Genomic DNA, 72,089 nt, shown 5'->3' with positions numbered 1-72,089 from the left:
CAGACATCCACATTTTGGCACTGGATATACATGGACAGTGAACAGACATTTGATACAGCAGCCAAGGGTACCATCAATTGTAATCAATTACTGCACCTCATATTAACTGTACTGTTATTTTAGGATACATTTCTTTGGATTGTGGATGCAAACTAAGGAATCAAACTGAATGTAACTACACTGAACTGACCTATCCATACTCACGATCCATGCATTCTTTCATAGCAACTGTTGCTAGGTTGGACAAGCTGTTGGCAAAAATCCCTTTCCACCTGGCATGAAATGGAAGTATTTTTTTAATATATCAGTTTAAGTAGATTATTAGTTTTAAATGATATGTTTTTTCTATGTGTGTGGCACTTCACACTGTTTCGATTTTTTCCTTTTCTCATGCAATCTACACTCACAAGTTTGTTATGTCCAGTAGTTCCAGGCAACTGCCTTAAGTAGGTTTTAAAGTACTTAATGAAGTAATATGTACTGGATGAATTCTAGTAAGACACACAAGAGTGATGAGTAGCATTTTAGTAACAGAACTGACGGGCTTTATGTTTTACTCTATCATTCAATTTAAAATGGTATGTTCAACTAATGAAAGATAAAAGCAGAATCAACACAAGTTACGAATGAACAAAATTGTAAAATAAAAAAGATATTAATTTAGTTAGTTGTTACTGTGAGTAGTGCTGTTGCCTCACAGCAAGAAGGGCCTGGGTTCAATTCCCTGGCTAAGTGACCAGGGTCCTATCTGTGTAGAGCTTGCATGTTCTACCTGTGTCTGTTCCAGTTTCCTTCCACAGTCTAAAGACATACACTCAGGCCAATTGGACACGATAAATTGCCCATAAGTGTGAATGTGTGCATGATTGTATGTGTGTATGACAGTCTGTGTGTCTGTCCTGCAATGGACTGACGACCTGTCTGGGGTGTTTCCTGCCTTCCACCCAATGACCGCTGGGATAGGCTCCAGCACCAGATAATGTGTGTGTCCGTTACTGTAAAACCAGCTGTCACAGAATTCATGGCAACTTGTTCTTATAGCCAACGACAAAACTATGCAGTAATCCAGAGTTAAAGAGAAATGCACACGTATCTGTAACACGCTACTGTCAGGATGCACAGGCAGGAATTTAAACAAACTCCAACTAGTCCAAAACGCCGCAGCCAGCGTCCTCACTAAAACTAGAAAAATTGATTATATTAGTCCAGTGCTATCATCACTTCATTGGCTGCCTATTAAATTCCGTATTGATTATAAAATCCTTTTATTGACTTATAAAGCCCTACATGGTCTTGCTCCCGAGTACTTACAAGACCTTGTTTCTCATTATGAGCCATCACGACCACTCAGATCACAGACTGCTGGCTTATTAATAGTCCCCAGAATTCAGAAGGTTTCAGCTGGGGGAAGAGCTTTCTCTTATAAAGCCCCCAAACTCTGGAATGATCTCCCAGAAACTGTTCGGGCCTCAGACAGTCTCAATCTTTAAGACCAGGCTGAAAACTCACTTGTTCAGTTTAGCTTTTGGTAGGTAATGTTCCCCCCTAGATAAAGGCAGCAGATCCAGGGGTCCATGGACACAGGGAATTATTGTAAACTGAGACGCTGGTGCTGTCATCCCGCTGCTCACACGCGGTCACTCAGGTTTGTGGACGGTGGAGCGAAGGGATGCCGAACTGTTTCAGAGTGCTGCCGTGTCTGTGTCTCCTTCTGGTTCTCTCCTTTTAGCTAAGCTGTCATAGTCAGATCTGCCGGAGTCGTTAGCCACACTCTGTAAATGTTTACATCCCCTGTTTAAGTACAAACAGACAGAATAAAACTAATTCCATCTACCTGCTTTCTTTCCGAGTATACAATCACCCACATGTCCGGCTGGACACTGAAGGACGACCGACTGCCGAGCCCTCCTGCTACCCACTTCAGACCAGCTGCCCACGCCCCAGCTGCCACCACCTGCCTTGGACGAGCTGCCCACCCTACACTGATGTTCTCATGGACTCCTAGTTATTCCTAATACCAATATTACTGCTATTAATATTAGTAGTATAATCACTTGTAGGTAGTTTGACCAGAGGAGGATGGGTCCCCCCTGGTGAGCCTGGTTCCTCCCAAGGTTTCTTCCTCACTTCTGAGGGAGTTTTTCTTACACTCCTGTTAAAACTTTGTCTTTTCTTAAATTCTGTAAAGCTGCTTTGTGACAACATCCGTTGTAAAAAGCGCTATACAAATAAATTTGATTTGATTTGATTTGATTTGACGTATTTGACGGTATGTTGAGGAAAGGCAACAGGAAGAAGGAGTACAATATGCAAATAATTTGCGCCAGGAGTCATTTGGAAAAATACAGGAATGGTTGATCAGTGTTTGACCAACACTTAGCAATTAAATCTAACAATAGCCCGCATTGCATGCATCCTAATAATCCGTTAATAATCCAGCTAATAGCTCAATTGGAATAGACTACGTCCATGTATACACCTCAAACAGAATAGACTTGTTCTAGCCAGAATACAATTCCTATATAATAACCCGGTAAATGCCTGTAGCTGATTACATTCCCAGTCAGGAAGTTTAAGTCTGTTCTGCGCATGTGCATCACATTATAGCGAACGTTTATACCGTTCAACATGGCGGGAACAGAAACTGGTCTGCAGAGGGGATGAAGTTTATGCTCTGAGTTTTAAAAGACGGTGGTGGGACGGGCATCCAGCTTATGTGTCTCAGAACATGATGTCTTCCTCTCGCCGGTTCCTTAATACAAGTAAAGTACATTTAAAAAGCTAAAAAGAGGTCTCACTTTGACTGGACTTACTCATTGTCATGGTAATGTTTACTCTAAGTGGTTCTCTATGGATGTGCATCATTTTGGATCTGATTACTTATGCAGTGTGTCCCAATTCAGGGGCTGGATCCCTCAAAGGATGCTGTCTACGAAAGCGTGTCCTTCGAAGGCTGCTTAGTCCCGCGCCGGCTAAACCGAAATGATTTTCTGTTTGCATCCATGCACTGTTCCCGCCCTTACCATTGCACCATGAAACACTGCTCATGTCAAGTTCTTTCAAAGTTCTTTAAGGATGGAGCTGCAAACTTTGATTTTAGTTGTTTATTTTTTAATTTATTAGAGCTGGAGATGCCTGATGAGAGCTGATGAGATTGCCTCAGTTCAAACCCAATATTTATATTTATATATATTTATCTTATGTTTAAGAGTGAACTCTTCAGCCACCGTTTGCTTCTATGTTGATGCCACCATGTTTCCGAATCCTTGCCGGCACGCAATGAACCTCGGGAGATGTTGGCTGGCGAGGGATGCACCCATTGGATCCTTTGTTGCCACTGAAAAGGACACATTTCTCGACTGCACATGAAGGAGCCTTCGAAATGGGACAGTCTACTCATGCAATCAGCCTTCAAATGCAGCCTCTGAAGGACGCAGCCCCTAAGAGCCCACATGTAAATGGAGATTGTCATCAGGTTGTTGAGTGGAGTGAGCATAAATACCTCAATCTTAATCTATAATCGGAATGCATTCAATTGGATTGGCAAAAATCGTTGCACGTCAACACAGCGAGTGATTTGTGTTACTCAGTTACATCTATTTGTTACACAAATGAGAAAAAACTGATTAAAGCCAACAATAATGTATTAATTTTTGTGTAGATAACATTAAGATGTTGGCAAATGTGCTCTGTTGTTTTCATTTCCAAGTTGTCTGGATTAGCAACATAGTGCATCTCGGTAGTGAGGAATTTTAAATTAGAAACTCTAACATTGCCTAATTTGAATAATTTACGTCTTGCCAAAAACCAGTATGAGCACTACAAGTTCTCACCAGGTTTATTTACATTTTTGCCAACATTCTGATGCTAAGAACAATTGGATTTGAGGGTGGAATATGGATAGATGAGCAGAACAGAAAATGATTGAATTCAAAGAATGACAGGTAGGAACCCAGCAAAGCAGGCCCATTAAGCTTGGAAAGTAGACGAAGAGCACAGCTTTTGAGGACAGAAAAGCTGCGGTCTGCATGTGGGACACACCAGCTCCTGTAACCTCCACTATACATTACCTCTGAATAGCATTCAAATGAATGGCTGCTGAGTGCTGCTCATAGCTGGTGAAATCACGTAGTAGAAAAAGCGAGGAAGGGATATGCAAAGCACGGTGAGTGAAAGAGAGAGAATTGAGAGAGAAAGGAGGTCAATGCCACATAATGAGTTTGCTGGCCTGCTGGTCAAAACGCCGTAATAAGTAGGTTGTATAAACATTCATTGATAGAGCTGAGAGAAAAGATGGTGGGGAAATGAGGCCACGGTGACGGCGAAGAGGAATTTTTGTTTTATATCTGACTTTAATGTATTTAGATGAAGAAGTACAAACACATGTCATGCTGTATGACTCCACAGTAAAAGATCTGCAGATGGTTCAGAATAGCATTTTTAGACCAGGATGGTTTTTCTAGCTTTCAGAAACCTTGACACCCACTCTGTTCAACAACTGGCCAAAAGGCCAAGACAGCCAGATGTTCACAAATTCACACATTTCTCCCCAGAGTCAGGCAGTGTGCACAGGTGAGCCAGAGCTTAAATGCATCAGTCTGGAAGTGAAGCTTTTGTAAACTATTACTAGGTTTGAACACCGTTTATGTCTGGAGGTGGAAAGAGTGGAATCTTTATTTGCAGGCTACTACTTCTATCATCAGAGGCAAGACCAAGACCTGGACAAATCAAGCCTGAGAGAAAATCAGCCTGTCCCAGTTTACACTTGGGGTTTTGTGTATATGTTCATGTGCTTTCCAGTTAGTGTCCAAGCAAGTATCAGTTCTAAAACCTGAAAAAAGCAGAGAAGATCACTTCTAACCGGTATTGGGATAAGCATAGTAGTGTGCAAAAAGTCTTAGACACCTTATACTGTAAGCTGCCACTCTGCAATGGTACTGAACGCAGGACAGTAGCGATGTTTACCTCCCCAAAATTTCAGCGCCATTGACGTGCCTGGCTGGACCCAACGCGGCATCTAGGTACATATATCTGTGCTTTAGAGGCTTTAAACTCCTTTGATGCCTGGTTCCTATCACAGCCACTGTGAACAATTCTGACTCTGTACGTTTCTTTAGGATGGTTAATTTCACAGCAAACCACCTTGAATTAATTTGTTTATATCTTAACCGTTTAATTTAACAGGAAGTTTGGTGATAATGTTGGTGGAATTCCCCTTTAATGCATGCCTATTCATAATACAACAAGCTCATGGATGGTATATTGAGTGAGATTAGCAGGGTTCTGTGTTCTTCCCTGCTAGATTTTGTGTTAAACATGAAAAGAAAGGACAGATTGAGTCTATTTGAACGTTTTGTTGATATTTAATAGGTATAGTCAAATTTCACCACTGACTGACTGCAGAAGGTGGACTTCCACTTGGCTGGAGTCCTACTTACCCCAAGAGACAAGAGTAATGAGGCCGAGGCATTAATTTGTAGTCTCAATACCAAGACCAGTACCACACTGTCTACTGATGTTCTTTTACAGCTTCTGCTGAAACTGTACACACCTATTTGGGAATTTGGGAGCACTCAACCTACAAGTCATTCCAAGCCCGCAGCTGCCTTAATTCTTTTCAGACACACTCAAGATCCTGTTGTTGTCAGTGCACTTGAGTGGTGCACCTCAGGAAAAGTAGGCCATGTCTTACTTAGTCTAGACTTTCTTTCAAGCTTCTTTGTCTATTTTTATTTAAAATGCCATTACTCACTCTCTGGTCTGCGTGTCAGCTGTGTGTGGTGAAAGCATGAATAGTAAGATGAGATAAATAAAGGCATAACAGAGACACAAGCTTCAGCTTTTCAGGCTCCACACATGGCCTGTCACAACAGCAGTTGTCAAAAAGCAGAGTGTATCTTTTGTTCAGCTGTGAGGGAGGAGCTCAGTGCACTTCACTGAACTTCAAACACAAACATCTTGGTTTATATAATGCTAATCAGTGTTGACATCAACATCAGTCCACACCTCCCTACTGCCTTCATTTTTAGGTCACTAATGCAACAGTGCTTTCCTCCCTCTCTATCTTTCTCTCTCTCTCTCACGCACACACACTCACACATGCACACACATGTGCACACACATATGTGCACACACACACACACACACACACACACACACACACACACACACACACACACACACACTTCCATTCATTTTCAGGCAGTGAACCTTAACTCCTGTGCCCACACACACACACAGAGTGGTCTTTGTCCAACTGTTGCTATGGTAGCCATCTCATCGGTCTCTCAGGTGACTGAATCTTCATATGTAGCATTTCAGGTTCGCCCCAGGAGTCCCCCCCCCTTCTCTGTCTATCTCTCTCTCGCTCACTCTTTCTTTCGTTATTTCTTTCTCACGTCTTTCTCGCTCTGCCTCTCTCCTTCTTATTCTTTTTTTCTCACTGTCTTCTTTTGCTCTCTCACGCTTTCTTTCTTTCTTTCTCACTGTTGTTCTCTTTCACTTTGTCTTTCTCCTTCTCTCTCTCTCTCTCTCTCTCTCTCTCTTTCTCTCATTCCCTTTCTGTTTTTTACACTCTCACTCTCCTTTTGTCACTCTCTGCCTCTCTCTCTTTGTCGCTTTGTCTTTCTCCTTCTTATTCTCTCTCTTTTCTCACTGTCTTCTCTTGCTCTCTTACTCTTTCTTTCTGTCTCACTGTCTTATTTCACTCTGTCTCTCTCCCTCCCTCTCTCTCTTTGTCTTTCTTTCTTTTTCTCTCTCCCTTTCTGTGTTTTACACTCTCACTCTCCTTTTGTCACTCTCTGTCTCTCTCTTTCTCGCTCTGTCTCACTCCTTCTTATTCTCTCTCTTTTTCTCACTGTCTTTCTCTCTCTTCTCTTGCTCTCTCATTCTTTCTTTCTTTCTTTCTCACTGTCCTTCTCTTTCACTCTGTCTCTCTCCTTCTCTCTCTGTCTATTTCTTTCTTTCTACACTCTCCATTTGTCACTCTATCTCTCTGTCTCTTTTTCTCTTTGACTCTCTCACTTCTTTTCACTTACTTTCTCACTGTTATTATGTTTTCTCTCTCTCTCTCTTACTCTCACTTTGTCTTTCACTCTCTCACTATCATTCTTGCTGTATTTCTCTCTCACACACACTCTGACATTAATCCATTTAGATGAACAAGTACAAACACATGGTGTGCTGCATGACTCCTCAGGAAAAGATCTGGAGACAGTTATGAATTTGGAATCCCACTTTCTTCAACGACTGGCCAAAAGACCAAGACTGCAGATGATGTCAGATTCACACTTTTTCTCCCCAGAGTCAGGAGGTGTGTTCTCTCCATTTCTCTTTTTCTCACTCTCTCACTCTCTTCTCTGTCTTGTTCACTCTCACTCAGTCTCTCTCTCTCTGTCTCGCTTTCTCACTGTCTTTCTCACCCTCTTTCTCTCGCACTTGGAATTAATAATGAACTTTTATTTGTGTGTGCGCTAAAGAACAGCAGGGGGAGGGTAGAGATCCCACTAAAATGATCTAGTTACACCCCTGTAGTGTTTTCTTTTTTAAAACTAGCATGGAGTAAAATACTATGTGGTCATTTCAAAGCTGCATTGATTAACTACAGCAACATAGAACTTTTGGGTAGTGAGTCATTTAAACTGGAAAGTCAATGTCATGACTCAATTTGAATAATTTACATGTATAAAACTATGCGCGGGGCAGTTTAGATTGGATTTTTGCTATTGTTCTGTAAAGCTTGTCCAGCCTCACAAAAGTTGTTAAGAACAAACAAAAAGCTGTGTGTGGAATGTGGATGTTATAGAACTGAACAGAATAGTGAACAGAAATAAACTGAATCCTAAGAATGGCAGATAGGAATGAAAGGAATGAAAGAGACACCAGAGAAAGAGATTAAAGATTTTTTGTTGTCATATGCACCACAGAACAGGCAGTTACACTGTACAATGAAAGTCTTACTTTACTGTTCCTCCATTCACCAAATATAATCTTAATATAATCTTAGAAGAAAATAAAAAAATAGAAAACAGAAAAATAACACTAAAAACAGTAGTAAAAAAGTACAGTTTTATATGCAAAGTAAAATTAAAGATTAAATTAAATAAAAAAGAAAAATTAAAGTTACATGTGCATATGCGCAAGTATGTAGATCAGCCGTTCACAAAGTTTATGTTGCAAGTAACAGATGTAAACAGTAAACATTAGTGTTCTGTGTAGTAACAGATGTAAACAGTAGCGTTCTGTGCAGTAACAGATATAAACAGTAAACAGTGGCGTTCTATGCAGTAACAGATATAAACAGTAAACAGTGGCGTTCTGTGCAGTAACAGATGTAAACAGTAGCGTTCTGTGCAGTAACAGATATAAACAGTAAACAGTGGCGTTCTGTGCAGTAACAGATGTAAACAGTAGCGTTCTGTGCAGTAACAGATATAAACAGTAAACAGTGGCGTTCTGTGCAGTAACAGATATAAACAGTAAACAGTGGCGTTCTGTGCAGTAACAGAAATAAACAGTAAACAGTAGCATTCTGTGTAGTAACAGATGTAAACAGTAAACATTAGTGTTCTGTGTAGTAACAGATGTAAACATTAGTGTTCTGTGTAGCAACAGATGTAAACAGTGGCGTTCTGTGTAGTAACAGATATAAACAGTAAACAGTGGCGTTCTGTGCAGTAACAGATATAAACAGTAAACAGTGGCGTTCTGTGCAGTAACAGATGTAAACAGTAGCGTTCTGTGCAGTAACAGATATAAACAGTAAACAGTGGCGTTCTGTGCAGTAACAGATATAAACAGTAAACAGTGGCATTCTGTGCAGTAACAGATATAAACAGTAAACAGTAGCGCTCTGTGCAGTAACAGATATAAACAGTAAACAGTGGCGTTCTGTGCAGTAACAGATGTAAACAGTGGCGTTCTGTGCAGTAACAGATGTAAACAGTAAACAGTGGCGTTCTGTGTAGTAACAGATATAAACAGTAAACAGTGGCGTTCTGTGCAGTAACAGAAATAAACAGTAAACAGTAGCATTCTGTGTAGTAACAGATGTAAACAGTAAACATTAGTGTTCTGTGTAGTAACAGATGTAAACATTAGTGTTCTGTGTAGTAACAGATGTAAACAGTGGCGTTCTGTGCAGTAACAGATATAAACAGTAAACAGTAGCGTTCTGTGTAGTAACAGATATAAACAATAAACAGTAGCGTTCTCTGTAGTAACAGATGTAAACAGTAAACATTAGTGTTCTGTGTAGTAACAGATATAAACAGTAAACAGTGGCGTTCTGTGCAGTAACAGATATAAACAGTAAACAGTGGCGTTCTATGCAGTAACAGATATAAACAGTAAACAGTGGCGTTCTGTGCAGTAACAGATGTAAACAGTAGCGTTCTGTGCAGTAACAGATATAAACAGTAAACAGTGGCGTTCTGTGCAGTAACAGATGTAAACAGTAGCGTTCTGTGCAGTAACAGATATAAACAGTAAACAGTGGCGTTCTGTGCAGTAACAGATATAAACAGTAAACAGTGGCGTTCTGTGCAGTAACAGAAATAAACAGTAAACAGTAGCATTCTGTGTAGTAACAGATGTAAACAGTAATCATTAGTGTTCTGTGTAGTAACAGATGTAAACATTAGTGTTCTGTGTAGCAACAGATGTAAACAGTGGCGTTCTGTGTAGTAACAGATATAAACAGTAAACAGTGGCGTTCTGTGCAGTAACAGATATAAACAGTAAACAGTGGCGTTCTGTGCAGTAACAGATGTAAACAGTAGCGTTCTGTGCAGTAACAGATATAAACAGTAAACAGTGGCGTTCTGTGCAGTAACAGATATAAACAGTAAACAGTGGCGTTCTGTGCAGTAACAGATATAAACAGTAAACAGTAGCGCTCTGTGCAGTAACAGATATAAACAGTAAACAGTGGCGTTCTGTGCAGTAACAGATGTAAACAGTGGCGTTCTGTGCAGTAACAGATGTAAACAGTAAACAGTGGCGTTCTGTGTAGTAACAGATATAAACAGTAAACAGTGGCGTTCTGTGCAGTAACAGAAATAAACAGTAAACAGTAGCATTCTGTGTAGTAACAGATGTAAACAGTAAACATTAGTGTTCTGTGTAGTAACAGATGTAAACATTAGTGTTCTGTGTAGTAACAGATGTAAACAGTGGCGTTCTGTGCAGTAACAGATATAAACAGTAAACAGTAGCGTTCTGTGTAGTAACAGATATAAACAATAAACAGTAGCGTTCTCTGTAGTAACAGATGTAAACAGTAAACATTAGTGTTCTGTGTAGTAACAGATATAAACAGTAAACAGTGGCGTTCTGTGCAGTAACAGATATAAACAGTAAACAGTAGCGCTCTGTGCAGTAACAGATATAAACAGTAAACAGTGGCGTTCTGTGCAGTAACAGATATAAACAGTAAACAGTAGCGTTCTGTGTAGTAACAGATATAAACAATAAACAGTAGCGTTCTCTGTAGTAACAGATGTAAACAGTAAACATTAGTGTTCTGTGTAGTAACAGATGTAAACAGTAAACATTAGTGTTCTGTGTAGTAACAGATGTAAACAGTAGCGCTCAGTGTAGTAACAGATGTAAACAGTGAACCATAGCATTCTGTGTAGTAACAGATGTAAACAGTAAACAGTAGTGTTCTGTGTAGTAACAGATGTAAACAGTGAACAGTAGCGTTCTGTTTAGTAACAGATGTAAATAGTAGCATTCTGTGTAGTAACAGATGTAAACAGTAGCGTTCTGTGTAGGAACAGATGTAAACAGTAGCGTTCTGTGTAGGAACAGATGTAAACAGTAGCGTTCTGTACAGTAACAGATGTAACAGATGTAAACAGTAAACAGTAGCATTCTGTGCAGTAACAGATGTAAACAGTGGCGTTCTGTGTAGTAACAGATGTAAACAGTAAACAGTAGCGTTCTGTGTAGTAACAGATGTAAACAGTAGTGTTCTGTGTAGTAACAGATGTAAATAGTAGCGTTCTGTGTAGTAACAGATGTAAACAGTAAACAGTAGTGTTCTATGTAGTAACAGATGTAAACAGTAAACAGTAGCGCTCTGTGCAGTAACAGATATAAACAGTAAACAGTGGCGTTCTGTGCAGTAACAGATGTAAACAGTGGCGTTCTGTGCAGTAACAGATGTAAACAGTAAACAGTGGCGTTCTGTGTAGTAACAGATATAAACAGTAAACAGTGGCGTTCTGTGCAGTAACAGAAATAAACAGTAAACAGTAGCATTCTGTGTAGTAACAGATGTAAACAGTAAACATTAGTGTTCTGTGTAGTAACAGATGTAAACATTAGTGTTCTGTGTAGTAACAGATGTAAACAGTGGCGTTCTGTGCAGTAACAGATATAAACAGTAAACAGTAGCGTTCTGTGTAGTAACAGATATAAACAATAAACAGTAGCGTTCTCTGTAGTAACAGATGTAAACAGTAAACATTAGTGTTCTGTGTAGTAACAGATATAAACAGTAAACAGTGGCGTTCTGTGCAGTAACAGATATAAACAGTAAACAGTAGCGCTCTGTGCAGTAACAGATATAAACAGTAAACAGTGGCGTTCTGTGCAGTAACAGATATAAACAGTAAACAGTAGCGTTCTGTGTAGTAACAGATATAAACAATAAACAGTAGCGTTCTCTGTAGTAACAGATGTAAACAGTAAACATTAGCGTTCTGTGTAGTAACAGATATAAACAGTAAACAGTGGCGTTCTGTGCAGTAACAGAAATAAACAGTAAACAGTAGCATTCTGTGTAGTAACAGATGTAAACAGTAAACATTAGTGTTCTGTGTAGTAACAGATGTAAACATTAGTGTTCTGTGTAGTAACAGATGTAAACAGTGGCGTTCTGTGCAGTAACAGATATAAACAGTAAACAGTAGCGTTCTGTGTAGTAACAGATATAAACAATAAACAGTAGCGTTCTCTGTAGTAACAGATGTAAACAGTAAACATTAGTGTTCTGTGTAGTAACAGATATAAACAGTAAACAGTGGCGTTCTGTGCAGTAACAGATATAAACAGTAAACAGTAGCGCTCTGTGCAGTAACAGATATAAACAGTAAACAGTGGCGTTCTGTGCAGTAACAGATATAAACAGTAAACAGTAGCGTTCTGTGTAGTAACAGATATAAACAATAAACAGTAGCGTTCTCTGTAGTAACAGATGTAAACAGTAAACATTAGTGTTCTGTGTAGTAACAGATGTAAACAGTAAACATTAGTGTTCTGTGTAGTAACAGATGTAAACAGTAGCGCTCAGTGTAGTAACAGATGTAAACAGTGAACCATAGCATTCTGTGTAGTAACAGATGTAAACAGTAAACAGTAGTGTTCTGTGTAGTAACAGATGTAAACAGTGAACAGTAGCGTTCTGTTTAGTAACAGATGTAAATAGTAGCATTCTGTGTAGTAACAGATGTAAACAGTAGCGTTCTGTGTAGGAACAGATGTAAACAGTAGCGTTCTGTGTAGGAACAGATGTAAACAGTAGCGTTCTGTACAGTAACAGATGTAACAGATGTAAACAGTAAACAGTAGCATTCTGTGCAGTAACAGATGTAAACAGTGGCGTTCTGTGTAGTAACAGATGTAAACAGTAAACAGTAGCGTTCTGTGTAGTAACAGATGTAAACAGTAGTGTTCTGTGTAGTAACAGATGTAAATAGTAGCGTTCTGTGTAGTAACAGATGTAAACAGTAAACAGTAGTGTTCTATGTAGTAACAGATGTAAACAGTAAACAGTAGCGCTCTGTGCAGTAACAGATATAAACAGTAAACAGTGGCGTTCTGTGCAGTAACAGATGTAAACAGTGGCGTTCTGTGCAGTAACAGATGTAAACAGTAAACAGTGGCGTTCTGTGTAGTAACAGATATAAACAGTAAACAGTGGCGTTCTGTGCAGTAACAGAAATAAACAGTAAACAGTAGCATTCTGTGTAGTAACAGATGTAAACAGTAAACATTAGTGTTCTGTGTAGTAACAGATGTAAACATTAGTGTTCTGTGTAGTAACAGATGTAAACAGTGGCGTTCTGTGCAGTAACAGATATAAACAGTAAACAGTAGCGTTCTGTGTAGTAACAGATATAAACAATAAACAGTAGCGTTCTCTGTAGTAACAGATGTAAACAGTAAACATTAGTGTTCTGTGTAGTAACAGATATAAACAGTAAACAGTGGCGTTCTGTGCAGTAACAGATATAAACAGTAAACAGTAGCGCTCTGTGCAGTAACAGATATAAACAGTAAACAGTGGCGTTCTGTGCAGTAACAGATATAAACAGTAAACAGTAGCGTTCTGTGTAGTAACAGATATAAACAATAAACAGTAGCGTTCTCTGTAGTAACAGATGTAAACAGTAAACATTAGTGTTCTGTGTAGTAACAGATGTAAACAGTAAACATTAGTGTTCTGTGTAGTAACAGATGTAAACAGTAGCGCTCAGTGTAGTAACAGATGTAAACAGTGAACCATAGCATTCTGTGTAGTAACAGATGTAAACAGTAAACAGTAGTGTTCTGTGTAGTAACAGATGTAAACAGTGAACAGTAGCGTTCTGTTTAGTAACAGATGTAAATAGTAGCATTCTGTGTAGTAACAGATGTAAACAGTAGCGTTCTGTGTAGGAACAGATGTAAACAGTAGCGTTCTGTGTAGGAACAGATGTAAACAGTAGCGTTCTGTACAGTAACAGATGTAACAGATGTAAACAGTAAACAGTAGCATTCTGTGCAGTAACAGATGTAAACAGTGGCGTTCTGTGTAGTAACAGATGTAAACAGTAAACAGTAGCGTTCTGTGTAGTAACAGATGTAAACAGTAGTGTTCTGTGTAGTAACAGATGTAAATAGTAGCGTTCTGTGTAGTAACAGATGTAAACAGTAAACAGTAGTGTTCTATGTAGTAACAGATGTAAACAGTAAACAGTAGCGTTCTGTGTAGTAACAGATGTAAACAGTAGTGTTCTGTGTAGTAACAGATGTAAATAGTAGCGTTCTGTGTAGTAACAGATGTAAACAGTAAACAGTAGTGTTCTATGTAGTAACAGATGTAAACAGTAAACAGTAGTGTTCTATGTAGTAACAGATGTAAACAGTGAACAGTAGCGTTCAGTTTAGTAACAGATGTAAATAGTAGCGTTCTGTGTAGTAACAGATGTAAACAGTAGCGTTCTGTGCAGTAACAGATATAACAGATGTAAACAGTAGCGTTCTGTGCAGTAACAGATGTAACAGATGTAAACAGTAGCGTTCTGTGTAGTAACAGATGTAACAGATGTAAACAGTAGCTCTCTGTGCAGTAACAGATGTAACAGATGTAAACAGTAGCGTTCTGTGCAGTAAAAGATGTAAACAGTAGCGTTCTGTGCAGTAACAGAGGTAAACATTAGCGTTCTGACAGCAGCAGTACAGCATATGTAAGGTGCAGTTGTTGAGTGCAAGGTTGGCCAAAGTTAGACCAGGAGTGTGACGAGTCTGTGCTGGGGTGTGTACTGTCCCTGATTATGTTGTGGGCCCTCCTGATGACCCTAACATAAGTGTCCTGTAGTGAGGGGAAGGCTGCTCCTGAGATGGACTGTGCAGTTTTGATCACACACTGGAGAGCCTTTCTGTCCTGAGCAGTGTGGTTTCCATACCAGACCATGATGGAGCTGGTAAGAACACAATCGATCATACTCTTGTAGAAGGTGCTGAGAGTTTTGGCTTCTCAGAAACTACAGTCACTGCTGGGACTTCCTGATGATGAGAAGAGGGACACACCAGCTCCTGTAACCTCCACTATACATTATATACATTACCTCTGCATAGAGTTCAGATTAAGGGCAGCAGAATACGACCGCTGGCAAAATTACATAATAGAGAAGAGAAGAAAAATCATGTATAGCATGGTGAGCAAAAGAGGCAGAATTTTCTCCTCAGTATTTTCTCCTTCTCTCTTTAGCTGTGTTCCAATTCAGGGGCTGCATCCTTCAGAGGCAGCATTTGAAGGCTGATTATGTCCCATTTCGAAGGTTCCTTCATATGCAGTTGAGAAATGTGTCCTTCTTTTCCATGGCAACGAAGGATCCAATGGGTGGATCCTTTACCAGCCAACATCTCCCAAGTGTCATTGAGTACCGGCAAGAATTCAGTAACATGGCAGTGCCATTGGAGGAGCAAACGGCAGCTGAAGAAACACTTTTACATATAGGTATTGGGTTTAAAGTTAAATAGATAATGATACAAATGTTAAAAAACCCAATGTGGTCTGAAGCAAAACCTATGCTAAGGTTTTGTTGTGTTTTGTTTTGTTTTAGGGAGCAAGAAGCATCTCCAGCTCTAATAAATGAAAAAATTAAAAATTAAAATCAAAGTTTCTTGCTCCATCTTTAAAGAACTTTAAAAGAATGTGATATGAGTGGCATTTCGTGATGGGTGGGAACAGCGGTGCTGTGACACAAAATCCTCTGTAGAGTACAAAATGAGACCATCAGATAAAAAATTAATAAATACATAACATTGCTTCATTAACAGCTACTAGCGGTGCTGTGAAGGCCCGTCTTCAGTGATAGGAGAGAAGAGTATAAGACAATTATTTATTCTTGCTCACTAATTCATTGGTGATACGAAGCTGAAGTCAGCTATTCTTGTTTGAATTTTCCCGTTCCACCTTAAATGATGCAGCAGTTACATTCTGGCACTATTTGAGGTGGAATAGCAAAGTTAGGTAGCTAGCTACCAAAACGTTAGCATGGTATTAGCGATTTTTTTATGCTTGTTAGAAGAAAATGACCATAATATATTGAAACGACATAAAACGAAGCTAATTCAATGGTTACCGTCATTTTTTAACAGAGAAAATATTTATATTGGTGTGTTTCTTTGGTTGCTCACGCAGCCATCTTGGCGTTTTCTTTTTTTTTTTCTCAGAACACTCCATTTGAAGTATGATTTAAAAAAAAACCTCTGGGAGGGCCATATAACCCTAACACTTCGCCCTACCACTCTGTCTCAACATAAATAGGGACACACTAATGTGAATGCACAAAACAGAGGGCTAAGGGCTTAGTGATAGGGACAAGGGGTGACAAGGGATTGGCCCTTGGTGTCCAGCAGAACACACTTGTTTCTAGGATCACAATATACCGTGCATTTTTTCTTATTGACTGGTACTGTGAGTCCTTTTAGAGCAAGGAAAAACTGCATGTGTCAGAAAAAAGATCGATTCTGACCACATATTTATTTAGTTTGTGCATAACATATTACATAGTGTCGTATTGTAACTTCATAACCTGCTGATTGCATGTCAGCTATTATGCAGTTAACTTGTTTTATTAATTGATTTTTAATACGCTATTAAAAATGAATGCTACTGTTTGACTCTCCTTTTCCTTTTGAAGCAGTTTATTAAGACATGAATTTTTTAAAAAGTATGGGTACTGATTGCTGTTGTTGGAAGGAAAACCTTGTATCTCCAAAATGGTAACTTAACAGGAGAAGGAAAAAACATACTTTACTTTTAATGTAAGTCAATGGAACCAGACTTTTCCGAGTCATTTTCGGCCACGTCTTTTGGTTCATTCATCATGAAATTTACATACAATGTAGAGGGAAGCACCCCTTTTCAGATAATGTCAATAACCGAAAAATAACCAAAATGGAAATGCAAGGTTTTCTTCTGATTGCAGCGTTATACTTTTTCACAGCCTACCATTTTTACAGGTGTATTTTGTCTTTAAACCTATACATAACATGATAAATAAGCTGTGATACATAACGTGTATCATGAAAATGTTTTTAAGCAGTGGAATGTCAGCACGTGAGAGTGATGACCTTTTGACTTCATAACAGAAAATCCAAAGCAAAGCCATTTCAGAGGAATTATACCAGCTTAGCCAAAAATAGCCTACAAAACACTCCTACTGTAGTGTGTTTATATTGTCAGTTCCCGCAGGACATGCTGGATGGATTCCAGATGTTTCATCAGAACACTCTGTCCTATTCTGCTTGACACAGGTGGACAGCCTCAGCGCACTCATCTAATACTGTATTTATCTAACACATTGTTACTTTGGAGATTAAGTGATGTGAGGGAAGAACCGCAGCGTTATCCTTTGATAAGTTCCAACCAGTTCATATCTACCCCTTCAATCACATTACATTAACTACGTATATGAGGAAAATATGGGCAGGGGTAATGTAGTGCAGAGTAATGTGTTACAATAATGTGACTGCATTACTTTGGTGTAACAATGTGAAGTCACCTGTCTACTCAGCAAACACAGTTACGTTGTGACAACATTGAGACAACCAACTATTTTGGTGCCCACAACGTCATCACAACATTAAAATGTAATTCCTCAGAAAGTTGTGATTGCGTTATCTGACAATGTAGTGGCGACATTGTCAGTACGTTTGTACAACCTCCCACAATCCTCATCAGTTCTATTATATTGTGAATAGAACTCATTGGACTTTTACTAAGTTGCCAACAGGTAGTCATAATACTGTATGGCAACATTACTGAATAATGAGGATGTGATAACCTTGTCCAGACAATGTTACCAGCACCACCTTTTGACAATGTTGCAGCAACGTTGTGAGAAAGTAGACAAAATTGTGACATTGTTGTGTGTTTGCTGGGTACAGTGGCATCGAAACTGCTGTTTCTACTGGCTAGTTTCCTGCTTTTCAAACCACATCAGCTGCTCATAGTTCAGCATAACTGGCTGTGTCTCGTTAAAAGACCAAAACTGAGCAAAACTGTGTTACTAGCAGTGGTGCAGACTTAAGTCACATGACTCGGACTCGAGTCTGACTTGAGTCACAAATCTGGTGACACAGACTTGAATCGAGTATATCAAGAAAGACTTGCGATTCGACTTTAACTTCAACACCAATCGCTTGGACTCTGACTCGGAACGTCCCAAGTGGAAGAAACATGGAGAGAGTCTGGCTGCAGATGGAACTCTACACAGTAGAGATAATGTAAATTCATTTGTTTCCTGCCGTAAACTGCATAAACGGCAATGTCGTCAGATGTCTCTCTCTGTGCTTATGGTCAGTTTGTATTATTTTGGAAGACAAGAGAAGTGTTAGAGCTCAAGTTCGCCTCCATAAACTGAAGACAAGCAAAGCATCCACAACATCAAATGTGCCCTTGTTCAGTGCTTAAACTCCACCTTTACTGGAGGTGAACTGATCGTTTTTCTCATGGTAGCAAAACAAAAGAGACACAGCTCTCTCTGTCTGACCGATTTTAACAGCTTCTGCAAGTAAACCAAGCACAACATTATCATGTTGACTTTTTATTTGCCAGACTCATATTGGAATTTGTTGTACCACTGTTGTACCACCTTTGTTCACACTCCTACCTTCAGGCAGACGTTACAGGAGTGTAAAGTCCAGGACAACTAGACTCAGTTTCTATTCACAGGCCATCAGGCTGGTGAACACCTCACTAACTACCTCTTCCCCCCTCCCAATCTGAACTGATTTAATCTTGCACTCAACAACTGACCTTACCTACACTGTACTGCTGCTGTTAGAACAACACTGTTTACATCTATTATTTGCACAGAGTAATATTGTTTACTGTTTACCTGTTTATCTGTTTTCATCTGTCACTTGATGCACTTTATGAACAGCTGCTCCACTTATTTGCACATACACACGTGTAACTTTAATTTTATTTCAACTTTGCACATATTGTACACTTTTTTGCTTTTACCTTTTACTACGGTTTTTTAGAGTTATTCTTATATTTTCTTTTTTTATTCTCTTAAGAGTATATATGGTGAATGGAGGAACAGCAAAGTAAGAATTTCATTGTACAGTGCAACTGCCTGTTCTGCTGTGCACATGGCAATAAAACTCTTGAGTCTTGAAATGCTGTAGCAGTGAGGCACTGGGATGTAACTGCTGCACAATTTAAGCACATTAGCAGTGTATGGCTGTATATTATTTTTTTATTATTATAAAAAAAATTCCCATTCCACCTTAAATGGTTATGTCTCTGACTCTGACCCAGTCGTCTGGCTATAAAAATCCAAAGTTGCTCAGATCTTCACGTCTGTCCATTTCTCTTGCATCCAATACACCGACAAGTGGCTGCTTCATCTGTGAGTGGTCATAATGTTTTGCCTCATGTGTGTATTATCTAGGACAGAGGAGCTGCATGTGTGGCCTTCAGTTATCATAAAACTCCAGTATTTGTGAATATCAACTTCTAATACAATAGGACCTCAAGATATTTCTACTCTAATTCAAGTGCACTTCTTCATGCTGAAACATACAAATAGGACATTTTCTTCCCATCTTTCCAGTTTACTTGCCTTCATCTGATCTTGTTTCATCCGGTTTCTTCTCTCTTCTACTGGCCTGCCACTTTGTTTCCTCCTTTTTCATGTCCCATTTGTCAGCTCTCCCTTCCAGGAGGTTCTTCCGAGGATGTTTGTGAATCCAAGGCAGAACTGGTTTGTCTCCAGCTTGCAAAACACTTGAGGCTCGGTCCATTTGTCTCACCATGCTCTGTATGCATGTAGGAGACCAGAAAAACACTACTGACAACATCTGGTAAAACTCCCTTAACTCTAGCCTTATCTTTAGTTTGCCTCATGGTTTTTTGTCTCCTGTTGTTAAGACATCAGAAGGACATTGCACTGTCTTTGTGGTAAATCAGTCCAACGGCATCACAGCAGAATGGTTGACACTCTTCCACTACAGATGGGCATTTAAAGGCACACTCTGACCAAAACAAAAACTGTAACCTTCGCTACATCAGTTGTAAACATGCCTAATCGCATCCTACAGCAGTGCTGCAGTAGTCTCTAGACGGACAAAACTGAAAAGGCTTCCCTTGGTTTTACCCACCATCCCCACCTGAGTATTTTCTACCACTGATTGTATACCACTCTACTTTAAAAGCCTATTGAGGCTCCTTCAGTATTTATGCTACATTTAAACAGCATGTTTAGATGTGGGTACCATGACCTGAGTGCCTTCTTCTCCCTTACGTAACTGTTCCCTCTGGATGTGCACGAACCTCAGCTTGCTTTCATCTCATTAGAGGCTATTAATCATTATGATCCCTCAAGTGTCTCTTTAATTCTACACCAATCAGAGTCAATTAGCCCACTTTTAACCATGTGCTTGTGAAAGGACCAATCCAAATACCCCTGGCCTAATGACCAACAACCTTTTCCAAATACACACTCGCATGCAGTAGGAGGAGTGGAAAGGAAACACAGTTCAAGATATAATCAAATGCAGCTTATTCTGCTTCCTGAGACCGATTTCAGTTAGCTGTGCTGTATTTCATCTCCTGAAAGCATTATTTAGTCTGCTACTTTATATTTATATCCAGCAAGGTGCTTCCTCTGCTTGAGTCCCTGTGACTGCTACACAGTGCAAATGGAAATTATTAAAGATCAGCAGCTTCATTAGTTTCGGTAGCTTTAGTCATCAGTAACACTTTCTTTTAATGTGTTCTGCTTGTTAACAGGGTAACACTTTCTATGAATGTTACATTTATAAGCATTTATAAACACATTTATAACATGTTATAATGCATTCATGAGGCATTATACACACAGTTACAAATATTTATAAAAATGAAGGTGGGGTTACATCAGGGATCAGCTTTGAGCCCCTTCTTGTTTGCAATGGTGATGGACAGGTTGACAGATGATGTCAGACAGGAGGCTCCATGGACCATGATGTTTGCAGATGACATTGTAATCTGTGGAGAGAGTAGAGAGCAGGTGGAAGAGAATCTGGAGAGGTGGAGGTTTGCACTGGAGAGGAGAGGAATGAAGGTCAGTAGAGATAAGACAGAATACATGTGTGTGAATGAGAGGGAGGCAGGTGGAAAGGTGAAGATGAAAGGAGTAGAGGTCGTAAAGATGACTTCAAATATCTTGGGTCAACCATCCAGAGCAATGGACAGTGTAGAAAAGAGGTGAAGAAGAGGGTGCAGGCAGGATGGAGTGGGTGGAGACGGGTGTCAGGGCTGATGTGTGACAGAAGGATAGCAGCAAGAGTGAAAGGGAAGGTTTACAAGACAGTAGTGTGTCCTGCTATGATGTATGGTTTGGAGACTGTGGCTCTGTCTAAAAGACAGGAGGCTGAGCTGGAGGTGGCGGAGATGAAGATGCTGAGATTTTCGTTGGGAGTGACAAGGATGGACAAGATTAGAAATGAGCAGATCAGGGACAGTGAAGGTGGAGCAGTTTGGAGCTAAAGCCAGAGAGGCCAGGTTGAGATGGTTTGGACATGTGTTGAGGAGGAACAGGGGATATATTGGGCAAAGAATGTTGGAGATGGAGCTGCCGGGTAGAAGGAGAAGAGGTAGACCTCAGAGAAGGTTTATGGATGTAGTAAAGGTGGACATGGAGATGGTTGGTGTGAAAGTAGAGGAGGCAATGGATAGGGCAAGATGGAGGTAGATGATCCGCTGTGGCGACCCCTAAAGGGAGCAGCCAAAAGAAGAAGAAGAATTACACTGAATAGCCATGTTTATTATTCATTATGAATTGTTAATACAGTGCATTATAAGTAGTGTTAATAACATGTTATATTGTCAGTGCCAAAGAAGTCAGTCCCAGCTTGGAGAGTGTAAAGACAGATTTCCAATATTTATTCGTCACCACTGGGCTGCATCTTTGGGGCTTCAGTCCTGAATATTCAGATGCTCCAAACAGTATAATATTAGACACGCAATGTAAAGGTAGTGCCAAGCTAACAGTGATGTACATTAACCGTTGTGTACATTGACTTTCCCACATTGGGTGAAACACTGATGGCAGCACTAGTTTAAACTCTGACATTTGAAGCCTATAATGAGCTTTATTCTGTATGTTTTAGTGTTTTAATAAATCCTTCAGTAAATACTTCAACTTGAAGCCTCACTCTTAACACTGGAGGAGGCTTTAGTACAGTACGCCTCACTTTACTTAGAGCGAACAAATACAACTTATGAGCTCTTATAATGTGTTATAATGCATTATGTTAACAATTCATAATGCATAACAAGCATGGCTATAACATGTAATGCTAAGATTATGATGCCTTATGAATGCATTATAACATGTTATAATTATAGTATGTGCTTACAGATGCTGAAAATCATGACATTCACCAAAAGTGTTACCATTAACAGTTACTAAACTATTAAAAATGCTGTAATAAATAAAAACATACTGTAGAGTTTTACAACTACAGAAGGAGGCAAAGCTTTTCCACAACTGTGGACTTCATGACAGGCCTTTACTGGCTCCAGCCTTTCCTCACGCATGAGAATGTTCACTCATAGACATACATAGACACACATCCAGTGGGCTAGCCCTGCCTCACAAGATAAGTCCCTGTAGAAAAAAACCCAGCAAATGCTGTAAAACAACTACCCAAAACTAACAGGATAAACATTGCTTAGAAACACACACACACACACACACACACACACATATATATATATATATATATATATATATATATATGTGTGTGTGTGTGTGTGTGTGTGTGTATGTATATATAGATATTCAGATATAGATACATATTTCGGATATAGATATCCATATATATATTCATAAGAAGTGTTAATAAGGTCTTCTCTAGAGTAGTTATTAACTGTTCGATGAATGACATGCATACTTAATCAAGGAATACGAACAGGTGAGCAGGTCATCTTCTGAATACAGAGTGTCTTTTTAATTTAATTTGCAATATGTTTGCATGTCCTGCTGTAAACGGCAGACAGCTGGTTTGATGACGATCAGTAGATGTGGTGGTTGGTTAGTGTAGTGGGTAACATCTCTGCCTTCTACACTGTAGACTGGGGTTCAATCCCCACCTGGGCAAACACTATACCAATAAGAGTCCTTGGGCAAGACTCCTAACACCACCTTTGCCTACCTGTATAAAAATAATCAAATTGTAAGTCACTCTGGATAAGAGCATCTGCCAAAATGCTGTAAGTAAATGTAAAATCAATAAACCATTGTGCTTGAAAGTGTAAAAATAAATCACATGACACAGTTAGTCAAATAAACTGAAGAAGGCATTCATCAGCTTTTAGTCAAAGTCCATATAACTTGTTTAGCAGAAGGGGCCTAAAGCCATCTGCATGATCTGTATGCTGATCACAAATGTTTACAAACTTAATATAGCATGGAAACAATAAAATACAAATGTAAAAAAGATCTTTTCTAATGTTTTGCAAAACCTTAACTAAAGTTGATCTCTATTTACTCTTAATTTACTCTTAATAACCACTGCAGTACCTTTAGTGTGTGATTACAAATCATATTTCCACTGCATAAACTGTTAAACATGGACATTAGCTTAAAGACTTTATAGCAAAATACAATAACATACTACAGTTAATGAAAACATTGTGTTATTGTTACTCTAAAATTTTATATGTATGAAATTTACCAGCATATTGGGTCATTAGATTATAATTAAGCAGTTAACAACTCATTTACAGAAGATCTTATTAACATTTATAAATCAATTTATGACATTTCTAATTTTGCCTACAAATTATACTATAAAGGACTGACAAATTTACAGAAATGTTTACAGTAACCTACTGTATTCCTTATATACAGCAGATTACTGTAAAGAATGATGCATTCTGAGGAAAAAGGTAAAGCATCTGGCCAAGTATGTTATAATGTTGGATTTTACAGTACTTAGCAGTTATATGCAAAGCATACTGTGCAGTCTTAAGCAACCTGACTGTGGTGGAATTTCCCAGCATTCATTCCCATTTTGTTAGTTTTTGTTAATGTGCTTTTTCAACATGTAGTTCTTACTGCAAAGGTATGCTTGAATGTGTTTGATGTGTTTATTATACTTACTATGATGGTGTTTTGTTCATTCTCTTATGTTAAAGTTAGTAGCTATTGGGTTACTGCCATCTTTATAGTCATGATTACAGGTGTGAGAGCAGTAACTGCTGTTATGTGATGTTCAGTTCATGACTGATCATCATTTTAAACCATTGTTTCATAATTATTCTCTCAATCGTATAATGTTCAAGTATTTATCAAAAGCTTGCTAGATAGATTTGTCCTGTTTAGATGTATCTTTACATGTTGTACTATATGTGGTAATGTGGTAAAACTGAGGGTCCACAGACGGCTGTGGGTGCACTTCAGAACATAGATGAGCTGTACATTAAAAATCGCAGTGTGCAGGGAAAAACTGTACAAATACAGTAATTAATTGTATTTAGAAATAATTGTAAAAAAGAGTAAAGTACTGTAATTTTACACTGACTTCTTTTTTTACCACTGTATGTTCCTTTTCACCAGGGCATTAGGAATTGCTTGCTAATAGACCATTCATGTTTAGAAGCAGACCTTAAAATAAAGTACTGCCCAGTCATCATTCATCAGGACCAAGCCTTAAGACCAAGAGGAAGGTCCAAGCATTTTAAAAACAAAAGAAGATGCAACTCTATCATAAATTAGGCTGAGCTGCTTTCAGGTGGTCTGCACAACACAAGCCTCTGTGGCAAAATACTGTTCATTTTTGTCACTCAGTGAAATCCTTTGGACCTATGCTGGATATAAGAAGGTACAGAACACATAATAAAAAGCACATGTCCAGCACACAAACAGTCTGAGTGGACTTTTCCATGGTTGCCTGCTGACCTCTCCAATTCACTGGAAAGGAATTTCAATCTTGTTTTGGAAATGTAGTAGTTTAATCAGATTTACCTACAGACCAGTTTTAACATTTACAATTAATCAACTTCATTAGACCTATTTTTAATCATTTTTGGTATCCAACCCAAAAGTCAATTACACATAATTTTATATGGGATTTACTAGAACTATGACCAGTAGAAGTATTGTATATTGAAGTATATCCATCCATCCATCCATTTTCTAAGCTGCTTCTCCGTCAGGGTCACGGGGGGTGCTGGAGCCTATCCCAGCAGTCTTCGGGCAGAAGGCAGGATACACGCTGGACAGGTCGCCAGTCCATCGCAGGGCATATTGAAGTATATATGAAGTAGAATATATTGTTTTGTTTTTTTCAACACGGTGCTCCAATATGTCCATATATTAAGAGTCACAAATGATTAATTAATTTACTAATTTCTTTAAAGGTAACTGATTACTCTTTATTTATGTGTTAGTTAATTCTCCATTATGCATTATTTATTACTGAGTGCTGAAACACCTGCCAATTACTCCATGTTTCAGAAGGGGCCTTAGGGGCCTATTAGAAGGACAATTGTTGTTGCTGTTGTTGTTGGTTTAAGATGTATTTATTGTGTTGGTCTGTGGGTTAGTTAGTGCTTATCAAAGAGTGAGTTTGTATGGCTAGAAGTGACCTTCCCTTCAAATCTGACTGGTTTTCAGTGGCCTTTTCTTGAGCAGAAGTAATGCCATCCTCTGGTTCTTCTTCAGCGCCAATGTCACATATTAACTACTTGGCAATAATATTGATTAAATACTTTAGTGATTGGTATTTGAGTACACTGTTAACTGATCATTTAGTTTGTATGATATCCCTGAAGTCATGTTGTCATTGTGTGGTCAGTGTTATGCCCATATTAGGAATTCTCAACGCAAGTGAGATTTTCAGAAATCACTGCTATTGCATCCTGTGATAAATCATAATGATGCAAACCTCATACGTGTTGCTCTGTGTACATTTTCCTCTGAATGATGAAGTTATTAAGAAGTCAAAATAGTAGCATTGCTACAACCGGGCATGACATGGAATAAAAATAAGTCTACTAATTTTATTATTATTATTATATTACACCAGCGAATGTACTCCAAATGTACTCTGTACAACTGCCAAAGTAGCTTACTGACCACATTTGACTGTGTGTGTGTGTGTGTGTGTGTGTGTGTGTGTGTGTGTGTGTGTGTGCTTACTAGTGTGTATGTGGTGTTTCACTATATAGATGGGTCAGATGTGGAGGTGAAATTTCCCCGTTTTGAGACTAATAAGCGTCACTAAATCTAAACTAATCTTAAAATATTTAACAGGACCAATGCATGGTACTACCTCTCATGTGTACATAAGCTGTGAACTGACAGACTAAACCATCAGTCAATAGGGCACTCAATTATTAATTGCTGTGTCATCAATCAAATACTAAGTAACTCATGCATTATGATTTTTTGATTAATATGTACGTAACACAGCAATCACCACCATATTAACATATTATTGATAATGAGTTTGTTACCTTGAATATAAAGTGTCATTATTTTAGGTTTGCTAGAAAGTGGAATGGAGTGTCCAGTCTATTTCTGAACTAATACTCCAGTTGTGCTAGAACTATGGGCATTTAGGAAGAACATCACTGTAAGTCATTTTCATAACACATTAGAAAATGCTTTACTGTAAGATTTTGTGCCAGGTTCACTTCTGTGCGACTGTGTTTCTGGAGCACTGATCCAGAGGCCGACATGTTACTGGTACAGGAGTAACTAGAAGAACAGAGGAGTCTGCAGAAATAGAGTAACAGAGCTGACAGCTTCACATGGCATCTGTCCATGCGACCTGTGACTGCTCACAACACTCTCTCTGTGCTACAGTGTGCGTTAGAGAGAAAGCGCCACTGAGTGAGATGAATTCTTTGTTTTTCCAGAGGAAGGGGAAAGAATAATCCATAATTCATCTCTTTGTTTCTCAGGCGACCTGCAGAAGGTCAAACACAGTCTTTCCACAGACTGCTTAGAGGCACACTTCAAAAGAGCCGTGCCTGTGTGTGTGTGGGGGGGGGGGGTCAGTGAAAGGTGAAGGTTGTGTTACATATTTGATTGAAGATGGCAACATAATATTGAGTAGGACTAAATGCTCTGTGCATGCTTAATACAGAGCTGTAATGTGTGTTTTTATGCCACGGGGTGATTTGTGATTTGTGTGTGTGTGTGTGTGTGTGTGTGTGTGTGTGTGTGTGTGTGTGTGTGTGTGTGTGTGTGTGTGTGTGTGTGTGTGTGTAAGTCAAACAAGCCATGGTGCTCTTCATCAGAAAGGTGTCCAGGTCGCTCAGACCTAATCTCCCACAGTTACCAACTTCCCTGCCAAAAACGTGTAGCATAACCTGAGGCTGACCTCCCATCTCAACACAGTGCTGAAACTCATCACAGTAACTGAACACAGAGCGGCAAAACAGACCCCTGCCAGCCCAGTCCGGAGCAACCTACCCAACCGAGCCCCCAACCATCCATCACAGTCTAATCACTGTGGCCCACCACCTGCCGTTACCAACAACATTCACTATTGATAAAACACAACATTAGTGTGTCTAAGATATGATCGCAATGCAGTTATTACAGGCCAAAAATAGCATGCAGCGTCTTTTACTGCTCCTTTTTTTTTTACTGCTCAAGACTTTTGCTACAGTATTAAATAAATCTATTATAATAAACAAAAGCATTAGTAAATAAATAATAATACAGGGTAATTCAAGAAGATTCATCTGATTTCAAAATGATTTATATCACTTGTAAATCATCACAGAACAATGCAGTAAACTAACTGGTTTAAATGAGCATAAAGTTTATTATGTAATTTTACAAGTGCTCAATATGAACCTCCTCCAGCTCTACGGATGACATCAACACCATAGTCAAATTCATCCCATACTCGATCGAGCATGTCAGGTGTCACTGAACTTGTGGCTCTTTCAGTGTGATTTCAGAGATCGTCCAGTTTTGTGGAACCAACAATGAACGTTCTGAGCTGTTGGAGGATCACTGCCCCTGAAAATCACGTCACACATGATGGATTCACTCTTATTAAAGTGCAGAACACAAAACGCTTTCTACTCTGGGGTCGCATCTCCTCACAGACTGAAGGCAGCCATCTTCTGGTGACAGTCTCTATGACCCCCTTTCTCAATTGGATTGTGATTGGTTCCTAGGCGCCTCACGGCTGTAAAAACATGGTGCTTTGAAATCGGATGAATCTTTTTGAATCACCCTGTATATAGAGATGTGCAAACGTCAGCAGAATTTGTATTTAAAGCTGTTTATCTGGACATTAAGTCTTTATTTGGTCAGAAAAAACATTAATATTAGAATAAATACAAAACATTATGATCTGTCAGTGTAACATCTTAACCATTTACAAATACTCTCTTTGAGAGAGCTCTTTTTTGTAATTACCATTCAGTACTTGGTTCTGGTAAACAATACGTCTCTGAATTACTTCTTCTTCTTTCGGCTGCTCCCTTTAGGGGTCGCCACAGCGGATCATCTGCCTCCATCTTGCCCTATCCACTGCCTCCTCTACTTTCACACCTCTACAGAGACACACGTCTCTGAATTACACTTGATTAAATTAATTTGGGTGTGCTACATAAATCGTTGTAGCTTTATACTTTGATATACTGTGTTTTTACAAATACTCTTACTGCCCAGATGAACAGTTAGAAAGAATTTTAACTCATTTTATCTTTTGCTGAGTACTACCACCAAAACACACACACACACACACACACACACACACACACATACACACATATCTTCTAAGCTGCTTCCCCCTCTGGGTCGCAGGGGGAGCTGGAGCCTATCCCAGCTGACATTGGGCAGAAGGCAGTACACACCCAGGTCACCAGTCCATCACAGGGCCCCACATACACATAAAAACAGAAACATACGGTTGGCATGCTGTACATACTTTCGATTGTTAGAAGACTCAAAATGTTCTCTCCATATTCATTTTGATTCATTTGGCTGGTCAGTTCTTTTTCTGGGCACCTGCAAATACTAAAATACTGGTGTTTGTTGCATAATTTTCAGTTTCAATTCTGCATTATTAAATGGGTAAGATGTAAATAAAGTCACTCAGAGTGGTTCCATGTGAAACATCCTGTTCTAGAGAAACTTACTGAGTCAAAATTGTTTACAGTGGTTATGACAGGAACCAGAAGTCTGCCTCTGAGAGCTCCCTCGCAGTAAACTGCGTCATTAAATGGTTATAAATACGCTGCATGATGCCTGAGCTGCCTGAACAGGTTTTGGCCAAAAACACTTTTTTAAGTCCATTAACTGCATGAAGAGTATTATAGGGCAACACAGTCCCTAAAGTTACATTTATCACTCTTACCTTTATCAGCATGACATAAAATGTAAAAGACAGCTGTAGGCTGTAGGATTAACTAAATAAAGTGGTTCTATGTGTGTTATAGACATTGTGACACCCGGTTCCCATGAAGAACACTGTAATGAAATCTAATCGTTAAATTTTTCCACAATGTGTTTTGTTTTTTTTTTACACAATTTCACATCAAACCACTCTGAATTACTTTTGTCTGCATCTATAACATTGAATTATGCAGATATTTGGGAAAAAACTCGTCTTTGTATCATGAAGACAGATGTATGGCATTATATAATTAAGCTATTAATACCCTACCATACTCTGTGGCAAGTAAAACAAAGCTTTAACCTGCATGTTGGGCACAGGGGCAGAAGCTTCAGTCACAAAGACTGAATAGTGTTTCAATACATATTTATGAATGCGCATTTAAGAGTAAGTGGTGCAAAAACCACGGGCAAGGGTCTACATTAGAGAGAAAAAAGTGAGATGGTTTATGATCAGATGAGCCATCCTTCACCACATGATCTACAAGTGGATGAGTGAATATGCAGTGTACACATAGAGAACAGTACAGGACTGCATGCTCGGCACCCACAGGTTTGATAAGTGTTAATGAAAACTACTCGGAATTTTCTTACATTAAATGAAAACAAGACAGAAACCATTGTAAGTCGTTTCGCTTTGGACAAGTTAACTGATACCCTTGGCCCTCTTGCTTCTCACTGTTCCTCAGTTATCAGAAATCTTGGAGTGTACTTTGACAGCTCCCTTAAACTTGAGAAACAAGTTCATTCTGTTGTGAAGTCCAGTTTTTATCAGCTACTAATGGCCAAGGTGAAATCCTATCTTCCTCTAAGGACCTTGAAAGACTCATCCATGCTTTCATTACCTCTAGGTTGGACTACTGTAATTCCCTTTATTCCGGTCTTGATCAGTCATCTCTCTGTCGCTTACAGTTAGTCCAAAATGCTGCTGCACGTCTCTTGACAGGTACCAGAAAGCACGATCATATCACTCCAGTCTTGGCTGCTTTACATTGGCTCCCTGTCCAATTTCGTATTGATTTTAAGATCCTTTTACTAACTTTCAAAATCTTAAATGGCAAGGCACCCAGCTACCTTGTTAAGCTGCTCAAACCATATAAGCCTTATAGATCATTGAGATCATCTAATTAGATGTTGCTGGAGCAGCCGAAATCTTGTCTTAAACACAAAGGGGATCGGGCCTTCGCAGTTATTGCCCCTAGACTCTGGAATAAACCGCCACTTCATATCCGTACTTCAGAGTCTACACAGTCTTTTAAATCCTCCTTAAAAACCGATCTGTTTACCTTTTAATTCAAGTTCAGTCTGAGCTTTCAGGTTCTTTGTCTCTGTCTCTGATCTCATTTTAGTGTATTCTATTTATTGTATTTGTTGCTTTATATTAAGTTTTATTCTTGTTGTTTTATTGACTTTTGGATTTATTGCTTAATTTTAAACTTGTAAAGCACTTTGGTCAACTTTTTTTAAATGTTGTTTTTAAATGTGCTCTAGAAATAAAATTGACATTGACATTGACAATAAACCCAGTTAAATAGTCTCCCATCTGTATACACCAATCATAACATTAAAACCACCACCTTATTTCTACACTCTCCATTTTAGCAGCACTGCTGAGTCTGATCCACTCAGCACAGCACACACTAACGTGCCACCACCATGTCAGTATCACTGCAGTGCTGAGAATGATACACCACCCAAATTATACCTGCTCTGTGGGGGTCTTAACCACTGAAGAACAGGCTAAAAGGGCGCTAACAAAGCATGCAGAGAAACAGATGGACTACCGTCTGTAACTGTAGAACTACAAAGTGCACCTATATAGTAAGTGGAGCTGAAAATGGACAATGAGTGTAGAAACAAGGAGGTGGATTTGATGTTATGGCTGATCGATGTAATATTCAAATCCAAGTTCACCTCCTTGCCTTGCTCTCCATGACAACATTAAATACTTCTGTGCTTTGACGTGGTGAACAGGATCAGAGTCTACCTGAAAAGGCACTGCTCTAATGTTCACATGTCTTAAAGAGGAAAAAAACAGTACAGCCACAAACATTCTACACTGAACAGAGCGTACTGGAGAGACACGCTGGCTCCAGCCTTAATTGTTCACCTGTCACTTAGAGGTGATTCAAAGCAAACCGAAGCATGTGTGAAGCTGTCAATCTCAGAGCTCTCAAATAAACCACTGGTACATTCTAGACAGCTTCAAAAAGCTGGCCATATCTGCTCCATTCCAGCGCTCCCCCAAGACAGCATTCATTTAATAGGCTTGTTTTATTTAAATTAAATCCTCTGAGAACAGCCATACTTCAAATGAACTGTTTCATTTGAGAGAATGTTCCTGCTCACTAACAACCAGTCATAAATCTGTTGTGTTACATACAAAGGAGATTGCAGCATTTATGCTGGTTCTGTCAGCGCATGAACACACACACACACCTTTTACAGTTAAGCAGTGCTGTAGCAGTGACTGATCAGTCAGGAAGGCCTTTTTGCTCATGCAGAAGAACAGATCCTATCTTCCCTGGAATGACGCTCCAACATTCTTTCTCTCAGTTTTGCAGTTCTTAGAATATACCCTGATCAGGCACAACATTATGACCACCTCCTTGTTTCTACACTCATTGTCCATTTTATCAGCTCCACTTACTATATAGGAGCACTTTGTAGTTCTACAGTTACAGACTGTAGTCCATCTGTTTCTCTGATACTTTGTTAGCCCCCTTTTACCCTGTTCTTCAGTGGTCAGGACCCGCATGGACCCTCACAGAGCAGGTACTATTTGGGCAGTGGCTCACTCTCAGCACTGCACTGACGTGGTGGTGGTGTGTTAGTGTGTTGTGCTGGTCTGAGTGGATCAGACACAGCAGTGCTGCTGGAGTTTTAACCACCTCAATGTCACTGCTGGACTGAGAATAGTCCACCAACCAAAAAGATCCAGACAACAGTGTCCTGTGACCACTGATGGACTAGAGGATGAGCAACACAAACTGTGCAGCAGCAGATGAGCTATCGTCTCAGACTTTACAGCTACAAGGTAGGAGTGTCTGATAGAGTGGACAGTGAGTGGACAATGTTTAAAAACTCAAGCTTAAAACAGATGGACTACAGTCTGTAATTGTAGAACTACAAAGTGCTCCTATATAGTAAGTGGAGCTGATAAAATGGACAATGAGTGTAGACACAAGGAAGTAGTCAGAACATTATACCTGTGCATATTATACAGGCAAATAGACACAATTTCATTTTCTACACTCAAAGCTCATTTTTAGCCTTGAACTTACCTTTATATCTTGAGAAGCAGCCTTCCATTGTCAAAGCTATGAAATGCAAATTCATGCATCTCCTCTGTGCATTAGCCTTACTTCATGTGTAATACAACCTCAATGTTACTCACCAAAACCTCCAAGCTCCTGCTGTCATTGGCCAATTAATCACTTTTACACTTAAATGGCCAAAGCACCGCCACCTTTCTCATAATTCACTAATGGTCAGAATGGACAATTTAGGCTAATCATCCCTGAATTGCCTGTGATTAAGCTGCTCAGGTTCTTGATTATGTCATTTGAACAGAACAGTCACTTAAATTGTTCCCCTCAAATTGTACAAAATAGTGAGCGTGTTCTTCACATCTACAATGGGGAGATCAACATGCCATTTGGCCATCTCTTATTTTAAGGTCATGGCAAATGCAGATAGCCAAGACTGGAACAGTAATATGCAATAAATAATAGCTTCATTTATAGAGCACTTTATATGTGGCAGCTCAGTTTAGACAGGTGATATTTTATAGTAAAAATGACCAAACTTGAATCACATCCATAAATAGACTCAACCTGGACTAGTTTAGAGATACATTTTACATATTAAACCACTGAGCCCAAAACATTGTTTATTTTTAAAAGGCCTTAGAAAAATGACATCAAATGCATCTGAGTGATGAAGCACTGCTGGATCCTTAAGGACTCCTGTTTGTAGCCAAGACTTTGATGTAAAGAACCATTTTAAATCCAAGCATATACACATTATAGTGCACCAAAAAAAGCTTTTCCTAAAACTGCCTGCCCACTGCATCTCAGTCCCCACCCTTCTCCCCATTTCCTGAAATCTTCAAAAACCAGCCCCCAACCAAACGTCTTCAAAAGAATGACAGCCTTACCCTGACAAGTGCAACAAATAATTGCATCTTGGTGTTTTTAGCACTCAACAGGTAGAACATATTTAAACCTTTTCACACACCTTAAATCACTCACTGGTTACTACAGATTAACGAGGACAATTATTCACACAGGCCTCTCCCTGGAAGAACGAAACAAACAGACCTGAACTCATTTTAAAGAAGTTTTAATATGCTTACATGTACCTGAGAAAAGGCATTGGGACCGTATGTCACAGCCTATACATTAATCTGCACTTGTACAGAGACAATTTGGCAAATCAGTCGGAACCGACATGCTCCATTTTACAGACAAGATCTGTAAAAAGACTAAGGCTAAACAAATTTACTCAATCTATCAAATGCAGAACGCCACAGCATTAGATGTGTCCATCAGGGTTCTAAGACAGCTGCACCTGGTGAGGGGAAAAAAAAAAAAAAAAGCAGTTTTAAACATTACAGAAACCATTCATTCAAGCTTAAACCCAGACAGACAAGGAATATAACCCTCAGCATCTTTTACATTTGGGTATTAATTCTTAAAGAAGCCGTTTATAAGACCCATCTTTAGAATGTGTTCCTCGCCCAGGATCCAGGCACATGGAGAAGCCCACTGACCCGTTTTAGCAAGGGTCACTGTACCCCCCTGTAATGGCCACTAGAGACACTGGCAGCCTCCAGTGGGCAAAGCATAGGAGGGAATGCTGGCTAAAATACCCAAAATGTAGGATGGTCTTATCTGGACTAAAAATAATCTTTGGGTGATACGGATGTGAAAGTTATGGAATCGCTTACCTAGCTACATGCGACATGGCAGGCCTACTGTCATTTCCACAGTCCACATTTCATTCTCAGCACCTGTGAACCAGTGAAAGTTGAGTCCATGTTTGTTAGAGATAATCAATCTAAGCATGAGGAAAACAAACATTTGGGCAAGAAAAGGTGTTTCTCCCGACAGGTCCAAAGGAAGGAGTATTCAGCCTTCACTTCAGGTTATTTTTAGAGAGAGTTCTTCTACCCCCCTGTGTTAACCACTTAGGACATGATGGTCTTAAATGGGCAATAAAGGGGATAAATTTAAGGAACTTAAGCATGTCTATTAAACCTCACCTGCTGTGGATTTATGAAGGACTTCCCATTCTAACCAGGTTTTTTAACCAGGTGTAATTACCGTTACAAGTCCATTCTTGAAGGCAAAAAGTCATCCTAGTCAACCAGGTGATTCAAAAGTCCGACCTAGAACATAAAAAGGACGGTCATTTAAGCAACATTGGGAGTGGAGACTTGAGTCTAAAACACAGAGGCCTACTAAACCCAAACTATGCTAGCCTAGCCAGCAATACCACATGGGCTGACCCCACGTGCTCACAGAACGGACATGGTCGCACATTCATCACAGACTCACATACTTTTCTGTAACGATTCCCTAATTCGACAGAAGGTGGTTACAAACGGGTGAGCCGCGAGTACGATAACATACATCACTGTGATCTAGCTAAACGTGGCTGAAACGTGTTAGCAGACTTAGCAAGCCACTTCAACACTGCCTATTCAACAAATACAGCCAAAGACAACTAAATTATGTCCGAAAAAGTGCAGATCAGACCAATAACTGCACCAGTTTTACAGCAAACACATTTAAAATGTGTCGGAAGAACCAACTCGAACCTTCTAGCGACGAACGAGCCAACACCGACACGTCCATCTCCCACACGGAGCAGAGGCGAAAGACCAGATGCAGAAACTCGGAGGCAGACCCACAGAACTAAGCAGAGAGGGAGAGTTGCATTATGGGACTTTTAAAGGCACAGGCATGCTGAATCAGCTTTGACCCGCTACAACGGACACTGGAAAGCTGAACGGAGTATTTTTAATCACTGTTTATTCTTGCTACAAACTATATTAGTCATTTGATTTTTCAGTTTTATCGCATTTTTAGTGAATACACTGCTTTACCAAGACAATAAATCTGGGCGAATTGTGTAGTGATGTGGATCTATTGCTATGTGTTTTCTTTGTTATTGCAGCCCTTTTTACGTTGTACCAAAAAAATATATTCCTCATAATAAAAAAGAAATTCTGACTTCTTATAAATGGTCTGTCAACGGCCAAACTGTAGAACGTCATCGCTTGCGGAACAGGATATTTGGCTTTCATTGGTCAAATCCTCTGTCAATCACAGTTAAGCCCGCCCCCAATATCACCCAAACCAAAGCGGCTAGTCCACAGAAGGGGCGGTACATGGGCGGTCCGTCCGGACTTTGCTAGCTAGTTACCTGCCAAGAGCAATGATGTTTACTGCGAATACCTCAGAGGGTTTAATCCAACGACACGGTTTTAGCGAACAAAATGAACTAAGCTAAAATTTTAAGACGTTTGGCGCGTTTCATATCGCTTTATGCGAAGCACATATTGCGTGAACAGTGAATACTTGCATGCTGGGTGTCTGTGTCAGGTCGCTCTCTCCGACAGACAGACCGGGACTGCTGCTGCAGTTGGCCTCTTGGTCCAAGCTGCGAAAGACCTACCTGCTCTGCAGCCTCCAGTCATGTTTGTTTTATGAAGATGGCCGCGACTGGTACCCTGTGAACTAAATGACTGTCAGAAATATTGCCTCCATTTGTAATATGGTAAGTATCCTGAGCTTTACATCGACCTTTAGCTTGCTAGCCGGCTAGCTAGTTTAGCTAGCTGAGCGTTTCGCTGGTGCGGGGATGCTGATGTCCGTTCTCGCGTTGCTCTGTTCGCTCTGCGGCCCGGAGGAGACGAGTACCTGGCCTGGACAACTGACATGACCGTAGTACACTGAGTGTAGATGTAGGGTGTTTTGGCTGACCGTCTGAATGAATGTCTCCGTTAGGCCGAATGCGGTGTGATTAGGGGTGGTCACCTCTGTAGGATCCAGCCCGGTTTACACATCATCTTTTACATTCCCCACAGTGCAAGTGTGCTGGCTGTTTTAATGTTTTGTAACGAGGTGTCAGTGAGATATCAGGCTAATGTAGAAAACGGGGACACAGTCATGATGGTAGGAAAGGATAATCCCTGTTTACGAGGTCATTTGTAATGTTTTGGGAAGTGCTAAAAGCTAAGCTCACGGCTTGGTTGGCGTTGCCATAGAGCCGGACCACGCGCGCAGTGTTATAAGCATGAATTAAGACCTTCACTGACTTAAACAGCATTTTGAGCAGTTTATTTTTTATAGTGTTGCAAGCTTTGAGTTCATGAAGGGCAGCAGAACAGGGAGAACAGGGTGTGCGATGAGCCAGCACACTTTATAATATAAACCGTATAGTGTTCCCCAGCAGTGTACCCAAGTAAGCGTGGTAGATGAAGCATAGATGAAAACAGTAACATAAGGTAAGAAACCACACATCAGAGAAGCAACAACGATGATCATAACGCTCCAAGACCACGCTTTTACATACTGTGATTTCTCAGTAGGCCAGATAAATGGAGAGACAAGTCAGGCCTATACAGCAGGAGAATGGTAATTCAGCTTACTTAGCAGTGCTGGTAGGTGAAACAGCCCCTGAGGGTTTTCAGCAGTAAATAATGAACAGTGCTCACGTGCAGTCAATGCAAGGTCTGTCAGCCCCGAACCACACTAGGCCCACACTCCACCAGGGTCGCTGCGAAGCAAACATGGCAACCTGGAATGCCTTTCTCCACTCCCACAGTTCCTTTCATTAATAATAAAAAAGTCCGGCAGGGTCCAGGTCAGCATTTAGTGATGCTGCCTTATTGCTAAGCTGCATGCCAGTTTTTAAACAACTCACTCTACTGAGAGATAACGTTAGATGTTTGCTGGCCTGACTCTTGATTTACACTTTGCCAAACTACTGAACTGGAAAGCCGCTTAGTTTTTACTTTTGTACTTATTCCTCAACTTTCTCCAGATATGCAGACTCTTTCCTGAGCTCTCTTCTGAAGATCTGTCAACCAAGAAAGTTCAGTTCCAGTTCTCAGATATAGCCCAATATCTACATGTTCCTCAAGACATTTATTAGGTATCTCATGTGTCTTAGACTGAACCTAGCTCTGCAGGAAGGCAGTGCTGGGTGGTACTGACAATTTTATGTCGTGATATTTTCCATATTATTGCAATAACACAATAATAAAGCTGGGAAATTTCCTCTGTTTATAGAGTAGGAGTGTGACAGTACACTGTATTGAATCCTTTCAGGAAAGCCTTATAATTGCGAATGCAGAGGTATTGAAAAATACATTCAACAGAATAGAGTGAATAAAGAATTCTGTTTATTGATGATTAAATTATGGTGCAAGTTTAATAAACGTCAATTAATCAAACCCACAGTGAGGGCAGATCTTCCATATTTTATAAACACACATTCATGGTGTTTCTTTTAAAGTAACACAATTTAACACCAAAGTGTAACTTGGACTGAATACACATACTTTATTTCTGTATTTTCAATATGTATTTGGAAAACCGTATCATATTAGACATATTATCGTATTAGTTATGAATTTTGTGACTTATTGCACGCCTGTTTTTACCGATTTAGCTGCTGAACTGAAGCAGTTTTGTGTTCTCTGGCACAGTCAGTCTTTAGTTTTAGTAGTCAGTAACGTAATGTGATAATACAGATTTTGTGTAATGTAAGTTTCAGGCAGGATGTTTTGGTAGTGCTGCTAGCCTGCCTGCCTGCCTGCCTGCCTGCCTGATGGCAGCCCAATGTGAAATCCACACTCCCCACTCATGCAGGCAGATGGTGGGTGTAAGTGATGTTTCAGTCATGGTGGCGATTAGGATGAGTTGCATTATTTAGTTGGAGGTCTAGTAGCCCACATGGTTTGCACAGGCCGTACTTCCTTAGTGCTAGTTATGTTACCGTTTGCCAGGATCTGTTTGTGTATGAGAGACATGGCTGCTCTTTTCACAGACACACTGAGAGGTAATGAAATGCTTGCTATATAAATTGTAGTCAGAATCCTCATGTCAGAGGCTAACATTGCAATTTCAGGCCTTGAGAAGCACCTGAAAGAGCTTTGAGCCATTTGATTTGTCTTTGTGATACAGTTCTCTACAGTAGGCCTGTCTGTAGCTAATTGAACACGCAATTGAATCTATTATTCAATGTGACCAATCCAGGAAAATCAGTATATCTTCACTTGCTTGTGTGCACAAGCATTTGACTTAGGCTTCACAGTATATAGTGGACACAAGTATCTGGCCACTGTAATCATGGATACATTTGAATGAAAATAAAATGTTTATCAAAAAGAACAACTGTTTCATAGAAAAATACCTTTAGCACAACATCAGACTGATGGTAGACTCTTTTTGTGCAACAAGCATCGAGAAGATGGTATTGAGCTCTTTTCAGGGTTCTGTAAAACGCAGAGGTTGAAACGTCAAAGTGTGGTGCTGTTTTTTTTCCAGTGATGTTGGAGAGCTTGTGTTCATTTGTGGGATAATGAACTGATATGTATATGTAAAATTCATTCTGGATACAAACCAGCAGAAGACTGCAAAGAAATTGCTCAAACAATCCAAAAATTTTAAACGAATACTTGTAGTTAATGTATAGCTTGTTAAAGGTGAATTAGAATAGAATTTAGAACTATTTGTCACTGTGTTTGCACACTGTGACATTAGACCTCTACATTTAACCCATCCATGCAGTGAAACACTCACATACATGCACGCTAGTCAACACACACACTAGGGGGCAGTGAGCACACTTGCCCAGAGCAGCGGGCAGCCCTGTCCACAGTGCCTGGGGAGCAACTGGGGGTTAAGTGCCTTGCTCAAGGGTGCTTCAGTTGTGGACTGTCAGCCAAGGGGATCAACCCGGCAAACCTTCCGGTCACAGGGCTGGTTCCCTAACCTCCAGCCCACAATTCCACCAATTCCCCAAGATTTTTACATAATTAAATAATTCAGAGTGTTCTGATGTGGATCACGGTCCTTTCTGTGTGGAGTTTGCATGTTCTCCCTGTATCTGTGTGGGTTTCCTCCAGGTACTCCAGTTTCCTCCAAAGTCCAAAGACATGCAGTCAGGCAAATTGGACATGCTAAATTGCCCCTAGGTGTGAGTGAATGTGTATGTCTGTCTGCCTGTCTCCCCTGTTTTGGACTGGCGACCTGTCCAGGGTCCTGCCTTCTGCCCAATGACAGCTGGGATAGGCTCCAGCAACCCCCCGCGACCCTGAGGGAGATGTGGCTTAGAAAATGTGTGTGTGTGTGTGTGTGTTCTGATGTGAAATTCTCAGTTCTAGAGAAAGTCAGAATTCTTCACAGTGATAGTGATAGGAACCAGACATCCAAAGCCTTCAGTGCCTTTAAAAGTGCCCTCACAAAAAGCTATGACTTGTGGTTAAGTCAGATGTGCTGCCTGATGCCTGAGACATTGTTTTATTATAGTGTTGAGATCAAGTTTAGACCTCAACCGTGTTTTTAAAAATCCGTAAATGGCAGAAAGATACATAGTAAGGCAAAATAGCCTTCAAAGAAACCTATTTTTTCAGAATTATGACTACTTTACCATTATCAGCATCATATAAAAACTCAGAAGACACATGTAGGTTCACTGGCCATCTGAATGGTCTTGTTTACACCCCCGTTACTGGTGATATTTCCCGTTAATTGTTATTCCAATATTTGCTTTTGCTGTAATGATGTCTCCAATGTTTGCAATATGCAAATAAACTCTCAAATAAATGATTAAATGCTGTGAGCGTTATGGTCATTTCTCCCACGTCCCATGAGGTGTCTGTGGGTGTTTTGAATGAATCAAGACATTCATGTCATCTGACAATCTAAATGATTTTGTTTAAAGTAGGCCAGTGTTTAACCTTGTCACATTTTTGTTTCACTGATGTGGTGATGATGATGATGATGATGATGATGGCATATTGTAGTATGCAGCCCTATTTCAAAAGTTCAAGGAGAAACAAAACCCTGCTTTCTGGTCCTTTCACTCAGAGACGATGCAGAGACGATAAAGTCTCTATTCATACCCCTTCTACAATAGTACTGTTCTGTTTCCAAAGCCTTTGGATGTCTGGTATTTAATAGCCTTCGTATGAGTATAGCATGCCTCCTACTGTAGGCCAAGATCATTGAAGGTCTTAATCTCTCTTTCGCACAATGCAATACGTGTATACCTTTGAGTCAGTGGCCATTTAAGGTCTGTTAAGATTGAAATGGAATCCTTGCTGGATTCATATTTCCTCAAAGAGAAGAAAAGCTGCATTGCTTTCTCAGGTTATTACCATCACAGAAAGCACAGGGCGGCTATTTGACATCAATCACCTGTCAGTCATCTCCATAGCTCTTTTTTGGGCAGTGACTCTGATGTTCTTTTAAGAACTTTATTGCAGCGATTTTAAATTTCTACTTAATTCAGTCATTAAAATGTAAACAAAGTCATTCAGGGTGGTTTGCTGTGAAATGGTTCATTCAGCTTTCTTTACGATGGTGGTGATAGGAACCAGAGGTCACAGTGTCTACAGCACAAATATAGTCATTTTATGTACTATGCAAAACAACCAGTAAACCATATGTGATGTTAATAATAGTAAAATAGAGGTAATTCTGAAAAAAATGATTTTCTTCATAGACTGTTTTGCCATATGATGCTATGCATGTAACTCTCCACTATGAATGACTCTCAGAAAATATGTTTTGGGTCAAAAGCTTATCTTAAAATTTATTGTAAAACCATGTATCAGGCATTAGGCAGGACACTTGTAAACATTTCTTGTAATAACGTTCAGTGATTTAGCTATTAGAGGCATAAAACTCCTTAGACGTCTGGTTCCTATCAGCGCAACAGAGAAATATTCTGATTCTGAAGTTTCTCTAGAACAGAACATTTCACACCCATTTTGAATGACTTTTTTGTGGATTCAATTCTGCAGGTTTTTGTAAAAATACCCATTTTGATTCACATTTAATGCCTAAGAGAGAACTGATCTGATCATCATGTACATTAAGATTTACTTTTAGATAGCAAGTGTACAAGATCCAACCAAAACTTACCAAGTCAGATGTTTTACTATGGTGGTCACAGAAACCACAGATCACAATGTGTGAAATAAGCAATTAATTTACTCTCCAAACCATCAATGAATGTACACATATTTTGAGTTTTTATATGTAATGATAATGGGGAAAATCATGTACCTCTGCAACCTGAAAGGATTTTTAAAAATGCATTTTAGGCTGACAGCTTATTTCAGAACTATTAAAAAAATTGCCAGACATCTGGTTCCTATCACCACTGCTTGTATAAATTTCAGACTCGGACAGCTTCTTTAGAACAGGGCGTTTCACGCTAAACCACTCTGAATGACTTTGTTTACATCTTAAGGATTGAACTCTGCAGGATTTTGGAAAAATAAATGGAATTCTCATTTAATATTTTAGACAGACGTGATCTGATAGTCGTGGATATTAACATTTACTTTTAAGTAGCAGATGTAAGAGATCCAGATGAAACGTAATCCCAAGCACTTAACCTTACATGAAACCCTGGGCTTTTCCTGATTATACAGTACGCTATTCTCTTACTCGTTAACGTTTCCTAGCAGACAGTTCCATGCATTATTAAGACCGTACATTGAATACCATGTCTTACTTTGGAGTACTGTTGTCTCTGAAGTCTCCTGTAGTCTTGTGTTCTTTAATGTCCCATCTCATAATGTTAAAGGGAATAAGAGGTGCATGTTATGGCTGGTAGCGCTACCACTAACCAGTCTGGCTTCAGAAAAGAACCTTAACCATGTCAGATCTCAGCTTGTGTTCAGCTACTTGATTAGATTTTTAAAACTTCAGGGATGAGTCTTTCAAAAGAGAACTTTGGAATTTTTTTTTATTTTCTGCCTAATTTTGACCAGAAAATCAAAATCCAGTCTGATCATTGCTGAAAGGAAACAGTCCAAGAGGACTACAACAGTCCAAAGGCATTACAACAGGCTAAGAGTACTGACTGTTGTTGACTTTGTTGCAAGTTTTTCAAATCAATGTAGAATATTATATTTATGTGTGTGACTTATTTTACGGCTGTTATTTTATGTAGAACAGTATTTTTATTGGGATTAATGACGATACACCTTTCTGAGCGTATTCTAGGTGTCATTAATGCTTCTATAACCCTGAACTACTGAATCTTTAAAAAGACAGATTTACACCAAATATAAAGAGCCTGTAAACAGTATTAAGGATGTGCTGATATGGGAACTGTGGGCCACTGCTGAAATCCAATATTTTTAATGTACGTTTCTACTGTTATTAATGCCATAAAACTTTCACAACATTACATTTTAGCACAGCTGCCTAACATCACCTAAACATTCTAAACATCTAAGCATCTGTCTGATACCACTATTTTTGAAAGCAGATATCTTCAATGCAAAAGTTTCCAATATCAATGAGTGTGTTTACATGTACTCAATAATCTGATCATAATTGGATTTCTGCAGTTATCTGGTTATTCAAGTGGTCATGTTAACACCAGGCTTCAGTCTAGAAATCAGATGAAGAGAGATAGTAATCAGATTTCACAGTGCATGTGAACCCTTACTCTGATTTCTTTCGGATTTCTCAGTCTGAGTATGTGTGAGAACAGATGGCGGTACCGTAAATAAGCAAGCAGAGTTGCCACGCGATGGCAGCAAAACACTTTTAGAGCAGCGCTGAAACCAAACAATCTTCATCTTCTACAGTATTTATGTTCATATTTTCAGGTAAATTGGTGCAATGTTTATTTTTTTTTAAAAAGCTGCGGCATTAAGTTCAAGTTTTACGTTACGTTTACATCACGTCTTCTTCTGTGAGTTTCTTGGCTTGTTTGCAGAGAAGAACTCTCACTTGTGTAGACCTGGAGTTCACAATATCTGATTACTCAAGTGCATGTAAACATGTTGATTGGATTACTGACAATCGGATTTTCTGTGGTTATCAGATTAAGTGCATGTTAACATACTCATTGTGCATCACTTGAACAGCAGTATAGTATATTAATAGCAGAAACTGAAGTAGCTGATTGAATGTCAGCCCATTATAACATACTTATTAATCAGTATATTTTTGCCAACTGTTAGATTTTCGGTCTGTTATTTCTTAAATTGTTTATTTTTATTTTGAAAAATATTCTCATTGTTTTTCATCATCGTGTGTTTAAGTGTAGTACTTCTCATTTGCTGGTGCATTTTGACTGTCCCAACTTGTTCACACATGGCATCTGTTTTCAAAGTTCACAAAGGTAGGCAAAGGTCGTAGCTTGAATATAACAACAAAACTTTTATGTTTCCACTCAAAGATCTAGGAGTTCCTTACATATAGAGCACACAGTACCAACCAGAACCATAAAGTAAGCAGCCCAACACCAAATACTTTTCTTGTAAGGTCACAGCTAGTGATGGAGCGATTTTCCTCAGAACGCATGACCACAACAGGCTGGCAGCGAATAATGGCTGATTTGAAACCAGTATGAGGATGTTTTCATCAGTTTATGTGGTTATGGTTGAAATATAACTGGACCTTAATCAGAAAGAGGCTGAATGTGGAATAAGCGTGCATGGCGTGGCAGTTTGATTGGCAAAATCGAGTTAGGCATGTTTATTTATGTAGATTGCTGAGGGGACAGAGTGTTTTCTTTGGCTGCCTGAAACAGGCTGGTACTGATTTCCTCACGGAAACATTAAGGCCCATAGACAGGCTAAGAACAAAGCATGCCCACTCACTACCGTTTTCTGTGAAGGCAGAAGACAATGCCAATTAAGCAATTACATATTGAGAGAATACCCATGCTTCTTTTGTGCCCTGGGCTGATCATCTCTTCACCACTATCTGTTTACTTTTGCAAGGTGCAGAATGAAGATGTATGTGTTGCTTTATAATATAGTTATAGGGATATTACCCTTAATGTTTCATTTATGATTAAATTAATGATTGTTACCTCTGTCTGTCTTCCTTTTTTCCCCTGCTTTTAGGGCACCAATGCCTCTGCTCTGGAGAAAGACATTGGTCCAGAGCAGTTCCCGATTAACGAACACTACTTTGGATTGGTCAACGTAAGTGTCACGCACGCCTTCAAGCTTTCAGACTGACACATGTTTTTACACACAAGCCAGAGTAATCACTGCTATGGGAGGTTGGGCTGATTTTGTGGAACATGCTTGGCCCAAATAAGGCAGTGTTGCATGTGAGAGCTCTGGAAAGTAGAGGATTTCTGCGCTCTGTTTGTGGCTGATCGAGTCATTTTATACTACTCATGTGTTCCGAGCTCAAGTACTACCACAAAACACACATCAAAAAATTCAAAAGCAAAAAAGATCCAATGTTTCGCCCTGCACCTAAACAATGGCAATTTAAGTTCTTTGCCTGTGAATAATTTTAACCAGACTTGAGTAATTTTGATTTTATTTGCATCTTGTAGGACGTATACTGGAAATCTCTACTCATCTTGTTCTCTAAGGCCTAAGCCGAGTACAAGCTCAAGAGAGAGCACTTGATGTCATGCCGTATTTTGTGAAAGGCTTAAAGGAATGAGGTGTAAGGCCACTGTGGGGGGTTAACATGCTATTCTTGGTCATGTTGACACTGCAGTCATGTTTTCAATTATCAAACCCGATTGCAGTAGCAATTAAGCAATTGCATATTTATCCAGTGCTGCAGGGGGTTGTGACCTACTGCAGTGACAAGTGCCTCACCCTGTCAACAAGAAAGGGCCTACAGATAGACTCCAGGCTATTTTCAGCAGAATTGATGACAATGTCATTTGTTTACTTGGAACAGATTGCTGAATATGTATGACTAGCATAACTCTTTTAAAGGGCCGGTGTCAAAAATAATTAAATTTTCCCTTTTTCATGTAGGATCTAAACATTGTTAAATGCTTCAAAACATACTGTTGAATCCCCAGTCCGCACAGTCCATTTATGGAAAGTAAGCTGTGAAAAACAGCTCATTTTAACTTCATTGTTTTTGTTATTTCACAAATATGTCTGCCTGTTTCCTCTACATCAGTTTATCTCCGCCCATTCAAGATGAATTTATAAGGAGTGTTTCAGCCTAAACTACTTTTTGAATGAGATGAGGCCAGATATTCAGAATAGAGCTTGTTTACATCATATATCAATCTTAAAGGTACAGTAACAAAAACAGAAGGGATAAGGAGAGGTTGGAAAATGAATAAAATTGAATTACAACTGGTTATGGTACACAAAATGAAATATAAGTGGGTCTCATGAAAAAATAATTTCAAGAAAATGAAAATATGTGCCTGTTAAAGTACATATTTTACTGTAGCAGGACAGTTTTGTGTTTGCTTTGTCTGGATACAGTGGCCAATTCGGCGAATTCATCATAGACTGTTCAAACAAGGCATCATATGGTGAAAATTAGGGAATGTCTTTTAAGAGTATATTTAACTTTGTTTTTTTTTCTGACGCAAAGCAGAAAATTATGCATTGTTGCAGTTTAGTTGTGGTTTGCGTTCACACGGACACATTTATCATCACACTAAGAGATTTAAACAAAAGTCATATGAGTAAATGGTCTCAACTGGTTGGGGAGATTTATGACCTACAATAACTGATAATGTGCACCGAACCTTCTGGATCATGCTGTTCTTTGATCGATATGGGGCCTTGTTGGTTTTGTTTATTCCTGCAACAGCCTTAAGTGGCTTACTGCTAAGCCTAGTACATAATGTGCATATTGAGTATTTTATGACTTCAAATGTGCCTCAGCCTCATTTTAAAACTTCATTCTGCAATTATGAATTCAAGCCTATGAAATGTTTTACAACACATGCATGTGTCAAAACAGCATCAGAAACTCATATTTTCACATCCTAAAGAGGTTCTGTAGAGAGGAAGCAGACATCTTTTTAGACGTCTTTGCCATAGTGTGGTAAAATTATTAATATGAGTATTTTATCATTTTTTTATTTCTTTGAGATGAGCAGTAGCTGGTGGCGAATCTGGGTTCACTTCTCATGTATGTTCATTCTGCAAGAGGCTGCTGTGCCAACTGTTTGTGCAGTGCGTGTGTCCATGAGGGAGAGTGAGACCAGCATTAAAGAACAGCCTACAATAACAGAAGTATTACTTTCAAATTCAGAACTGTTTTCTGAAACCATAGCAAGACTGTATTACCAATATAATAGTAGCTACTCAGCATTACTTTATTGTTGTATTAGGGCAGTTTTCTATTTCGCTGAGCATCCCTTTCCATCCCACTCTGAGGCTTGTTTTCAGTCATGTTTTGTAGGTCTTTTATTAACTGAGCAGGCCCTCCATATCATTTTATTTCTAGAACAAAAATTGTTGTATTCAGAGAACATCATAGCACCCAGTCTAAGAGATCACTGTGAATTGGCCAAGATTACCCCTAAAGCTAATGCTACTAAAGTATTAGTATCTTGTCATTGAACAGAAAATAATGTCCAACTCTCGTCCTGCCGTTTTGTTCCCTCAGCTCTGATTAAAATGCACATGCAGTTCTGTTCTCTAGAAATACAAAATGATGATTCTCTCTCTCTCTCTCTCTCCCTCTCTCTCTCTCTCTCTCCCTCTCTCTCCCTCTCTCTCTCTCTCTCTCTCTCTCTCTCTCTCTCTCTCTTTCTTTCTTTCTTTCTTTCTTTCTTTCTTTCTTTCTTTCTTTCTTTCTTTCTTTCTCTCTCTGTCTGTCTGTGTCCCTCTCTCTCAGTTTGGGAACACGTGTTACTGTAACTCTGTGCTGCAGGCGCTCTATTTCTGCAGGCCGTTCAGGGAGAGCGTGTTGGCCTACAAGGCGCAGCAGAAGAAGAAGGAGAACCTGCTCACCTGTCTGGCCGACCTCTTCCACAGCATCGCCACTCAGAAGAAGAAGGTGGGCGTCATCCCGCCCAAAAAGTTCATCTCACGCCTGCGGAAGGAAAACGGTGAGGATACACTAATATTTGAAGAGTACTTCAAATGTTTCCCTCACATTTCACAGATGTAGTCTTGATAATGTCTGTAGCCTATTTTGTATAGTTTTTTATTTGTTTCTGGAGTGTGGGGGTGGTGACAGGACATCAAGGTAGGCATATGCTGGTAACATAGTCTTCCTGTTTGGGTAACCGTGTGGAAAATAGCCATGTTAAACATTTAAACACAGGCCTATGTGAAGGCAACAAAATCCACAAAAATGAATTATTTTGACCAAAATCAAGAAAGCCTGTCTTTAACCATGTCATATTATTGATCCACAAAGGCATGTTTAATATATTTTACAGGGTGATTCAAAAGGGTTCATCTGATTAGTGAAATAAATCATTTTTAAAATTATTACAGAACAATGCAGTAAATTGTAAATCATTTAATCGAGCATTAAGTTTATTATGTAATTTAACAAGTGCTTAATATGATCTTCCTCCAGCTGTACAAACAATATCAACGCCATAGTCAGATTCATCCTATATTGCATTTAGCATGTCAGGTGTCACTAAACTCACGGCTCTTTCAGTGCGATTTCAGAGATCGTTGTGGAACCAACGCCAAACGTTCTGTGCTGTTGGTGGTTCACTACCGACCAAAATCACATTGCACATTTATTCACTGTTATTAAAGTGGAGAACACAAAACACTTTCTGTTCTGGGGTCGCTTCTCCTCACAGATTGAAGGGAGCCATCTTCCGGTGGCAGTCAGAAACTCTATGACCCCCTCTTTCAATTGGTATGTGATTGGTAGGCACCTCACGGCTGTAAAATTATGGTGTTTTGAAATCAGAGGAATCTTTTTTAATCATCCTGTGTATTAATATATCGCAATGTCCCAAACACAATTTGGAATCACAATTACTATTTTGTTCATATCATTCAGACCTACAATCACTTTTTTATTAAGGTCAACTAAAAACTTAAAAATATGATAATAGGCAAGATAAAAATGTGTAATACGCATTCTGTCCTGGCAATTCCACATTATACATCTACTCCAAGATAACAGCTCACAAACCTCAGAGTGCTTTCACACCAACCTTGTTGGACCAATTAGACCCTTTATTAAGTTCACCCTGTTTTGGTTTGTGAGCACCAAATACCTGATCTGTGAATTTCAGGTCTCAGTCCACTTCCAAATGAACACTGGTTCAGTTCGCTGCTGGTGGGAATGCATTTTCACAGTGGTCTGCCCCAAGTAAAGGAATTCAACATCAGAACAGGCTTTTCTTCCTCTAGCAGCACATCAGTGCTGTACTGGCTGTATAATCTACCTGTTTTAATATTTGACTTAACAGGTGCTCATATTCTTGCAGCTGCTGCTGCTAATAATGGTGGACAAGCAGTAAAATTACAGCAAATCAATCAGCGACCTGACTAATACATTTAAATGATCAGTCTGTGTTGAGTCTAAGAGAGCGTAATTAGCCTGTAATTAGCGGTGATCTTGCATCAATCTAATTAGTTGGCAAAACTCATAATCCATTATTATCATATCTTGAGATGTCTTGTATACAAAATTTGCTGGGACTGGATTTATAAAGCGCATTAGCATTAGTGCTCATTTAGGACTTACCTTGCCTTTCTGCAGATTAGTACCAGGTAACTCTACTGATAGAATATTTCCTGAGTGTTTCTCATTTAACAGAATTACTTGAATCAATACAGTGTCCTTAATGTGCAAGATGACAGGTAGCTAATTTTTAAATGAGGTCTTTATCCAATTTGGACCAAACTAGGTAGAGTATTTTCCAGCCTTACTGAATATAGAAGCCGAAGCTTTCCGTTTCCCTGCTGGCCCATGATTGTGCTACACACACTGGCTACCTAATTATGAATCAGCACTCTCATCATGAGCTACTTGGTGCAGTGGTAGTGCTTATTTATGGAACGGAAAAAACAGGTTTGATTCCTGGATGCTGCACAAGTGAAACCTGAAATTACTTGATGGCCTCCTAAAAAAGCAGTTTTAGTGAAATAGCCTCGTGGTTTAATGATGGTAGTATTGAAAATGCATTAACTCGTCATGTGCTACCTTGGTCATTTTGTCCAGCAAAACAGGTAGCATAAGCATCTGGAAATATTATACATGTGCAATGGTGGTTTTGAAAGTATGTTGATTGGTCTGTAGTTGCCCTGGTATAGTCAGTGAATTAGCATCTGACCCTATAATACTAACAGTAAACCCCTGTGTAATATGGTGTATCTGTGGAATGAGAGACAGGTGTGTGTGTGTGCATGCGTGCGTGCGCGTGCGTGTGTGTGTGCATGTGTGTGTGTAGGTGAGTGGTATGAAAGGAGACTTGTTCTGCTGTCTTACTTCAGATCGCTCTCTCAATGAATGAACAATACAGACCTCTGTCAGAGAGCAGCCAATCAGCTGACTACACACACATACACACACGCACACACACACACACATACACACACACACTCACACACACACACACTGTGTCACTCACCACTCACAGAGCCTGCATGTGCATTGTGTCTGTAAATAGACAGCTGAGCACTCATACTTACTGATATGGGATCTATATGTATGTGCTTTAGTGAACAGTCATTTTTGGGTCTTGGGTCTAAGTTGTTTTTGTCTATGGGAAAAATGAACAACTAACTGATGAGTTTCGAAGTCGAGTTTGTTTGGTACAGTTTTTCCCTAAATATCACTGTGTAGGATTTAAATTACAAGAGGTCTTGATAGAAATGTCATTGCATACAGATGGGTGACAAATTTTTCAAAAATGTAGGTTTTCTCTACTCTCTGATACACAAATGCACTGGGTTGAGTTCAGTTCTTGCATTGCTCTCATTGTTTCCTTGTTATTAGGGAAACCGTTCCCGACCCCTCTGATCTGCAACAGACACGGGCTGGCAGTCACTGACTAGCAAGAGTGTTTCTTTTTCTCTTGTATTCAAGTAAAGTTCTCCTGTAAAAATCAGGAATGTCGAGTGAAGCATGAGATTAAACTGAATTGTGTGATTCTCACAGCCGATGTGTGAAGGTGTATGTACTCTACAAACAGACTGAATAACACAGCTAGCTGAAATTAGCTATTATTAGTGTTTACTTACAAATAAAAGATACTTACAAACTTTCTACATTACAGTCTGCTGTGCATTGACGTATGTGACAAAAAAATAAGAAATCCATGAATATCATTGTGCTAGGTAAGCTTACATACTCTTGGCTAGCTAGTGTTAATTTTTAAGTTCATTTGTTACTTAGCGTTAGTTAACCTACTTTACCATTAGTGAAGCCTAAACTTTACTTTATCCAAGTTCACAGATATTAATGCACCTCAGCTGGCGTTTCTAACATTTAAATAATGGAAACTTAAAAATTATTATTATTAAACTGATTATTATTATTACAATTATTATTAAAATTATTATTTTTCAGCAGAGATCTTTCCTGCTTCAAAAATGTTCAACTCCTTTTATAGTAACACTGACGATACTGCATGTTTTGATGTTTTAATACAATATTCAAACAATATTACAGTTTTTAATACAGTATGTATAAAACTGTAAAGCATATTTATTATATCATACTGGCTTAAAAACAGTACCTTATTGAAGAAATGGGCTGGATTGGTTTTACCAGAGAAGGTCCTGTTTTGTCATTTGTAAGGAAGCTGACTGCCTGATTTCTATGGGGTAACGTGACCTGTCTGTGTAATTTTAACAGTCCTGGTTTGCACCTGAGATTAAAGGAACTCTCAAACTTTATTTCAGTATTTATCTTTGTTTCCTGGTCACCAAAACTGAGATGCTGTTGTCTATTACTGGGGTTTGTTGTTACATTGTTGATTTGAACAGATCTCCTATTACTGGGGGAGCTCTGGGTTCTGCAAATGGAAGTAATTTGCACCAAAATGATCACTTAGGAGACTTTAAACATTGAAGATTCGAACTGGATTAAAATTCTCGTTAATAAGGTAAAATTAATCCAACTTGTATAGAGCTTTAGTAGTGCTAAAGTGCTGGACCACTGCAAACAGCAAGAACAGATTCAGTTTGCCTTGGCTGGGATGAAACACCATTCCAAAAGATATTCCCTCAGTCACCAAAAAAAGTGATATCCAACACATGTATGAAAAATGCAAAGACCATAGCTTATGATTTACATTATTCTCATCAGGCCATTCAGTGGCCCTTTATGCCCTGTTGCTGGGGACACTCATTCTCGAAGAGAGAATTACTGATGTCTTTCCCACAGATCTGATTGCCACAGAGTGTGGTAGGATGTTAAGTGTGTAAGTGTATCATGAAGTGCACCTGCATCTATGCTCATTATGTTGCTCCTCTCCATTTACTTTTTTCTTTTGATGTGTCGCCCTTCTGTATATCGCTGCTGTCAGAACAACCTTGTATCTGCAAAATAGTAACTTTACAGGAGAAGGAAAAAACATACAGTACTTTCAATGTAAGTCAATGGAACCAGACCCCCCCACCCAAGTAATTTTTGGCCATTTATTTTGGTCAATCCTTCATGAAATATACACACAATATAAAGGGCAACATGCATTTTCAAATTATGTCAAAAACTGAAAATCAACAAAAGTGGAGATACAAAGTTTTGTTCCAACAACACCTCTATGCTACATACAGACTAACACTCCAATAGAATTTATTGATTTCATAACAAGTCTTGCAATATCAGCAGCATAACCTATGAAAACCAACAAGCTTTGTCAACTGCACAGGGGACAAAATGCTGTGGAACATTTTTAATAAATGGGATTTCGATTTTGGAAAATGTAATTTATTTTTTTCTCATCAACAAAAACATGTTAGACCCACAGTCCTTTTTTGGACATGCCGCTCACTACAAAATGACACGTGACCTCTGAGGTTCTCTGATTAACATTTGCATGTTCCTGATTAATCTGCACTTTGACACTCTTATCTAGTTCTTAAAGAGCAAATAGAGACAATTAGGCTTTGTTCTACAGCCACATGCAAAAGTTTGTCTGTCCCTGCTGTTTTATATCTTTTGTTGTTAAATTAAAAGATTTTCCACAGAGTGAAGACTTCTGCACATATTAATACACAATGTATATTAGATGATTTTAACATATTGGGAGAAAACAAACAAAATGTGGCCTGTAAAAAAATTGCCTTTTTTTTCCTTTAAATTATACTCAACAAGAATTTTTGCACTAACATTTGGAATATTTAAGGTTCTATGTAGTAAGGCTGTAACATGTATTTTGGCTCCTACTGCAATATAACAAAGATAAGAAAAAATATAACAAAAATTATTACTGCTAGCTAAACTACAACAACAGTTACTAACATTGTGCTCTGCCTCTCTTTATAGACCTTTTTGATAACTACATGCAGCAGGATGCTCATGAGTTCCTGAACTACCTGCTGAACACAGTGGCAGACATCCTGCAGGAAGAGAAGAAACAGGAGAAACAAAACGGCCGGCTGAAGAATAACGGAACTGCTGTCCCTGCCGAAACCGAGCCGGAGAACAAGGCAGAGTCCACCTGGGTGCATGACATCTTCCAGGGCACGCTGACCAATGAGACACGTTGCCTCAACTGTGAGACGGTGAGAGTTTCACACTTCTCACTCTCACACTTTTCACTCTCATAATGGCTGAATCATAAGCCTGCAGGTTAACAGGTTAAAGTAATAGTTTGACTCGAAAAACCTTTACCCTGATACTGCTTAATGTCAGCCAAGACATATTCGGTGTCTGAAATGAGCTTTTTTTAGTTTTGCACTGGAGAATGAAGTTAATGTACCTAACATATAATGAAACTTTTACCCTCCAATTAGCACAGTGTGGCTGCATGCCTAAAGCTCTACGCACTTCCCTCAAATCACAGGTTGTTAAGTAATCTCAAATAAACTCTGACACTGTATTACATTTGATGTATATGTGAAAACTGACCAAAATCCTGGCTTCTGTTTGTAACTATGTGACACACATTTGCCCATTTTTTCATAGTTAGTTGATTACTGGAGTAAGCCGTACTGTCGCTTTAATAGTTTAACAGTATTGCCTTTTCTCTTTTTGACAGTTCCAATCATTTACTTCAGTTCACAGTTCAAATCATTCTGTTACCTAATGTGATCCAAGATTGGGTTCTAGATTGCGTGAGTCTTTAAGTATCAAATCAAATCTTTTTGTTCAGGCAAAGGAGAGATTAGCATATTGGTTTCATATGTTTCTCAGTCTTTGACCCAGTTTTCCTTTGCATCGAAGGCAGTTCGAGTTCATTGGGGTCAGTCCCTCTCTGCATACCTCACAGCATTTATCAATTATTTCTCTGCTGCTCTTTCTACTCCTTTATTCACTTATTATATGTGTGAATACTTGCTCAGCAGAGTTCAGTGTTCAGCCTATTCTGAACAGAGGCTGCTCTGGCCATGAAAAGAGTGACATGCAGCAACACCAAAAACCTGTTACCACATGAGGAGAAATAAGTGGTTATAAATAGATCACGTTTACTTTTTGAACTGGGTTACTTTATAATTGACCTTGCAGAGGTGAGCAAAATGCTTGATAAGACATGAGTGATAGTAGTTCATTATATTCTTTAACCCATGGATGACTAAGGTAATTTCTAAGGATGCAAATTGTACCAATTTCTTTTTACAGCTAACCAGCCATCATTAGTCAGTGGTTCACTGCTAATCCACAGGCCTAAAATCAAGGACCTGACCCATCAAAACATGTTATAAAGCTTCTTCCAGATCTGAAAGCTGGCTGGCTGAGCTACATTGTAAAATACATATTATACACACAGTTATGAGCACACTAATTAACTGAATTGTGTACTAATTCAGCCTGGATATTAAAAAGTATTCAATGTATGTACTTTAGAATGTAGTACTGATTAGAGGGACCAGACATCAGGGTGTACATGAAGTAAACAGACAGAATCCATCTTATACATACCCTACAAAAGAACCTGGATTTGTTTAACCTGACAGCCATAATATGTTCATGAATATATGACCAAAAACTAAGTTCAAATGAATGTAAATGCTGTGATCAAGACTAGCTTTGGCTCTGTGTACCTCAGTGCCTCTTGCAAGCTGTTGACATTCACCACATCCTCTATAATTTTGCATACCTGTGTGTGATTTCTTCACAACATGCATCACACTTTTTCTAAGAAAAGACAGACAAAACAGTTTTATGTGTTTGTGTGTTTTATGATAGCTTTTAGGTTTTTATACTCAATATGGTACATCTTTGTAGTTGTGCTGTCATCCTCTCAAAAAGTGAACACCACTATTTTTAGCAGTGTGCTTCATTTGTAGGAGGCACATAGCAGAGCCAGTTGGTTGAAGTGACCTCATATAATTCTGTCTAGTTAAATTTAAGCTGTTTTTTGTTGGAAATGAAATAAATGAAGTGAAGATTGTTTAACCTCTAGTTTTGGTCAGAAAATTACTTATTTGTTGGTTAACTGTTAATCAGTTAATCACTTATATCTCTAATCCTTTCTGTTCCTTTGACTCTTACTTACCTCTGAAATAGGGTGTGGAAGAAGGTGAAATGTGACTTTTGCAGCATTTAAACAAATTTTTCTTGCTTTATTGTTGCTGATTTTCAGAAAAGGATATCCACAGTACAGCACATGCTACGTGACCTAAGTGGCAGAAAATGTCAAGGGAAAAAAGTCAAAGTAACAAAAAATTTGTTTTTTTTTAACTGCAGCTAGTTTCACCGCACCAAGTTTATTCCTGATAACTGATCAGTATCAGTATAAAATGTGCCATACTGAGCTGTGGCTGAGACTGATGCCTGAACTACTGAAACAGTTTTATAATGTTGGCTAAAGGGAGCACAAGCATCACACAATCTCACCAGAGTTGTCGGTCCTGCCTGTTACAGGTCAGCAGTAAAGATGAGGACTTCTTGGATTTGTCTGTGGACGTTGAGCAAAACACTTCAATAACACACTGTCTCAGGTATGCACACACACACACACACACACACACACTCTCTCTGGTTTAGGAACATTTTACAAACAGGCCAGCGACACATTCTCTCAGCTTCACTATATTAATAACACATGCATGCTACAGTGGTTATATGGTGGTTTGTTAAATAAAAAATCATATGTGAGCCCTAACAAAACGAGCCAGTTAAATCACAACTCCTAGATTTCATAAGACACTTCATACAACAGTTCCTACATTCAAAATCATTTCTACATGGTTTTGCACATAGCATGAGCATCCCACCTCCCCTCTTAGTTTACTGCATAAAGTTGCCTAGTTTTTATCACTCTCGGTGGCTTCGAAGAAAGATGGCAAGGAAGAGGCTCTTGGAGACAGCGGCAAAACATCCTTACATGTTTCCCTGTTTTGGTGATTCTTATCCGTGTGTGTGTGTTATCAGGGACTTCAGCAACACGGAGACGCTGTGCAGTGAATATAAATACTACTGTGAAACCTGCTGCAGCAAGCAAGAGGCCCAGAAACGGTTAGTGACTTTAAGTTTTTGAAAATAAATATCTAAAAAGGTTACCACCCCCTTCTCACACACATTTTCAACCCTGATAAAATGATGGGGCTAAATGTAATCTCAACACATTTACTTACTTGAAAGATTGTTGTCTGATTAATTCTGAGATTTTATACTGTTGACCAAATTCTCTAGATTTACTGCCTTTTGAAATTTCTTTGCAGCAGGTAGTATAGTTGTTTTTTCATTAAATAATAGTGATCTTTTTATTTATTCTTAATAAGTTGTACAAGACCCAAATGTAAAATGTAAAAATATTTGTTTATGGGGAGTTGTGCAGAGAACAATATAATTGGTTTTGGAGAAATACAGTTTTTTTTATTTCAAAGTGAAAATGTAGAAGTGCCCCAAGGCACAGCATATTTAACATATTTTAAATATACTTTTAGTATATTGCCCAAAAACTATGAAATTAAAATGTAAATTTATATTAAAATTGATTATATTGAAACAATATTATAATGCATAATAATGTAAAATTGATTAGAATAAAATTACACTATATTGTACGACAGAATTAATTATATTAAAATTTGTGTTCATCATAAATGTACAAAGTTGTTCACATTTTTTTGTCTGCTTTGAAACATTAGCATATGACTGTATGTGACAATAATCTGAATCATAATCCTGTGTGTGTGTGTGTGTGTGTGTGTGTGTGTGTGTGTGTGTGTGTGTGTGTGTGTATGTGTTGTGTCTCCAGTATGCGTGTGAAGAAGCTGCCTATGATCTTGGCTCTGCACCTGAAGCGCTTTAAGTACATGGAGCAGCTGCACCGCTACACTAAGCTGAGCTACCGTGTGGTCTTCCCTCTCGAGCTGCGGCTCTTCAATACGTCTGGAGACGCCGTCAACCTAGACCGCATGTACGACCTCGTCGCTGTGGTGGTGCACTGTGGCAGGTATGTGGCTGGACACTCATGCATGCAGTACACACTTACAGAGACTCCTAAACATACTGGAAAACTCAGTTTTTATATTGTCGCTGACATTTGTGGCTTACTAAGCACTTCTTTCAGTTGATTTGTTCTTGTTTTGAGTTAGACTGTAATTCTTGTACGTCAATATTAATGCACACTATTCTTGCATCTGACAATACATTATCATTGCAGTGGACCAAACAGAGGACACTACATAACCATAGTGAAGAGTCATGGCTTCTGGCTGCTTTTTGATGATGACATTGTGGAGGTATATGTAAAATCTATTACCATTTTATGTTTAACATTATATGTTTGCAGGAACAAGCATGGGATGGATGGGACTATTTATACAGATATCCACACTCAGTTAAATTCCCTTTGTGTTTGGTACATCTAAAAGTTTTATTAAGCAGCTGATATTGGGTCTCACTTTAAATGCAATGACTATAACTCTTTATGGAATGTCTCAAACAAAATATGACAGATTTGTACAGTGTAATTATTTTGTATGTCAGCTGGTAATGTGTTAATGGGCCCATATCACAAAAAAATCTATTTTCTTCAAGTATGATATGGGTGCTTTAAATCACCTATTGCTGCTGTCAGAAGAAAACCCTGTATCCCCATTTTTGTCGCTTTCGTTTTTTTGTCATAATTTTAAAATGCCTCATTTAGGTTTTTTCCTTCTCCTGTAAAGTTACTATTTTGGAGATACAAGGTTTTCTTCCGACAACAGTGATATACTTAAAACACAAAGATACATTACTGCATCAGCAAACATTCATGTATATCATTTCATTCAGTTTCATGCTATAAACAAGGAATAAAAAATGCTCATCCATAGTGGTTTCATTGAATATAATGAATATGATGAATAGATGTGTTTGTGTATTAACTTATTGTTCTCTCCCCCCCCCCCCTTTCTCTCCCTCTGCCTCTCCCTCTCTCACACACACAGAAAATCGATGCACAGGCAATAGAGGAGTTCTATGGTTTAACTTCTGACATTTCAAAGAACTCTGAGTCAGGCTACATCCTATTCTATCAGTCCAGAGAGTGACAGCAGGAACAGAGGAGAAAGAGGGCGGAAAGTGCAAAGGGGAGAATGACGAGCAGAGGAAGAAAGGAAGGGGAAAAGTGTAGTTTAGTCACTGACCATAAACTCTACGTCTCCCAGCTCCCTGTCCCTCCCCCTCTCAGGACCCTTTATACTGAGACCTGTGCCAATAGCATCCGAGCCTGACCTTTGCCAACACTACATTTCCCAGAATTCTCCTCTCTCTGTTGTTGCTGCTCTGTGGGGAAACATCCTCCTGTTAAACTGACCCTCAGTCAGTCCACCTGCATATTGAAGGCACTTTATAAACAAAAGCATCAACGAAGACAGCAACAAAACACTACAGAAGCATCAAAGCGACAGCTTATTCAGCGCTGCTTTTAGAAAGCATGAAGGAAACGAACCAGTGCAGTGTCTATGAAGCAGGGGGGCCTGTCTGGAAACTCAACCCTCCACTCCAAGATCTTGGAACTACAATGGTCTGTAAATGGGTAAAACTCAAAACAGGGCCTCTCTGTCCTTTGTTGGAGCTCATGTTCCAAATTTTAAGTTCTCTTCTTTGGGTTTTTATGTGGCACCAATATGTGTAAGAACAGAATGTTTTAATTTATTATTTTATGTGTCGTATGTATATGTTCTGTTGTTCAAAGCTGAAGGGAATTTCACAAAGGAATATTTACCATTGAGATAGCTTAAGCCAAAAGTGAAGATTGTTCAGTAGGAATACACCTTATTACCTCTTATCCACTTAGACAGACTGAACAATACTGAGAAAAAATAGGAAGATAGTTTATTTTAGTTTTTTACAATAAATATTGCAACTGCTATGAAAAAGGAGTTAAAAATTACCCAAGTAAATTAATGGAGCCAATTAATTAATTAACTCTTAACAATGTATAGGGTGCATAAAGAGGGGGAAATAAGGCAGTACATTAATATGCTTGGGTCCACAATATAGATGAAATGCTGTATTGCCGTAAAGATGTAAAATTTTACATCTAAAAAAAATTAAGATGTTTGGTGGACCTTGATTAGGGATGTAAATGACCAACTGATTAACCAACAAGTACAGTTGTTTGACCAGTGCAGTTGGTTAAAAAAAAAACAACAAAAAAAAACATACATTTTATTCATTTTCAGTGACCAACAGTTCCTGTTTGAATTGAATGAGAAAGGTTTAGGAATGTTTTCAAATTGTTCTGCTAGACATGCCTATTAGCTTGGAAAGTGGTGGTCAGGACCACATTTTGGAGGGGGTGATGGCACAACTACTGTGCTGTACTGTATCAAAAGCTTCCTCAGGTGATGATAGACGTGTTTCATGCAGATTTCACTTGATGTGGACGCTCATATCTGAACGTATGTATTTCACAATGGCTTTGAACATTGCTCAGCCAATCAGATTTCAGAACAGGAATTATCTGTTTTATGATAAATATTTTGATGAGTTGCCAGTTGGGATTTTAGGCTTGCCGATTAACGATTAATCACTGAATATGGTGATCATTTATCTGTCAAAAGAATTTACATCCCTCGGCTCGGTTTATCCAAACACCCAACAAACATCTTTAATTGATCAGGATGTTCCCAGCACACAGTAGAGTTCTACGATATCAGTATTGCAAAGCTAAATGAATAATTATTAATGAACAATATGCTGTGAAGCCCTAGTAGACAGTCTTCACTTTCGGTTTTCTCAGTTGCAAAATCCTACTTTGTGAAATGCACCTCTGTTCGGTTCCTTAACCTTGTGATCTCCCAAAGCAGTCTAATTACCACAGTCTACTTCAGACTGGTTTGTAGCCACTCTGTACTGTAGGTGTTGTGTTGCTCTTCACTTTGAGGTACAGAATAAGTGTGATTAGTGAGTATGGTGTGATTTCTACACACTACATGAAAGTGTGAATGTGTTTTGTTGACTGTTATGCACTACAATGACAAGTAAAAGTATGTCTGTGTGTGTGTGTGTGTGTGTGTGTGTGTGTGTGTGTGTGTGTGTGTGTGTGTGTGCACGTAGGTGGGTGTGTGGTCGCAATAAGTTAAATTAGCGTACTAGGAATTAACCCAAAAACAGTCAATACCTTTAGCCAGTCTTTACCACTTTTAAACAGCAGGGCCAATCAGGTCTTATTGGACCTAGCTCATATTTTACTGATATTAAGCCCTGATTGACCCTTCTGAAGAAAAGTGGACTAATGCCTGCACCTAGTCCTTAGCTGAAGGCGTATGGCGCTCACCAGACCATGCAGATGCTTAGAAATGACTGGAGCAGACTCGTTTGAGGTCCGCACGGCCCTTCTTGCCTTACATCAGTGGTCAACTGTACAAGGTAGAAAAACCTGCATCCTTTTGAAGTTACTGTTAAACTCAAAATGATCCTCCTACACAGCCAAGACTCAAGGCTGAAGCTTGTTTCTCTCACTTTATCTTGCCTTTTCCTTACGTAACACTGTTGTTACCTAACTGCCATTGAAGACCACTGGCTGTATTTTGCAGGGCTGTTGCTAGCCACTCCAGAGTGCGATGTAAAACTGGTTAAATGCAGTTTAGTCACAATCTTTTGGTATAATTTGAAGTCTCATCCTGCTGGTTTAAACCTGCATAAAGATGAATCATTCTGACTAGGCTCTGCTTTCTTCCTGGGCTTGTATGCATTAAGAGGCTCAGGAAAAGAGTACCAATCCGCTTTTGTCTATATTGGGTTTCCCAGAGATATGAAAGGCAAAAGCTAATGAAAGAATGCTCTACTGCAGGTTGAGGAGTTACCCAGCCCTGTGTTTTAGTGCATCCCCTGTTCCCAACACACCTGATGCAATAATAAGCTCATTAACAAGCACTTCGCCATGTCAAGAGGGTGTGTTGGGAGCAGGGATGATAATGAAGGGTGGTATTCCAGGACCAGAGTTGGGACCCCGTGTCCTGCTGTGTTCTTCATGTAGTCTGGCACGTGTAACCCTGGATCTCCGTTTTAGTCTAGAAGTTTTACATTTACTACTTGAAGGGGAATTCCCCCCTTTTTTATGGCTGAGATGTAAGCAAAGACATTTAGAGCGGTTTGATGTGAAAGAGTTGACTGCAGAGAAAGCTACTGGCTCACAATTTCTATACAGTGGTGGTGATGGGAACCAGGGGTCACAATGTCATACAGCTAGTGAACTTACACATATCTTCTGCATTTTTATATTTAATGCTAATGGTAAAATAGTGATAAACCTAAAAAAAGAAGTTTTCCTTAGTGACTATTTTGCCTTACCGTCTCTTCCATGAACGAATGGAAAAGAAATAGGTTTTAGGCCAAAAGCTCGTCTCAACGCTTGCAATGTCTCAGGCTTCAGGCAGCGTGTTCATAAACATTTCTTATAATAACTTTGTAATGTAGCTTTAGAGAAATGAAATTGTTCAGACGTCTGGTTCCCATCACCACCACTCTGGACAATTCACATCACACCACTCTGAAGGACTTTGTTTACATCTTAACTGTTTAATTATGCAGACTTGCTGAGAAATCGATGGAAGTACTTTCACAACTTTTGGCATTCATAACTATTTCACTCATATGACGTTTCCTCTGCTTCAAGCATTCTTAGCATTGGTACTGTCTATAGAAGGTATGAGAGGTACCTTTATATGCGAACATAGTTTTTTTTTTTGTCTTACTGTGATGGCAGTGATTATGAATATGGTTTTAAAAGACAGCTTCCAGAGCCAGTAACAAGATGGCTGCCGCCGGCCCTGTAAAGGGGTTAATAAAGCGTTATTAATAGGAAAGCTAAGAACAAGCGCACAATATATTCCTTTGAAAATGTGAAGGGCATTTGTCAAAGAGGGCTATCACTACTCATCATGTGTGTGTGAGGACAGTCTCTAGGCTCAGAGAGAGGGATGCAGAGAAAAACAGAAGGCCTCGTTGATTGAGGCCTAAAATGGACATTACCATAAAGCAGACTGTCTCTTGCATAAGCTAATAAATGAAGGGCTGAGATGGACTGAGTTTAGTAAGGTAGTTTATAGGGAAAAGATAAACATTCCATGTGATTTTGATACTGCGCTACATAGATTCTCACGTTTTTTGTTAAATCAAGTTCATAATGGAGAAGCACTACCAAGACTTGCGGTGGTGTTTATGATTCCTTATTTGTGGCTTGAACCATGGTGTGTGTGTGTGTGTGTGTGTGTGCGCGCGCACTGAGCATGATGTCAGAGAGGGCTTTGCATTGCGATACACTCAGTCAGTTTGTACACATCAAACCGTGCTTCTTTGTTTGCACCATAGCACAATCACCATACTTTACAATGTGGATCTGTTGTGTTTTTGGACCTTCTCTAGTGGTTAAAGGTACAGTTTTTCAGTGAAATCTTTCCATAGAACTTATTCATAAGTAACTCGTAGCTGTCCAAAAAAAAAAAAAGCATATCGGATCTTTTTTTTTTTCTTTTCAGTTTTGTATTTCTACAGCATTTGAATCCAGGAGCTGTTCTTAACATTATGTGCACCAACAGAAATGCTCCAAAATGACCTGGAATGAATTCTCTTTACATTTAATATACTTTAAAGGTTAGGAATGTTTTTCCTTTCTCTGTAAACTTACTTGTTCTTTTTTTTTGGACAGTGATATTGATATGGCGTGAGGGCAATAAATTGTCTTTTTGTGTAGATAGAACTCATAGCAGCATGGCAGCTGGGGAAAAAAAACCATAGATGAAGATACAGTGGAGAGACATCACCAGAGGATACTTTTCCAGAAATGGCAAAAATGTCAGACTTGTGAAAATATTACTCATTGTAATTGTTGAACCCATGGAGGAGAGAGTGTGCTTTTCAAGCTGCTGGGTAGATTTATGCCACCAGGATAGCAGCTGGCAGCTCAGTGCTAGGTCAAACTGTTGGAGGACATGGTGGTTCAGTTTTTGCTAGGAGCCACGTACGTGCTCCACAGCTCTTTGGGCTCTGTTTTCTTCTGGGCAAGGCACTTAACCTCACATTGCTTCAGGGGGACAGCCCTTATCATCCCATTCCTCTTTCCTTTGGAATTAAATAGGTTCTCAGTGTACTTTCTTCTGGTGGAACTCTCCCTCCAGGCACCCCAAGCTGTGACCCACTTGATGCTTTGAGTAGAGTTTTATCTATAAGGATCCACCTAAACGCCCCTCCTTTTACACACAGGTTAAGATTCCCTTGTTGGTTTGTTGCCCGTTTTTCATCAGACAAACGTTCTAGTGTTTGTCTGTTTGTTTGTTTGTTTATTTTTTCTTACCTCATAACTGATACAATACAGTTTGGAAGTTTTCAGGAATATAAAACCAGATTGTGTAGAACATTTCAAATGCTTGGGAAATGTTTCCTCTTTGTACCAGGGTTAAAACAATTAGGTCTCAAAAAATTAATAAGAAGTATGTAACGGTGTAAAGTTTAACATGTTAATGAAGCACCGGTAACACATTTTCTTTTCTCCCAATTTAGTCCAATTTCACCCACTAGCTAGGTGTCCTATAAAGATGCTGCCAGCACTAGAAGGAAGATGGCTAGTATATCGATGTCGGAAGAAAACCTCCTGTCGTCATTTTTGACATTTTTTTTAGTTTTTGGCATAATTTGAAAATACCTGTTACAGTGTCTGTTAATTTCATGATGAATGGACTAAGAGTAACAGCCCAAAACTACTTGAAAAAAATTCTGGTTCCATTGACTTACATTAAAAGTAAAGTAGGTTTTTCCCTGCTCCCTGCTCTTCCCTGTTACTATTTTGGAGATACGAGTTTTTTTTCCAACAACAGCCACATACTTCCTCAGAGTCATGTGAAGCCAGCAACCGCATCTTTTTTTAACTGATGCTAATGCAACGTCATTTAATAGCTGAACACAATTGGAGGAGAGTACTTTCTGCTACACTCCTGCACTGGCTGGCATCGCACTGCTAGTATCACCAGTGATTAAACTTGTAATCTGATTGCTGATTTCTGATTGAAGGAAAACACTTATTTTCTTAGTTTGGCCTACCATCCATTCATAGATGAAGCCTGAAGCCCAGTGGCTCCCATGCTGTTGTTACGACTCCTAACTGTAATCCTCTTGTTCAAATATTGCTTTTAATGGCTTTAAAGAGAAATATAAACAGAAAAAAACAGAGAAATGATAAACAGATGATAGACCATTCTAACATAACTGAGAAAGTTGTAGCATCAGGGAAAAAAAAAATCAAATGAAAATAGTCAAATGAATATCCAGATTTCCTCGTATTTTAAAAGTGGTGACCACATCTCAAGGCAGAACACGACCAGAAAAAAGAAGCCTGGTCAAATGAGATGTATTGTTGGTTTTCTATGTGAAAAGAAGTACACATCCAGTACAGGGAACACACTTTAATCAACATTTACTGTTTATTTACTGAATTTAACATATTGGGAAAGATGAAATGCGTTGCCTGTGCAGAGGTTATGGCACCCTTAATATTTCATTTTCCAGTGTGCAGTTAAATTGTGTGTTAAATGTTCATGGTTGTTCCCTTAAGATTTACATATTAACTTTTTTTTCCCATTTAAAATAATCAACAAAACATCATTTGACCAGGGATGTTTGTATTTTAGCATACAAACTATATTAAACTTTTTGTTGTTCCTGAAATGCTTGAAATGTTTATAAGAAGTCAATCTAGTGATCATGACGAGATTCTAAACTTTTGAATGGTAATAAAGGTACTTTCCATTTATTTTTGAACATGTTACTACACTATAGATTTATTATCACTGTGTATTAGCAGAGGCTTTAGCTCGACTATGCAGAAATTACGTTCGCAAGGCAGAGACGTCCTTCAGCGCTTTTATTTGCCTGCTACAAAATAGCCTTCTGTTTAACACATCCCAAAGGAGGGAAGCAGAAGTTGAGCATATTTGTGCATCTGTGAGAGTGTGAATAAGCGAGCGTGTGCGTCCGTGTGAGTGTGAAAGAAAGCGGTGTGTGGTGTACATAGTTCCGTGTGATACCTTCTCTTAACGGTACTGAAATCTCCTTTACTGTAGCTGTGAACATGTGCCGTTTCTCCACCTTACTGGTCAAACATAACTTTGATTTTGTGCCAAATCCCTGCATACATGCACACACACACACACACACACAGACACACCTCTCTCTAAAACTGGAACACAGAAAAAAAAACCCAAGGAAAAAAAAACTGTTTTATTTGTGTGGGATGCAACTGTACATAAAGATATGTAGAATGTCTGATAGTAAGAAAATAAATATATTTTTAAACCTAAGAGGAGCTGGAATTCTAAAGGCTGTAAAAAGGATTTATTCTGTAGATTGGACGGTGGTGTCTTACAAATAAATGATGAATTGAAGAGAGATGCTGTCTGCTTTCGTTCCTCATCAGTGGCTGTCTGCATCTTCAGTGGATCTTTTTCAGGGCCGTTATTAAAGTGGGTGCTGTTCACTTGATGTAACTGAGCAAGTGTCATTGAGAACTGCTCACAAAAGCTTTGCAAACGCTTAAGCTTGCGTGTCGAGTCTCAAATCACACATGGCTTGTTGCAGACCTGCTTATCGCTGTTGTTGGAAGAAAACCTCATATCTCCATTTTTAAACTGCTATACTAATATAAATATCATACTACTATATATCATATTACTATAAATATTACAACTGGGTCAGCACAGTTACACTGTTAAATATTAATATCGCTGTCAGAACAAAACCTCGCATCTCCATTTTTGTCATTTTTTTCAGGTTTTTGCATAATTTGAAAATACATATCGTTCTTTACATTGTGTGTAAATTTTATGTTGAATGGACTTAAATAAATGACCCAAAATGACGTGGAAAAAGTCTGGTTCCATTGACTTACATTATAAGTAAAGCAGGTTTTTTGCTTCTCCTGTAAAGTGACCATTTTGAAGATACAAGGTTTCCTTCCAACAACAGCGATATGTAAACTCTATTAAACTCCATTCAGACACTAAACTGTGCATACAGAAGCACACATACATTTGCACTGCTGTTCAGAATCGGTGTTATCAGTTTTTGGGTGTCCCTGGTCAAAGTGCATGTTTAGTTGATTTTCTAAGTGAAAATGTCACACATACTCTACAGAGAATGTACAAGTACTGTTTATATGACAAATTTAATATAAAGCATATCATGTGCCATTTCTTTCCCAATATGTTAAACTTGGCGAATAAGTAAGAAACTGCACTAAAATTTACTGACAAGTGTCACATATAAGTGTGTTCTTTGTAGAGGTTGTGTTACCTCATTTTTGCTTAGAATATCAGCAAAACAGGTCATCTGAGCTGGTCTGTTCAAACAATGTATTAGCACTCGAGTGCCTGAAGAGTCTGGCTTCTGTAAGTTCTCATGGTTAGACAGCACAGTCAGGATGACTTTACATGTGCTGGATTCTTCTGTTTCCCCTCATCAAAGCATGACTAATGCAGAGCTCACTTCATCAGTGCTGTTTGCACTCAGTTTGCATGTTTGCTTCTGTCCAGCGTGTCCACGGCCCTGTTTCTCTCTTGCTCGTGTGGGCACTCAAACACACACACACACACACACGCACAACAGGTTTCACCTAATGTTATTTCAGCACAGGGACATTAGAGGCCTGGGGCAGAGAGAGTGAATTGATGATGTGAGCATGTAACATAAATCTAGTCAATACACTGGAATATTTCTCATCATTATTAACAATTATTAATAATCTCTTAGATTATTCACATTCATAAATGATTTTACTTCTTTTAAGTCATTTTATCTGGGGATATCACTCTACTGGAAGATCATTTTGCCTGTTTCAAGCAGTACTTCTAGAAATATGTGAAATAAACAGCTAATAAAATAAGATTTTTCAAACAAATAAACATAGAAATACATAAAATATCCATTTTCATATCCCATTGCGACAATCACTAGATTAGTCATGATGATTTCATTTGTTGAAATATCATTTTAGCGTTATGTGTTATGTAAAAGAAGCTCCTTCTCTGTGACATCAATTCCTACTTAGTGCTATAAGTCAGCACAAAACCTTTAATCTAACGCCCTTGTGTGTGTGTGTGTGTGTGTGTGTGTGTGTGTGTGTGTGTGTGTGTGTGTGTGTATGCCAAGTTTATGCTACATTGTGGGGTCTACAAGCTGGTCCCCACAGTCATAATCATACGGTTGGGTTTGTTGTGTGTGTGTGTGTGTGTGTGTGTGTGTTTTGTCTCAGGACTCCTACATTAACTTACTTCACTGACGTTTCTGGGAAAATGGAACAAAACCAAAATATACATATGCATTCAACACTTCTGGTCAAAGTTGTTTATAAGTTAAAGCGTTTTATTGTAATAATAATAAAAAATCGAGAATGAAATGTAAAATGTGCCTTAATTTTTGCATATGCCATATTTTTTTTCTTTTCATGTGTTATATTCAGTAAATAAATATTCAATTATGCAGAAAATCTGCTCTCTGTAGAGGATCTGTTACTTTAAAAAAACAATGAAATAAAAAAAAACTATTTGTCTAGGGGTGTGCAAACTTTTGCACATAGGTGAATACAATATAAGAAAAGAATAAAACAAGAAATATGAACAAAAACAGGAGTATGTCATGATGAATCGACAACTTTTTACATTTTCTTTAATACTTAGAGTCCGGCGGCTGGATTTACAAAAGTGTATTAACCCTTGCGTGGTGGTGGAGTCTGTGAGACCCATTTTCCTAAACGTTTACTAAAAGAAAAAATTGTGATTTATTATTTAAGCCTCAGATTCTTTGGCCTTTACTCATGTTTATATGTGAAGAACATATAAAATAACCCATTTTCAGTGACTTCACTCTGTTCACCCCCCACGCATTTATATTACACATGTGGTGCTGGGTGAACCCACGGGGAATAAAAGTGTGGAGGTGCCGTTTCTCTTCACTCTGTTCAACTCCTACATGGCCTGTGGTTAGTGTGTGTGTGTGTGTGTGTGTGTGTGTGTGTGAGGCTGCTGAATGGCTACAGCTGCTACAGGAGAACCCTACACTGGACATTTGTGATATTTTAAACATCTGATATTTTTACATAAATTGTTATGGCTGTATTGATTAAAAAAAAAAAAAAAAACAATAACGCGGTGGGTCCGCGTAACAAACACACAAACACCACACAAGGGTTAATAGGTTTAACAGGCAATCCTACAAAAGATCTTATCTTTTTATCTTCCACTCATTCTCTTTCTTTCATTCTAACACGGCTTTTGTCCTCTCCAGCCCTCCGTCTGTTCTAACTTTATTTGTCTCTCTATCACTGCTCCACATAATCTCTTTCATTCAAAATGCATTAATAATAGAGGCCAATGGGTAGATGCTTATTTTACTGCATTGACAGTAGTAAAATTGTGGTAAATCTGAAAAACAAAAGTTTTCTTTGGGGATTATTTTGCCTTACAACACTCTGCATGTACATGTGCATCTGCCATTTTAATGAAGACATTTTAGGTTCAACAGCTTATCTCAAAACTCTCATAAAACAATGCCTTAAACATCAGGTAACATATTTCTAACTCATGTAAAATCGTCCTATGGGGTATCTTTTAGAGCCGTTAAATTCCTCAGACGTCTGGTTCCTATCACCACCACTTGGAACAGCTCTGATTCAGCATGTTTCTCAAGAACAGCACATTTCAAAATCCATGTAATTTCCTAATAAACACTGCATCCTTGTAAAAGCTTCTGGGCATCAAAGTGTTACCCTTGCATGTGTATGTGTAATATAAGATGTTGTCCGTTGTGTCTGGACATCGTTAACAGAATGTGTGTGCATAGATTCAGTTTGGTTTTAATTATTTTGTCCTGAAGAAATTGCCAAATAGCTGTTCTGTGGATTTCCAACCCCAGATGCCATTGAGCAATCAGTAATGGCACACACGAAGCTCCTTAACACACAGTAATGTAGAAAATCTTTGGGAGGAGTTGTTTCTCGTCTGCCTGCCAACAGGTGCAGACTGGAGGAGATTTAGTTAGACGGCCATTGTTATGTAATGCTGGGCTTCACTCTTGCTGATTTAGGGACGTTTTGTCAAAAAGTCTTTTCACTGCAGAGCAAAACACTGTCAGGAAGGAAGAAATCTAGTAACTTTTTTAAGCTACATACACGCTGCAGAGAGACGTTATGATACCTGCAGAAGCCTCTGAGGTGCTGGGTGTAAGATTTAGGGGGATCTATTAACAGAAATGGAATACAGTATACAAAACCATGTATTCATTAGTGTATAATCACTATGTAGCATGGGCTACCATGCTACCCCGGGCTCAAGGAGGACGCTGGAAGCAGTAGAAATGTTTGCAGCAGCCATTCCTTAAATTTGCTGCAAACTCAAACAAAATAAACACAACAAAACCAACACTATGCTGGCCACTTTTCAGTGGCTTAAGCTAGACTTTTCAGTAGTTAAAGTAAGCTCCTCAGCTCTGTCTTCAGTCTTTCGTTGTTGTTGTTGTTGTTGTTGTTGTTGTTGCTGCTGCTTGTCCCTCTCCCCTCTCTGTTCCCTCTCTGCTCTTTTTAAAAGGCGCTCCCGCTGTGAGCACCTGAGCCGAGAGGAACTGAGAGTTCGCTGCTCCGGCACTATATATTACACGGGTTGGAAGACAGAAAGAAGAGGAATCAGTGTGATCTGGACAGGCCACAGCAAAAAAAAAAGACAGCCAATGTAAGTTCTACTACACGCTTGGAAAGGGAGGGGAGAGGAAGGGGTATTCTGTTGAATGCAGCCTGACCAAGAGATGCCACTAAATCTTACATACTGCATAATGCATTTAAAAGGTGTTACTTGAATATTTATGAACTGCTAGATGTTTCATGAAGTAAATTACATTTTGTTGAGAAAAGGGCCTGCATACTATCACACACACTCACACCTTCTAAGCCACTTCTCCTTCTGGGTCGCGGGGGGTGCTCGAGCCTATCCCAGCGGCCATCAGGCAGAAGGCAGGATATACCCTGGACAGGTCACCAGTCCATCGCAGGGCAGGGCCTGCATACTGAAATGATGAATATTTGTTACATTTATAACAAGGTTATAAAGCATAAATCTGATGTGATGGAACTTTTAAGGCATTGTCACGTCAAGAATGTCATCAATGTTAGTTACTCAGGTTTAGGGTAGCAATGGGGTCTACTCACTACTTCCTGGGAGAAGTAATCTTAGCATTACTTCTATGTCATCCTAAACCCTCACATCTGCACTATACAGACAGAAGTTCTGGGACACATCTCTTAATCATTGAATTCAGGTTGTTCATTCAGTCCCTTTGCCACTGGTCAAGCACATAGCATGCAACAAGGCAGTATGAAATTTCTTCCCTCCTAGATATTTCACAATCAACTGACTCAATAACCATAGAGTTTCAAACCTCTTCTCTCATTAACATCAGCACAAAAACATGTGCGGTGGGAGCTTCATGGCATGGGTTTCCATGACTGAGCAGATGTGTGCAAGCCTTACATCAACAAGCACATAAAATTTGGTGGAAGAGATTTGATGCTATGGGGTTGTTCTATGAGTTGGGCTCGGCACCTGAGTTCCAGTGAATGGAAAGCTTAATGTTTCAGCAGACCAAGACATTTTGGGTTATTGTATGCTTCCAATTTTGTGGGAACAGTTTGGGGAAGAACCTTTTCTGTTCCATCTTATTCCAGTGCACAAAGCGAGGTCCATAAAGGCCTGACTGGGTGAGTTTAGTGTCTAAAAACTTGACTGTCCTGCACACAGCCCTGACCTCAACCCCACCAAACACCTTTGGGATGAAGTAGAATAGAGATTGTGAGCCAGACACTCCTATCTGACTTCATGAATGCTCTTCTGGATGAATGGGCTAAAATTCTGAAAGACACTCTCCAAAATCTTGTAGAAAGCCTTCTCAGAAATGTTGTAGCTATTGTAGCTGCAAAGTGGGGACCAGCTCCATATTAATGCCTGTGCATCCATTGACATTCAGTGAAAAACATAAGATGAATGTATCACTTTTGGAACGTTTTGTTGAAAATCATAAATTTTTGGTCAAAGAGAAATCCAGCTTAGAGTTCCTAATATGGGCCAACAGAATGACACAATTTCACATGTCTATGTGTCTGTCAGCAAAACTCCATTTGACCAAATAAAGACTTTATCTCAAGATAAAATGCAATTGCTGATGGACTAAAGCTGAAACATTGCTGCACAATGTATTTGGCTTTCATTCAATGGAATTTTCCTATGATCAAAATACATTTCACTCACATTTACTTTACTTAAAGACAACATGATTGGTTTATTAGTGAAAGAGCCCATTTTGTTCATGCTTTGTCCCTCTAAACAGAGTCCTCATCTGTTTAGATGTGTGTAGCAGACACACTGGCTCAGCTTCCTTCACAAAAGCAGCAGACATCTTCAAACAGTCATCTACATATTGATCATCTACATAGTTAACATCTACATAATATAATCATAATTAGCCTTATGAAATTCAACACAGTTGGGTTGCATGGGCAGTTATATAAGAGCACATGTCTGAAAAGATAATTGCTGCAGTCAGGGAGACTGGTGTGACATGCTGGGTGGGAAAGGAGGTTCCTGGTGTTCAGTGGACAATTTTCCTGCTTTCTCTCTGCTATTCTCTGTGTTTAAAGTGGTAAATCAGAATAGCATTAGGTAAGATTGTGAATCTGATGACATCTGATGCAGTCCTGCATACATTATTCCACATACTGGTAAGAAAAAGCTGTTACTTTATAGAAGGTTTGGGGTGAATTCAGATGAACCCTTTTAATTGCAACTGCAAGGCTGATAGATGTACATAAATTACAGTTTAACCAAACTGATAACAGTTGAAAAAGTTCTTGGAGCATGAACAGGTAGATAGTCTTCATCCAAACCTGTGAACAGATGAAGGAGTATATTAAATTAAGATTGAAGGATTCTCTCTCATCGCCTGGAGCGTTTCAGGGGTGACTTGATGAAAGGATAAATGGATAAAAAGGTGAAATGGAAAGAATGGATGCAAGCAGAGTTTAGTCTGATTGCTTGAGATTTTCGTGAGGAGAGAGGCAGGGGGGATTCTTTTCAGCCTTAAGGGCAAAGAAATATGCGTCATTCCCTGGAGGTGTAGCACAGATGTCTGGGCATAACAGGAAGCAGTGTGTGTGTGTGTGTGTGTGTGTGTGTGCAGAGCGTGTTTCTTTGCACCCCCAGCTGGCATTTAATTCAAAATGGGCACATATATTTTTCAAAAACAATTGATTTGCTGTCTTTGTATTATTTTTGACTAAATATAGGGTTTAAATGGTTTGCAAACCATCATCTACAAGGTATATAGTTATATACTTCAACTATTTAAATATAAGAATTTAGGTCAAAATGTCTTT

At 39.0% G+C, this 72,089-nt stretch overlaps 1 protein-coding gene, 1 long non-coding RNA gene and 1 other non-coding gene across 3 annotated transcripts; 1 reads left to right on the top strand and 2 right to left on the bottom strand.

The window, feature by feature from the left end:
• Positions 1-33,472: 33,472 nt before the first annotated feature.
• Positions 33,473-35,108, bottom strand: LOC108414664. Its single transcript, XR_001856897.2, has 4 exons — positions 34,969-35,108; positions 34,411-34,536; positions 34,096-34,158; positions 33,473-33,716 (listed from the first exon to the last, which is right to left on the bottom strand). It is a non-coding gene; the product is annotated as an uncharacterized LOC108414664 (long non-coding RNA).
• LOC119263352 lies at positions 34,241-34,363 on the bottom strand. Its single transcript, XR_005130266.1, has one exon. It is a non-coding gene; the product is annotated as a small nucleolar RNA SNORA26 (small nucleolar RNA).
• Positions 35,109-35,307: 199 nt separating the features above from the next.
• Positions 35,308-65,061, top strand: usp46 (ubiquitin specific peptidase 46). The gene is made up of 9 exons (XM_017687961.2): positions 35,308-35,930; positions 44,266-44,346; positions 46,988-47,201; positions 52,568-52,806; positions 55,109-55,185; positions 55,619-55,702; positions 56,448-56,645; positions 56,856-56,934; positions 57,625-65,061. The coding sequence occupies exons 1-9, from the start codon at positions 35,895-35,897 to the stop codon at positions 57,724-57,726; spliced, it is 1,110 nt and encodes a 369-aa protein (XP_017543450.1). The 5' UTR covers positions 35,308-35,894; the 3' UTR covers positions 57,727-65,061.
• The last annotated feature ends 7,028 nt before the right edge of the window (positions 65,062-72,089 follow it).

The sequence above is a fragment of the Pygocentrus nattereri genome, chromosome 4 (genome assembly GCF_015220715.1).
Source record: "Pygocentrus nattereri isolate fPygNat1 chromosome 4, fPygNat1.pri, whole genome shotgun sequence".
Classification (NCBI taxonomy): domain Eukaryota; kingdom Metazoa; phylum Chordata; class Actinopteri; order Characiformes; family Serrasalmidae; genus Pygocentrus; species Pygocentrus nattereri.
Note: the sequence above shows the minus strand (reverse complement) of the source record. Positions and strands in the feature narration are given on the sequence as shown.

Bases quoted from the DNA above. Each gene is read 5' to 3' on its own strand.
- usp46 (XM_017687961.2), top strand. From the start codon at position 35,895: ATGACTGTCAGAAATATTGCCTCCATTTGTAATATG. The intron at 35,931-44,265 runs GTAAGTATCCTG...CCCTGCTTTTAG, and splicing joins TTGCCTCCATTTGTAATATG to GGCACCAATGCCTCTGCTCT. The intron at 56,935-57,624 runs GTATATGTAAAA...TCACACACACAG, and splicing joins TTGATGATGACATTGTGGAG to AAAATCGATGCACAGGCAAT.